We start from the raw sequence: 72089 nt of genomic DNA, 5'->3' as shown, positions 1-72089 counted from the left end.
AGTGTGAGTCTAGATACTCGGTGCTTGAGAAGACATGTTGTGCTTTGGCTTAGGCTGCTAAGCGCTTACACCAGTATATGTTGAATCATACGACTTGGTTGATATCCAAAATGGAGAAGGAGAATTGCCATCCAAGGCGCAACGAAATTTAAAATTTCTCTATTTAGTGATCCTAACGAATGGGCATGATCAGTGATAGAATCGTTACCTCTTGTGGCGATTCAAACCTTTGGTGCAGATCTCTTGTAACGATCAAAACCTTGGATATAGATCCACGGGGCGATCACGAACGTTGAACGATGACAACGTCTCTACTCAGTCCACACGAACGAATTCCTTCAATCTCAGTGCTAGCTGGTACGAATGAAGGCTTTGAGTTAGAGAGAGAAGGAAACGAAACTCCAACTCTTCACTTGAGTTGAATCTGAGTGACAATGCTTCTACCCAAGTGTTCTATTTATAGAACCACTTGTGTGGGCTTCAAGCTAAAAAGCCCACTTAAGTGTATTTTGGCCCATATCTCATAATATGCCAAAATCACTTAAGTATTTGGTACCTTACCATATTTCGTCTCCCACTTACGTGCACCGTACCTTACGGTGTTCCTTAGTTACTCTATTTCTCATCAATCCGTCCTTGTGTGTGACCCTGTAGGTTTTCGCGACGTTGGCAATTATATTAAATCACACATTTAACATAATAAATAGTGAGCGGTATCTAGCAACACATCACTGCTACCCAAGTCACGAAAATGTCATGTGATCTGACAAAACCTCCTGTGATAATAATTATGTGTATAATTACCCCTTTGTCCTTATGTCTATATTGAACACAAGGTATAGACCGTGTCATCCTTGTCCAGTTCAATATTGGGCCCATAGACATTTATCCTGTTACGCAGGATAGGCAAATTCCATCTAGGTCACTCATGTCCCTCAGCATGCTTCGTGGAGTACCCATCAACTGTTTTTATGGTTATCCAGTTACAGACAACGTTGGATCAGCAATAAAGCACTCGACTCTACATCTAGGATCCATAGTGGTTTCAGGTCGAAGAGTGGTATACACTATTATCACCATGAGAATAACTTATGACACTTTGCATAACCTTCTATATAGTATTCTCATAGCGGGTCAATCCGGTATAAATATTACTCTTAATATTCATACCTATGTTTAAGACTTGATAACTCTTTATCCATGATCCATGAGATGTGATCATCAGTCTACAAACATAATAGTCTTAATGCTTTAATGTTATCCCACTTCACACTAAAGCTCGACTACAGATACTTTAAGAATAGTGTCCTTATGTTTAATGTGCTCTCATGATTAAGTCACACTTAATACATTAAACAGACTATCTATTCCAGGGACTTTATTAATCAACCATAATAAAGAAAAAGCCTTTTTATTAATTAATAAATAATTCGATACAAGTACCAAAAGTATTGGCCTCTAGGGCTTACACCAACAATCTCCCACTAGCACTAGAGCCAATCAGGTATTCCCCTAATGCCCATTGATCTAGTATGGCCATCATGCTTCTGCTGCGCAAGAGGCTTTGTCAGTGGGTCAACAATATTGTCAAGTGTAGGTACTCTACATATTTTCACATCTCCTCTATCTATTATCTCTCGAATGAGATGATAACGCCTAAGTATGTGTTTGGATCGTTGGTGAGATCTAGGCTCCTTAGCTTGTGCGATAGCACCATTGTTATCACAATAGAGACCAATGGGATCCACAATGCTAGGGACTATGCCAAGTTCACTAATGAACCTTTTGATCCAAACAACTTCCTTTGCTGCACTTGAGGCAGCAATATACTCGGCCTCGGTTGTAGAATCAGCAACCGTATCTTGCTTTGAACTTTTCTAGCTCACAGCGCCACCATTTAAGCAAAACACATAACCATTGGAACCATTCATGTTAAAGCGTCTCAGCACTTTGTCTATGTACTTTGACTTAGGCCAAGCATTTTGTGATTTATCTCTATAGATTCTGATTCCTAATATATAGGCTGCTTCACCTAGGTCCTTCATAGAAAAGCATTTCCCCAACCAATATTTTACTTGTTGCAGGGTAGGGACATCGTTTCCAATGAGTAATATGTCATCTACATATAATACCAGGAAAACGATCATGCTCCCACTAACCTTCTTGTAGACACAAGGCTCATCTTCGTTCTTGATGAATCCATATTGTTTCATTGTTTCATCAAAACGAAGATTCCAGCTCCTGGAAGCTTACTTCAATCCATAGATTGATCTTTGTAGCTTACATATCTTTTGGGCTTCTTCTGGTATGTCAAATCCTTCAGGCTGTGTCATGTACATATCCTCAAGAAGATTTCCATTAAGGAAAGCAGTTTTGACATCCATCTGCCATATTTCATAATCATGATATGCAGCGATAGCAAGTAAAATCCGAACAGATTTAAGCATTGCAACTGGTGAAAAGGTTTCATCATAGTCAACCCCATGAATTTGTTTATATCCTTTTGCAACCAGTTTTGCCTTATAGGTATGTACCTTACCATCCATGTCAGTCTTCATTTTGAAGACCCCCTTGCATCCTATAGGATTAACTCCTACAGGAGGCTATACCAAGGTCCAAACTTGGTTTGTGTACATGGAATCCATTTCAGATTTCATGGCTTCTAGCCACTTCTCAGACTCGGGACCAGTTATGGCCTCTTGGTAGGTCACAGACTCATCTTGATCCATGAGTAATACATCACCTTGATCTGTTATGAGATATCCATATCTCTCAGGTAGGTGACGTATCCTGCTTGACCTACGCTGGTCTTGTTCTACTTGAGCAGGTTGCTCTTCCACAACCACTTGTGTTTCCTGCTCTAATTCCTCCATAGGTGTATCGATGCTTTGTGATTCTTGAATTTCTTCAAGCTCTACTTTCCTCCCACTGATTCCTTTGGAAATAAAATCCTTTTCTAGGAAAACTCCAGTTCGAGCGACAAACACTTTGCCCTCAAAAGGATTGTAGAAGTAATACCCTCTTGTTTCTTTAGGATACCCCACAAATAGGCATTTGTCAGATTTGGGCTCAAGCTTAGTTGAAATTTGTCGTTTCACATAAACTTCGCAACCCCAAATCTTCATGTAAGACATATGTGGTTTCTCACCACTCCATATCTCATATGGTGTCTTCTCAACCTTTTTGGATGGAACACGGTTAAGTGTGTAAGCTGCTGTCAATAGTGCATGTCCCCAAAAGGAGTTTGGAAGATCGGCGTGACTCATCATGGATCGGACCATGTCTAACAGGGTTCGATTTCTTCTCTCAGATACACCATTCCATTGGGGTGTTCCAGGAGGAGTGAGTTGGGATAGGATCCCACACTCTTTCAGATGGTCATCAAACTCTAGGCTTAAATATTCACCATCTCGATCTGATCGAGGAGTTTTAATATTCTTACCTAGTTGGTTTTGTACTTCATTCTTGAATTCTTTGAACTTTTCAAAGGACTCTGATTTGTGTTTCATTAAATACACATAACCATATCTACTGAAATCATCAGTAAATATGATGAAGTATTGAAAACCTCCTCTGGCTGGTATGTTCAGTGGTCCACATACATCAGTATGTATGAGTGCCAAAAGATCATTAGCTATTTCACCTTTTCCTATAAATGGAGACTTTGTCATCTTTCCTATTAAACAAGATCTGCATGTCTCATATGATTCATAATCAAAAGAGTCCAAGAGTCCATCTTTATGGAGTTTGGAAATGCGTTTCTCATTTATGTGGCCTAATCGACAATGCCAAAGGTAAGTTGGATTTAACTCATTAGGTTTCATCCTTTTAGTATTAATGTTATAAATAGGCATTTCAAGATCAAGGACATATAGTCCATTGTTCATTTGTGCAGTAGCATAGAATATATCATTCAAATAAGTTAAGCAACAGTTGCTCTTTATTATAAATGAAAAACCAAACTTGTCCAAACAAGAAACGGAAATAATATTCCTGCTAATTGCTGGTACATAATAACAGTTCTCTAACTGAATTATTAAACCACTAGGTAAAGTCAATTCATAAGTTCCTACGGCTAAGACAACAACCTTTTCTCCATTGCCAACTCGTAGGTCGACTTCACCTTTTGCCAAATTTCTACTCCTTTTTAGTCCATGCACATTTGTACAAATGTGAGAACCGCATCCAGTATCTAATACCCATGATGCAGAAGTAGATAAATTAATTTCAATAACAAAAATACCTGAAGTTGGAGTCTCTACTCCATTCTTCCTATCTTCCAGGTACTTTGGGCAGTTCCTCTTCCAGTGTGCGGTCTTACCGCAATGGAAGCAGGTGCCTTCTTTTTCTTATGCTTCCACTAGGCTTCAAAGCAGCAATAGTGGGTTTGGGTTTGGCAACTTCCTTGCCTTTCCCTTTATCATGTTTGAGGACAATCCTCAGGTTTCGGTACCAATCAAGAAAATTTGTCCCAGACAATTTTTCTTGTCAAGGATTGATCGCAAGATGTTGTTAGAGGTGTTTGTTGTCATGGTAATCTACACAAGGATTAATGAAAATATAAGTATCAATGACATATTTAATTAGGCCTTTAATCAAATATGCTCCCACTATTTTACTCAAAACAAATGACCCTCATCATTTGATTCAGAAAATCCCGTTGGAAGATTTTTCTAGTGGGTCGAGATCCATGTTTCACTTCATTCTAAGTCCGCGTAGGCGGATTACACAAAACTAGGTTATTTAGGTAGGAACTCCTTCCAATTGTATCTCATACAACTCTCGAAATTTTCAGTTGGGTGAATAACTCCTTATTCCAATCCATCATATGGATCATTCCCAACTCTTGCTTCTAAATATATATGTAATCTTATTATAATTTGTTTAGTTAAGTTTGACCCATTGTTTTAACAGTTGGATATTACAGTTATCCCATCGCACCTTACTAATATAGAACATGCACCTCGCGTAGGCGAAACCTACATTATTCGATACTAGTCTTGATGAGTATTAAAACTTGGAAAGCATAAACTTAATATTTAATTTGAGGGAATTGCAATTTTTCTGATCTCACCGGCTTATTTATCATATAAATCGCCTCTCACATGCATCAACATACATACATACATAATGAAACAGTTATGGCCCCTAGCGTAATTGTTCTCCCAAGCCAATGAGAGAACCTAAGCTAACCTAACAACGATCTAAGCTTCTCCAAGCAAGATCTTCAAGGTTGTCCTCCTTTGGCACTAACTTTTTTGCTTTCTTCATATCATTACATTACATAAAGAAACTCGTTTTACATACGAGGGAGTGAGATAAGAAAAGAAGTTACATTTGGGAGATTAAGAGAGAGGTACGACACGCAGGTCATATTTTAAAACCCAAAACATAATAAAGGAAAACTAAGGCCATAACCGATCACCACAAGACAATAATAAACACTTTATTATTATTATTATTAATTCCTTTAATTAATTAAAATCAAATTAAATTTCAACGACCGATCACACTACGCAAAGCCGAAATTTTAATGAACAATTCATTTAAAATCGACGTCGTTTTTCGCATCAACACTTGATACTTTTAAAGCATTGAGTTAGCCGAACGGGTGAATTTTGCCTTGCGTTAACCGGTTAACCAAATGCGTTAACCGGTTAACACTGTTTGAAATCTGTTCAAAAAACTGTTTTCTGCCTTGCGTTAACCGGTTAACCAAATGCGTTAACCGGTTAACACTGTTTGAAAATGTCTTGGAAAACTGTTTTCCGTCTTGCGTTAACCGGTTAACCAAATGCGTTAACCGGTTAACACTGTTTGAAAACTTAAAAAAATTTATTTCGTATTGCGTTAACTGGTTAACCATATGCGTTAACCGGTTAACACTGTTCGGAAAAGTGTTTAGAAAGCACAACTATTGTGCAGTCACAGCCCCAATCGCATAACTCTCTGACAACACAACCCTTGTGCCGTCACTAACCCTGATGCACCAATTTCAGACCGTCAAACACATCTCGATTGTTAATTCAGTGTGATTGATCAACACGTCATTGCTTCACCATACTAATGTCGGATCAAGAAGCAAACGACCATTGATCGCTCAAAGGAAAACAATCATTGAGTGTTTGAATGAACGAAACGAGAACACTATATCATATATAATGTATTTTGCATCAGGATTACATATATCATATATATATAACTTGATCGATCTCAATTTAATCTTTGATTCATTCTGTCTTTAATCATATTAATACAGAACAAAAATAGTTATCAGATTCATGGTTTCGTAAGTGGCTCTGATACCACTGAAGGAGAATTGCCATCCAAGGCGCAGCAGAATTTAAAATTTCTCCATTTAGTGATCCTTACGAATGGGCATGATCAGTGATAGAATCGTTACCTCTTGTGGCGATTCAAACCTTTGGTGCAGATCTCTTGTAACGATCAAAACCTTGGATACAGATCCACGGGGCGATCACGAACATTGAACGATGACAACGTCTCTACTCAGTCCACACGAACGGATTCCTTCAATCTCAGTGCTAGCTGGTACGAATGAAGGCTTTGAGTGAGAGAGAGAGAGAGAGAGAGAGGGAAACGAAACTCCAAATCTTCACTTGAGTTGAGTCTGAGTGACAATGCTTCTACCCAAGGGTTCTATTTATAGAACCACTTGTGTGGGCTTCAAGCTAAAAAGCCCACTTAAGTGTATTTTGGCTCATATCTCATAATATGCCAAAATCACTTAAGTATTTGGTACCTTACCATATTCCGTCTCCCACTTACGTACACCGTACCTTACGGTGTTCCTTAGTTACTCTATTTCTCATCAATCCGTCCTTGTGTGTGACCCTGTAGGTTTTCGCGACGTTGGCAATTATATTAAATCACACATTTAACATAATAAACAGTGAGCGGTATCTAGCAACACATCACTGTTACCCAAGTCACGAAAATGTCATGTGATCTGACAAAACCTCCTGTGATAATAATTATGTGTATAATTACCCCTTTGTCCTTATGTCTATATTGAACACAAGGTATAGACCGTGTCATCCTTGTCCAGTTCAATATTGGGCCCATAGATATTTATCCTGTTACGTAGGATGGGCAAATTCCATCTAGGTCACTCATGTCCCTCAGCATGCTTCGTGGAGTACCCATCAACTGTCTTTATGGTTATCCAGTTACGGACAACGTTGGATCAGTAATAAAGCACTCGACTCTACATCTAGGATCCATAGTGGTTTCAAGTCGAAGAATGGTATACACTATTATCACCATGAGAATAACTTATGACACTTTGCATAACTTTCTATATAGTATTCTCATAGCGGGTCAATCCGGTATAAATATTACTCTTAATATTCATACCTATGTTTAAGACTTGATAACTCTTTATCCATGATCCATGAGATGTGATCATCAGTCTACAAACATAATAGTCTTAATGCTTTAATGTTATCCCACTTCACACTAAAGCTCGACTACGAATACTTTAAGAATAGTGTCCTTATGTTTAATGTGCTCTCATGATTAAGTCACACTTAATACATTAAACGGACTATCTATTCCAAGGACTTTATTAATCAACCATAATAAAGAAAAAGCCTTTTTATTAATTAATAAATAATTCGATACAAGTACCAAAAGTATTGGCCTCTAGGGCTTACACCAACAAATGGATCCAATCAAGTATATCTTTGTGAAGCATGCTTTAACTGGGAGGATTACCCGTTGGCAGATGTTGTTATCTGAGTATGATATTGAGTATCGAGCTCAGAAGGCTATAAAAGGTAATATCTTGGCTGACCACCTGGCACACCAACCGATCGAGGATTATCAGTCAGTTCAATATGACTTCCCAGATGAGGAGATTCTGCATTTGAAAATGAAAGATTGTGATGAGCCTACGCTCGATGAAGGACCAGAGTTTGGTTCCTGATGGAGCATGGTGTTTGATGGCGCTGTGAATCAATATGGAAATGGTATTGGGGCAGTGATTATTACTCCTCAGGGCATACATTTTCCTTTTACAACAAGGCTAACTTTCAAATGCACGAATAATATGGCTGAGTATGAGGCTTGTATTATGGGATTGGAAGAATGTATTGATCTTAGGATCAAACATCTTGATGTTTATGGTGATTCGAACCTTGTGGTTAATCAGATTAAGGGTGAATGGGAGACGAATCAGCCTGGCCTCATCCCATATAGAGATTATGCGAGGAGGATTTCAACATTCTTTACTGAGGTTGACTTCCATCATATTCCTCGATATGAGAATCGGATGGCAGATGCTCTTGCTACACTTGCTTCAATGATTGTAGTGAAGTATTAAAATGAAGTTCCCAATATTACCGTGATGCGCTTGGACAGACCAACTCATGTATTTGCAGTAGAGGAGGAACAAGATGACAAGCCATGGTATTATGATATCAAGTGTTTTCTTCAGAGCCAGATTTACCCGCCTGGGGCATCTATGAAAGATAGAAAGACTTTGAGGAGATTATCTGGCAGTTTCTACCTTAATGGCGATGTGCTTTATAAGAGGAATTTTGACATGGTTCTGCTCAGATGCGTGGATAGACACGAAGCAGACCTGTTAATGACTGAGGTCCATGAGGGTTCATTTGGTACTAATTCCAATGGACATGCCATGGCTAGAAAGATGTTGGGAGCAGGCTATTATTGGCTGACAATGGAGTCTGATTGCTGCAAATATGTGAAGAAATGCCATAAGTGTCAGATTTATGCGGATAAGATTCATATTCCCCCGACACTTCTGAATGTAATTTCATCACCATGGCCCTTCTCCATGTGGGGAATTGACATGATTGGCATGATAGAGCCGAAAGCGTCTAACGACCACAGATTTATTCTCGTAGCAATTGATTACTTCACCAAGTGGGTTGAAGCAGCATCATATGCAAATGTGACCAGGCAGGTGGTCGTGAAGTTTATCAAGAATCAACTCATATGTCGTTATGGTGTGCCGGATAAGATCATTACTGACAATGGATCTAACTTGAACAACAAGATGATGAAAGAGCTGTGTAGCGAGTTCAAGATTGCACATCATAACTCTTCCCCTTACAGACCCAAGATGAATGGGGCTGTTGAAGTTTCTAATAAGAATATCAAGAAGATTATCCAGAAGATGGTTGTTACGTACAAGGATTGGCATGAGATGTTGCCATTTACTTTGCATGGATATCGTACATCTGTCCGCATTTCAACAGGGGCAACCCCTTTCTCTCTTGTTTACGACATGGAGGTTGTGCTCCCAGTAGAGGTGGAGATCCCATCAATGAGAGTCTTGATGGAAGCCAAGTTGACTGATGTTGAATGGGTTCAGAGTCGTTATGACCAGCTGAATTTGATAGAAGAGAAGAGATTGACTGCCATGTGCCATGGTCAATTATATCAGCAAAGGATGAAGAAAGCCTTTGATAAGAAGGTCAAACCTCGTGCATTCCGAGAAGGTGGCCTTGTGCTCAAGAAAGTCTTGTCTTTCGCGCCCGACTCCATGCGCAAGTGGACTCCAAACTATGAAGGTTCATATGTTGTCAAGAGAGCCTTTTCAGGCGGTGCTTTGATACTTACAACTATGGATGGGGAGGATTTCACTCGTTCTGTGAATTCAGATGCAATCAAGAAATACTTCACCTAAAATAAAATAAAAAACAGAATAGCTCGCTAAGTTGAAAACCCGAAAGGGCGGCTTAGGCAAAAATGAGCGTCTCGGTGGATTGAAAACCCGAAAGGGCGATCCAGGCAAAAGTTAGAGACATAAAAAATGAGTCTGTATCCCGCTAGATTGAGTACCTCACCCTGGGGCAATCTAGGCAAAAATTAGGGATTTGGCAAGTAATTGCGTCCTGACAAGACTTTGTTCTATAATTTGTCATCTGTCAAAGATTCTCACTCAGTCATCATCAACTGAAGCTTCAAATACATCGGATTCAAAGTTGGTGGAGAAATGGTCATTATGTCCAATGTAGCCCTTTTCCAATATATATCACCAATTTCAAATTTGTAAAGATCTATGGAGTCTCGCCATTTGCAGACTACCATCCCATCAAATAAATTTGAGCCTTTATCCAATTCTTTACACTCTTATTTGTTTCTGTTCAACAAATGTTTTGCATGTTTTAAATTGAGAAATATCATTGTTTTAAATAAAGTTTTCATAAGTTGTTTTTAAACAAAGTGAACATTCGCAATGACAAAAGGATACTGGGGATGTCTTCAGTGCTCTCCTAAAGATGGTATGATTCCCAACAGGGTAGGACATTTGTTCATACTCTCAGCATGCTTGTATCCCCTTCCTTCAGGACCTTTGTGGTTTCCTCCCGAGCAGAGTGTTTGGTAAAGGAATTCATCCTTCCTTCTTCAGCAGAGTAATAATCCTTCCTCCTCAGCGGATGCGATTTCTTCGGTAGTGCAGTATATATGGTGGTGACCCTGGAGATTTCTGATTGGTGGTTGTTCCCCACAAAGCTACATCCCCCCTCTGGCAATTTCCCTAATATAGTTGCTTCTACGGTGGATTTTATCTGTGTATTAATCATGTCCCCAGCTAGAATGACTGATGCTCATTCCCCTGCAAAGATCTTTAGTTCCTGGTATCTCTTGTCCGTCAGTTGGATGTCCTCTAGTAGGCTTGGCTTTCTCTCTCGAGACGTAGTACCGGATGTTTGTTCGTTGTTTTGATGGACTTGTTTGTGTTAGATATGTCTGTTTTGTCAGCATTCATCATACATAAACCACGCATATATGCATAATTTTAACATTCGAATATTCATGTCGCATTATTTGCCATAAATACCTTTGTTTGTTATCTCTTGCTATTCGGTGATACATATTTCACCAAGCAGATATTTGCGTCTGATCTCCACATGTAGAGTCATCCCCATAAGCAGAAAGCATTTATCCTTTCTTCCATATTCCCCACTGAGTTATGCCCTCGTGGATGATTGTTGTTTCTATTTCCTCCCAACACATATATTGGGATGGAGTTCCCCCAATGAGTTATCTCCTCATAGGGATGAGTCTTGTTTCATCGCGCCTCTCTAGTTTGTTCCTAGATTGGTTTCTTGAGTTTTTCCCTACGTTTCCCCGTGGTTTAGGTGAATGATTGCTCAGTAACCAGAAATTGTCCATCTTATCCCCGGCGGAGTCTGTGGCCTTCTACCCTCGTGCCGGTATTTATAAACCCCGTTTTATCCCATTGCAGAGTTAACCTTATTTTGTTCATCCTAACTGATGACGGTTACTCTTTCGTGGTTTTCTACCTAGTATTGGTAGATGTAATCCCCTCTTTGACGGTTATCTTTATCCAATATTCGGTATTGATATTCCCTTCACCTTTTTGAGTATATCTCCCAGTAACCGGTGATATATCTCCCGGATCGTTGCCTTTGTCAATGTATCCCCAACGAGTCATCTTTCATTCACCAATTGTCGGTAATGATTGTTTCTCCCTTTGATTTGGTCATCATTTTATACCTAGTATTTGGTATCCCAATGCCCTTTTCTTTCGGTCGATTTACCCTTTATTAACCCAGTAACCGGTTTTGGATAATCTTCCATGCGAGTATGTTATCTACGTTCTAACGGTAATAGATAATATATCTCATGCGCTCTTTGGTCGAAGTCTTTTGTTCTTCCCCAGTCGAGTAAGATTCGTACCCCCTTTTGCGGAATCGAATGCCCATCCTATAATCGAGCTTGATTTTTAGCCCTCTTTTGGATGATGAGTGTCTTGGAGATATTCCCCAATTCACGCTTGGTCGATCACCTATTATATGCCCAGTAACCGGTATCCCTGGTGTTCCTTCCCTTCTGCTCCCTATTATGACTTTTTTGTCCCCTGTGGAGTCAGATTTCCCTGAGTTGAAACATACCTTTTTTAGGTCCTCCTCAGATGATTTTTGGATGTTTGATATCTCTCACCCTTATACCAGTCTTAGATACTCATTCTCCCTGAGCATGTTGTTCTCTCACCCTTATACTGGTGTTTCGATCACATGTCTCCTTGAGCTTATTACCCAGTAACTGGTAATACCTCATCCTATTTTTCCTCAGACGAGTCCTGTTTTGGATACTCCCCAGTGAGTCCCTTAGTGGATATCTCCCATATGAGTCTGGATTGTGTCCGAAGTATCCTCTATGGATAATTTTGCTGTATTGGCACATTCCCCAATACATGCGCCTTTGAGTCAGCTCGAGTCTTTCCATTGATTTATTTTCATGGAATTCTGCTCGTGTCTCTCACCAAGTTTTAAGACGTGACCTGCTCACGCAATTTATTCCCTTTCTTATCCCCATTAGAGTCCCCAGAGTCTCTGTCCCATTAAGTATATTACTCATAGGGATTGTCAGTTTCTCCTGGTTTCTTTTCTCCTTTGTGTACACGTATCTCCGCAGAGTATTACCTTTTGCATACATACATTTGCATCATGAGGTCTCTTAGGGACCAAAATTCGTCTCTTTGTTATTATTTAAGCCCATTCTACCTCGTCGAGACGAAGATTTTAACCTTCACTTCTCCGGCTAGAATGACCTTAAATAGGGGCATCTGTAAGACCCTAATTTTGGCCCTAAGATCCCTCATGGCATCATAACATTGTATTTACATTGCCTCAAGGATCATAAGCATCTTGGCTCCTTAGCTTTGGGTGGGACCTCTTGTGAGTTGGTTTGAGATCACCAAGCATGCTTGAATTGTATATTATTTCTTTTCTCATTTTTTATTTACTAACCAAAAGCACAAAAATATGTCACTAACATCTTTTATTTGTAGCTTAAGCAGTCACAAGACCCAAAGCTTCTAGGAGATCCTATGTGCATTGATATGGCCAATGTGAAGATGAAAGCAAGCATGGCAATGGTTCCCAAAGCTCTCATCCATCAAATATGCCTCCCAAGTATCTCAATTCATCATTTTGATCAAAGCAAACCAAAGGGTTTGAGGCTTGTTTCCCAAGGAAACCCTAATTCATTTGTGCATCAATTGTGCCTTGCTCATGAAGCAACCTCAACCCATGGTAAAAAACAATCAAGGGAAGTTCTTTAATTCATCATTTCATGCATATTTGAACTTATTTGGGTGTCCTCAATCATCAAATCATCAAGATATGAGTTTTGGACTTGAGAAGTTGATCAGTAAATTCATTTGACTATTTGGAAATACACTGAGACCTAACTTTTTATGTGTTTCTCAAATGGAGATGACCCCAAGAGAAAACATGTTCTTAAGAACCATATGAACAACTTTCATGTACATAAAAATTTGATTTTAAGATTGTAAAGTCATCATCCATTCCAAGACATTATAGGTCATTTTGACTGAAACCCTAATTTTGGGTCAACTTCCCAAAGACATAACTCCTTCATTTTTCATGATTTTGAGGTGAGACTTAATGCATTGGAAATATTAATGTGTATAATTCAAATGTTATGTTGATTAAAATTACAAAATCTCAAAAGAAATACATGTGATAATGCAAAACATTATAGGTCACTTTGGACCAAATGCATTGAAATGTGAAAAAGTCCAACTTCAAGTGCCCATAACTTCTTCATAAAAATCCAAATGATGAAAACTTTAAGTCCAAATTTATTGTCTTGAAAAGATATACAACTTTCATGTTTAAGGTTTTATCATTTGGAGCTTTCATCATTGAGACAGCAGGGCTTGAACTTTGGCCAAATTTGAAAATTCCACATAGACATGTTTTGCACCCTACACTTCAACTTCAATTTTCACTAATTTCCAAGGCCCAAATGGAGTTTTTATCAACATGACATTTGTTCCTTATGCAACAAGCTTTCCAACCATTACTCATAAGGTTGCATTTTAATTTTGGACATGGCATTTTCGAAGACTTCAATGTAATAGTGCATTTTGTGAAAATCACTTCAATTGCCATGCATGATCCAAATACACCTCATATGTACGTCCAAAACATATTTGGTGATGTTTAGCTTGCCATTCCAATCAGAATTGGGCCCTCCATATGCCTGTACAGGCCCATGCATGGAGGCCCTCTTCACCCATGCACACACTTTGCTCATGCTTGCAGCTCCCTTCATCTATAAATACAAGGCCTTGCCTTCATAATTTCTCAACCTAAAGGCGCCCCAATTGCTGCTCAACTGAAAACTCAACCCTCACTAAAGGAACTATTGCATTTCTCTTCAAATTTTTCAGATCTGAATTTTGATTTCATTGATCAATCTTCAGATCTCAAAGTTCCTGAACCTTCTCTACTTGATCCATAGTGCTTACTGTTTTCAAAAGAATCCAAAGATCTTGACTCAAATCCTTGCAATTCAAAGGTTTTCTTCAACTGAATTTTGCTTCGAACCAGCTTGTATATTGTTCCATTTGCTTTGTTATTGTGTGATCTGAAGTCCTCTGCATAGAGGCAACATTATTGTACTTTCAATTTTTGAAAATCATTGAGTTCACTTGAGCACCACAAAATTTCCACCTCTGATTTCTCTCAATCTAGAGATCTAGAGTGGAATTAAGTGGCACAGGGGTGATGTACATCACCCCAACTTTCGAATGATACCTGGATCGTGCATTTTGGTTAACATTTTTTCCTCTGCAAATTTTGACCTTCACCGGAGCTGGCCGGAGAAGACGGTGGCGCTGGCCACCGTCTGTTCTCCAAATTCAATCAGGGCCTTCCATTTGTTTTTCCAGATCTAATCCTAACTGTGCCATGTTATAACTTTCCATAATGCCACATGTGATGCATTGACTAAGGAACATGGTAGGCGCGCGCGTGTGGACTCTTTGATCTGCCAGCTCAATTAATGAGCTTAGATCCAATGGCTCACGCTTTTTCCTATTTTCTAATTTCTGATTTTAATTTCTTTTATTTCTTTTAATTCCATTTTATTTCTAAAATTCATATCTCTCTCATTATTGGTCCAAAAATTATGGGACCAATTGCATTATTTCTCTTTTAATTTCTAGTTTCTAAAAATGATTTTTAATATTTTTTTATTTTATCATTTAATATTTTTTAGTAATTTTCTCTTTTCTGGTTATTTTTAATTCATTTAAAATAGTTTTTGATATTCAAAAAATACAAAAATATTTTTCCAACCTCTTTGAATGATGATAGATCTATGAAAAATATTCTCATCATTTTATTAATTGATTTGAGATTTATTTGAGATTTTAGTTCAATTAGGTTATTTTTATGCATTTTAATTGATTTAAAATAGTTTCTGACTTTTAAAAATGCTGAAATTTTTTGTCAAACTTTATTTGACCTTGTTGAACTTGGGATAACGCACTTGGACTTTTCAAAGTTGATTTGAAGTGAATTTGAAGTTTGACCTTTCTTTATTATTTTAATTCAAGTTTTATTTTAAATATTAAAAATGCCAAAAATATTTTATTTTCTTCTTGACTTCTAATTGTCATTTTGCTTCTATTTTCTATTGTTTGACCTTGATCTTCTCTATCTTTGGTCAACACTTGTTGATTAGTACATACCATTTCCATTAATGCACTTTATTTCTTCATCCTCTTCTCCTTCTTCTTTGTCTTTTTGATCAATGAGTTAAAGGTTGATGGTTAGCATTGATACATGGAAGTTTAATCTTCCTTGATTCAAATCTAATTCATCTTGATCATGGATCAAGTGAATGGCTTTGCATTAAGGATAGATTTCTTCCTAAATCATGCAAAAGACCTAAATCAATACAAGATCATTTCTCATCTTCTTTTTGGCATGACAAGTTGTTGGAGTTTGATTCACTAATCAAGACCTCTAACTTGTGTTGTTGCCTACATTATTATTGACCGGCCTCAGATAGTTGTGACTTCTACATAAGTCCAATTACGATTGCTTAACATAGCGCTAAATTTTCCTTATGGCACACTAACTATTAACACTAACCATTAACCATTAACATTTACTTCTTGCACTTTATATTTATGCAATTTACTATCCTTGTACATATTATTCATTTGTTTTGCTCTTTGCTCACTTGAGCACATGTTTATGTTAATGCAATTTACCTTTTGCTCACTTGAGCATATAATTGTGTATATATTATTGCGCTTGTGTTTTGTTTTGATTGTTGTGGACCAAATGCAAAGAAATGGACAAATGGACTTAGTTTCTAGGATTTTCCCTATGCAAAATGGAGTAAAAGGACCCTAATGTTGAAGATGGGTTAGAAGGACCAAATCTCTAAACTCACTCTTGTCCATTCTTGATTTGCTTCATAAGACTCTTTGATGTGTGTGTGCTTTTGTGCTAGGGAATCCTATGAGAGCTAAATTGAAGAATCATTGCCATGTTCATCCAAAGTGAAAGATACAAGAGGCATTGGGGATCTTCTAAGAAGCTTGTTTGATTATGTTGATTGCTTGAGCTTACACTTATTTTGCTTGCATATTCCAAAGGATGGGAGCTACTTGGATCATCAATATGATCTCAAGAGAGGAACTCCATTTGTGGTCTTGTTTCTTATCCCTTATCTCTTGTATGATTAGGACTTTAGCCATTCTTCTTCTTCCCTCCACTCTAACCCAAGCAAAAACTTTTGTGCAAACATTTAACCTTTCTTTTCAAACATTAGAAACCTAAGTCTTATGCTTTTGATTTTCAAACTTTTTCATGACACTTATTTTGAATTGAGCCTTTAAATCAACTTTGACCATACTTTGCAAATACTTTTTATTGGTAAATATAACTCACTCAAATATTTTTGTGGTTTCAATGGCCAATTCCTTAATCAAAATCTTTTCATAACCTTTAGCTATTAGGTTTGAGTTATCCTTGAGGTAGATATAATACTCACCTATATCCTTAGTGATGGACAATGAGTCTTCCATGCTTATTATAGGGTTAACCCCTCACTAGCATGTTGAAGTTATCCTCACGTGGTGGATTTGTGGTTTTAGGTTGAGTTTTCTCCCTTGGATAACAAAGACCTTAAGGCTTTTGGACCAATCAATTCACCAACTCATTTTTTGAGATTTTTTACCCCGAACTACGAGGTTTTGATCCTAATCTTTTTTAAGATGGTACGTATGCAATGGGTTTATCCATCCAAACACAAAATGTAAATAATTTGTATATTCTCTTCTCATCTCTTCAATCATGTTTGCACAAACAAATTTTCACAAAATACCAACCTTACAACAAATATGAAAAGGGCTCCCTAGGAGTACCTAGGATGTTTTGGGTGCTTAAAACCTTCCCATTACATAACCAACCCCCTTACCCCGATCTATGACATTTTTACTAGTTTTTGATTCGATAAAACTTTTAGGTTTTTATTCGTTTTCTAACCATTCCTTTGGATAAATAGAAGTGCGGTGGAGATTCGACTTGTATGGTTTACCTTAGATTTAGTCAATATCTCTAATGGTAACGAATACCCCACTACAGGTTGTTAGTTATTTTTGTCTTTTTGAAATTAAAGTCAATATGGTTAAGTTCATTTACAAGTTTTATTTAAGAAAAACTTTAAAAATTCAATGGCATAAGGCCAAAGTTTATAATCATTAAAAAACATGCCCAAGTTGAAAAACACAAACAAAGAAGGTTTTGAAAAGAGGGAGAGATTTTAAATTTAAGATGTGGGAGAAGATGAAGGGACTATCCTAGACAAAAATTAAAATTTAAGAGTTGAAAAGATCTGACCAATGAGATATAATCCACAAGACAAGAATGTCAGATAGAAATCCATTTTCCTTTGGAATTTTGTGCAGGCGTCAAATAAAGATAGCCATAATATCCAAGAAAGCACTCCAATAGCTAGCAGTCTTCAATGTCTTCCAATGTATCAAATGAAATATTCCTTGGGGTAAACTTAGAAGCAATCATCAGACAAAAATAATAATAACAACATAACAAATTAAGCACATAGACAGAGTGACAGATGAACCAAGGATACTCAAGGTCTACATCAGATAAAGGGTACAGTCAAGGATAACCCAGTCCCAGATGATGGCATTGGCCAAGTCCTCAAAGCATAGGGAAGTTGCCTACTTCTAAGTCCAAAAGTTCATATCAAGTCCAACAGTCCACCAGGATATTTTTAGCGTTTTTGTTGTTATTAGGTATTTTAAGGTCCTAAGACCACAAACAGAACAAAATCACAAGCACACAATATATACAATCACAAGATATGGCTCAAGTGAGCAAAATGAAAAGGACTTGAAACATAAACAAGTTGCATGAAATGTAAATGGCAATGAATGCTAAAGGTACTGAATATTTGAGTGCATTAAGTAAATAACTTGAAAGTAAAGCAAAAATTAATAAAGAGTTAGTCAAATGTTAGTGAAGAGTTTTGATTGATTAAGCCATTCTTTGGATAACACTCAACCATTTGTCCACAAGTGTGAATACATGAACCAAGACATCATCCATGAGAACGGATCCAACTTGGATAAATCAACAAGTATGTCACTAGCTCTCATGAAAGGAAAAAAGGTCAAGTTTTCACATAATGCCATGAAGAATGGGAGAATTACAATCTCACTTACAAGAATATTGTACCTTTTTGAACAAATTTAGCTCTATGTTAAGCAATCGTAATTGTACTTATTTAGAAGTCACAACTATCTGAGGTCGGGCAATAAAAATAAAGGTGTTAATGCATGTTAGAGATTTGGTACAAAGAACCAAACTCCTAAAACATACCACACACTAAAAAATGGGAGGTACATATCTCAGTCAAGCTCATGTTGATTCATCTAACACAAGGTCATTGATGAATCAACTAGCTTTAGACATGAATAGAATTCATTGGTCAATGATGGATTGGGGAAGAATAGGGATGAAAATGAAGAGGGAAGGGGAAATAGAACCCCAAATTTATCATAGGAGGAATTTCATCTGATCAATACTATCCATTCATTTTGAGGGATGAAATGTACATTTCATCAACCCCCTAAATCCAATAGTATTGGTCAAACAAATGTCAAATCAACTATGACCAAGGCCAAATAGAAAGTCAAACATCACAAGATTAATTAAATGGATAAACACAATTTTTAAACAATTATTCAATTAAAAATCAAATTTAAAATGAATTAAAATGCAATTTGAAATGGACAAAACCTCAAATCCCTTCAAATCACCAAATAAATGGCCAAGGGATTTATCCTAGGTCAAACCAGGTCAAAGGACCTTAGGCAAAAAAAATTAGAATTTTTGGAAAGTCAGAAGTATTTTAAAATATTTAAAAACATGTCCAAAATAATTTAATTCACAAAAATATATCAAAATTAATCCAAAAAAATGATTTTAATTCAGAATATGGAAGAGAAAAATATTTAAAGATTTTGGTGAGAGTCCCATATTTTTTGGATTGAAAATGAAATTTATATGAATTAAATAAAGTAGGAGCAATTAAAATAAAATTAGAAATTAAAATAAAAAGAAAAAAAACAAGGGTCATCAGATCTCCCTTATTAATTGAGGTGGCAGATCTTATGGTCACGCGCTTAAGGTCCACCATGTGCACAGTCAAACACGTGGGAACTATGGTAATGCAAACCAAAGACTAAGATTAGATCATTGGACCAAAATCAGATGGATGAGAGGAAGCTGACTCACCACCGGAACTAAGGCTCCATTCATCTTCTCCGGTAGACCTCGTCGGACTGGTCCACCACCAACCTCCATAAGAATGGAAAATAAATACACTAATCGAAAGGAAAAATTCTCACGAGTTCAAATCTGACCTCAATTTCTCCCAATTCCAAGTATTTTAAAAGATACATGGATTTGAAATTTGAGGTGCATGATCTGAGTTGCTTCGATTTAGACTCACAACAACTCAATCTTGTTTTCTATATTGGTAGGTCTTCAGACAACCAAAGATCAAGAAAAATAGTTGAGAATTGAGGGAGAATTGAAGAATAGAAAATCCAGAAAATTCACCTTCGATTTGCTTCAATTGAGCTTAATCTTGCTTCCAATTTTCTTTGGCTCACCTCTAACAACTTATAGGAAGTGAAGTGGATGATTAAGAAGCTCAGATTCTTGGAGTTTCAATTCCAAAGTAGAATGAGAATTGAAACTCAATTTCAAATGTAATCTTCAAGTTTATCCTTTAATGGAGGTTAGGGAAGCAGCAGTGCAAAGCTTGGGCAAGAGGGATCCCTATTTTGATCAGCAAGGGAATTCATTTATAGTCTATACATTGCTTTCCACACCTTTCCTCAAAATTTCAAAAATAGAAACTCTTGGTTGCATGCTTGCATGGGCGTGTGATAGGCCCATTAAATGATGTCAAAAGGTCCAAAGTTATGTGCTAATCTACCTGAGAAGATACCATGTGATCATGCATTGGAGAAATGGAAATTGTACATTGAACTTACCAAATGAGGCCAAACATTACACCCATGGGAAATCCACTAAAAAATGCTCCAAATGCCATTATCTTGGAAGTTTTAGAAAGATAACATGAAGGGGGGGAACTTTTCTGTTGAAGAAGTTTTCATTTGGAACTTGGATCATGATGAAATTTGAGGTGGAAGTTGGAGAAATCAAACTTGGTTGAAAATTTTCTAAGTATAAAGTTAAATGACCACTTCTTCCACCTTGAATAACTTTTGCCATGAGCTTTAAATGAAAATGGTTTCTTCACCAAAGTTGTACATATTTCATTCCTATTCAATTTGGTCACAAATTTGACACCATTTGAATCTTTCATGAGGGAGTTATGGATTTTAGAAATTGAGGAAAATTACCTTTTCAATGGTAATGGCCCAAAATGACCTATAATGTCTCCTCTTGGCACATGACCTTGCAAGTAGAATTTGACATTTAGCAAAGCATAAAAGTTGGAGACGGCATCTTGAAATTAATCATGAAACTTTTATGGACTTCCTATCATAAAAATTGAGGAAGTTATGGTTCTTGGAAGTTGACCTTCCATCTAGGGCACAGACAAAATGACCTATAATATTTCACCATAAAACAATGACTTTCCAAGCAAAATTAGATCTTTATGCCAAAATGAAAATTGTTTGGAATGTCATAAATAGTAACTTTCCTCTTGGAATCATTTTCATATGACAATAATTGTAGGAGATGGGGTCTAGGGAACCCTAGATTTGACTAGTTGACTTTGATCTTTGGGGCTCATGGAGAATCATATATACATAATATGATGTGTAATAAAGTATACCTTGATATCTTTGATCAATTTGGTGAAGAAAACTTGCTGAGAAAGTCACACAAGATACCTAGATGAATTAGGGCTTCCAAGGGAAACAAGCTTCAAACTCTTGATGAATTCTTGATCAAAATGATAAATAGAGAACATGGGGATCCATATATGATGCTTAGAACCATTTTGAACCTTTCCTTGATTTATCTCTTACATTAAGGATCTCAGACCCTATATATGAACTTGATGAGGCACAGGTGGACACACACACTACCTACAAAAGAAACAAAGCTACACATAGACATATTTTTGGTATTTTGGTTAGTAAACAAATAAAAACAAAGTATGCTACAATCAAAATTGCTTGGTGACCTCTCCTAATGAAAACCCAATGAATGAGGGGTAAGGAGGATGCCAAGGTGTGATCCCAAAGCCAATGAAAATGATGAGATAGCATCAGGGATCTTAGGGTCAAAATTGGGGTTTTACAATATCCCTCGAGATGAAAACCGGATGGCAGATTCTCTTGCAACATTGGCTTCCATGATTATGGTGAAATTTTGGAATGAAGTTCCCAATTTGACTGTGATGCGTCTTAATAAGCCAACTCATGTATTTGTTATTGAAGAAGTCAGAGATGAAAAGACATGGTATTATGATATCAAATGTTTCCTCCAAAGTCAAATTTACCCGTCTGGGGCATCTTTAAAAGATAAGAAGACTTTGAGAAAATTAGTTGGCAACTTCTACCTGAATGGTGATGTGCTTTATAAGAGGAATTTCGATATGGTTTTGCTCGGATGCATGGATAAACACGAAGCAGACCTATTGATGATTGAAGTCCACGAAGGTTCCTTTGGTACTCAGTCTAATGGACATGCAATGGCAAAGAATATGTTGAGACCAGGTTACTATTGGCTGACAATGGAATCTGACTGTTACAAGTTTGCGAAGAAATGCCATAAGTGTTAAATTTATGCAGATAAGATTCATGTTCTTCTGACACTGTTAAACGTTATTTCCTCTCCATGGCCCTTCTCCGTGTGGGGAATTGATATGATTGGCATGATTAACCCCAAAGCATCAAACAAACATCATTTCATTTTGGTGGCTATTGATTACTTCACAAAATGGGTTGAAGCGACATTGTATGCGAATGTGACCAAGCAGATTATGGTCAGACTTATCAAGACTCAGATTATATGCCATTATGGTGTGCCAAGCAAGATCATTACTGATAATGGATCGAACTTGAATAATAATATAGTGGAAGCTCTTTACAAAGACTTCAAGATTGCACATCATAATTCTTCTCCTTACAGACCTAAGATGAATGGGGTTGTTGAAGCTATGAATAAGAATATCAAGGAGATTATCTAGAAACTGGTTGTGATGTACAAGGATTGGCATGAGATACTCCCATTTGCTTTGCATGGGTATCGTGCATTTGTACGCCCTTCAATAGGGGCAACCCCTTTCTCTCTTGTTTATAGCATGGAAGTTATGCTTCTCGTAGAGGTTGAGATCCCATCATTTATGCTTTAATGGAAGCCAACTTGATAGAAGCTAGATGGTGTCATACCAGGTATGAACAACTCAATTTGATTGAAGAGAAGAAGGTCAAGCCTCGTGTGTTACGAGAAGGAGACCTCGTACTCAAGAAGATTCTATCTTTCAAACCTGATGCTAGGGGCAAATGGACTCATAATTATGAAGGCCCATATGTTGTTAAGAGATCCTTTTCAGGTGGTGTTTTGATTCTTACAACTATGGATGGTGAAGAGTGCACTCGTCCTGTGAATGTCGATGCAGTCAAGAAATACTTCGCCTAAAAAAAAGAACAAGTCGCTAAGTTGAAAACCCGAAAGGGAGGCTTAGGCGAAAATGAGTGTCTCGGTGGATTGAAACCCCAAAAGGGAAATCCAGGCAAAAGTTAGAGACATAAAACAGAAAAATTTATCCCGGTAGATTGAGTACCCCACCTTGGAGAAATCTAGGCAAAAATTAGAGATTATGGTAAGTAATGGCATTCGTCCGGTCCTAATCGTTGAAACAATTTTGACTAGTCATTTGGTTCTGATTCATCATTCTTAACTGAAGACAAGCACACAGTGGATTTCAAAGTTGGTAGGAAGAGTAGTGGTCATTGTATTCAATGTAGCCCTTTTCCATATAAATTACCATTTTCAAACTTTGTAAAGATCAATGGAATCCCGCCATTTGCGGACTACCATTCTATTAAATAAAGTTGAGATTTTATCCAATTATTTCTTATTATTATTTGTTTCTGTTTTAAAATTGAATTTTTATGATGATAATTTTGAAATAAGAAAATCAATGAACAATCATTTTTCTTAAATAATAAGGCATTTACTTTAAGAACAATCCATTTCAAAAAAGGAATGTCAACAGCAATCTAAAAGCGGTAAGTCTTGATGTGTGAAGCATTGTTGGTCTTCCCCAAGCAGTTGTTTGGTTAATTGACCTCCACAATAGTTTATCGTTCATCCTTAGCATGGTTTATGAGTTGCTCCTCAAGCAATTTACCATCCCCGGTAGAGATGATGTGTTGTTCTCTTTGTAGCTCATCATCTGTCCCCAGCTAAGGACTTATGATCTTCATTTGCATTTGTATCTTCGCATGAACCTTGGATCTATGTGGAACCTTTATTTGGTTTTTAGATCCCCAGTTCCTTTATTTGTGCGTTGCATAGCCGTGACAGTTTCTCCCCTATGTGAATCTGCAGATCTGATTGATAGATTTGGTGCCTTGGAATTGGTTTATTTCTCAATCTCCAAGAAGAGTCACATGACTATTGTTTTCCTTTTGAGGAATTTGTTGATTTTTGCATCCTCGTATGGCCTTTTATTTGTTCTGGTAGATTTTTGAATCCCCAGGGAAGCCCCACAGAGATGTTTATGGATGGAATCTACAGTAGATCATCTGGCTCTCCCCCACTCATAGTTTTTACCTTTTTTTGTGACTTAAGACCCTAGCAGAAGTCCACCTTCTGATAGAAGATTTTTCCTTCAGACAATATTTGGTTCTGAGTAGTATTGATGATCTCCTCTATAAGGTTGTCTCTCATTTGATATGGTGTTAACTTAAAATTCCCCGCAATGATGACTTGTTGCTCTGATGTGGATCCTCAACAGATCTCCCTTTATCCTCAGCATTTTGGGTTGGATGCATGTTCTCCTAGCCTTTCCCCGGCCAAGGTTGAGCTTTCATTTGGATTGAGGCATCCTCAGTCTCCCTTGAGCTATGGTTGTGTGCCATCCCCGAAAATTGAATTTATTTTGAGTTAGGATTTGTATCCTCGATGATTTATTTTTGTCTCTAGCAGGTTCTCCAATTAGTATTTCGATCTTGTTGAGATTAGTCGAGTATCTAGTTGTGATGATTCAGATCTTTATTGTTTGTATCCTTTGTGCTTGTTTATCAGCATAATCATATACATATTCACGTATATACATGCATAAAACATAACCTCAGATATTTCATTGTACATTGTTATCACATCCTCTGCTTTGATGATATTATTTCCCTATGCAGATTTGGTGTGTTTGTCCTCCTTCAATTGTAGAGTGCCAGCCCCTTAAGCAGAAAGATTTTATCAGGATGGAACCACTCCCCTTGAGCCCCACTAAATTATTTCCTCGTGGATGATTTTTATTCCAGTCTCCTCCCTAGTTCATTATCTGGATGGAACCACTCCCCTTGAGTTATATCCTCACTGGGTTGAGTCTTATTTGACTGCTTCTTTCTTGTTCTTACCTAGATAGATCTTTTGGTCCCTAAGAGTTTATTACCCAGTAACTGGTAATATCCTTCTTGATGATTGAGTACTTTACCTATGTTAATTTACCCAGTAACTGGTAAAAGGTGATTTATGTCTTTGATTTTCTCCAACGGATTCATTTTTTCATTTCCCCAACATGTTTATCCTTGATATGTTCATCTTAACTGATGACGAATATTCTTTCTGTTTGGTATTCTACCCAGTAAAAAGGTAGTTGTAATTCCTTCTTTCCCCAAAGAGTTTATCCTTGATATGTTCACTTTAACCGGTGACAGATTTTCTCTTTTTATGGTATTCTACCCAGTAACGATAGTTGTAATTCCTATTTGCAATATTCTACCCAGTAAGTGGTAGATATAAATCATATTCTTCCTTTGAGTTTATCCTTGATATGTTCACTTTAATCGGTGACGGATACTCTCTCTCTCTGGTATTTTACCTAGTAGTTGGTAGTTGTAATTCATATTTTTCTCGAAAGTCTATCCTTGATATGTTCATCTTAACTAGTGACAGATATTCCTCCCTTTGAGTTTATCCTTGATATGTTCACTTTAACCGGTGACGGATACTCTCTCTTTGGTTTTCTACCTAGTAAAAAGGTAGTTGTAAATCCTATTTGGTTTCTTTTTCCCTGGTAGGTTATTCTTACCCAGTAACCGGTAATGGATATTCCTCATTTTCCTCAGCGAGTCATCCTTGATATGTTTACCCTAACCGGTAACGGGTGTCCCTCTGTCCGAGTATATTATCTTCTTACCCAATAACTGGTGGTAGATAATATATCTATTTTACTCCTATGTTGATGATTTTCTTCCCCAGTCGAGTTTGCGTTCGTATTTCTTTGTGAAATCTAATTTCCTTTTAACTTGAGCATTTCGGCTTTGTTCTAATCTACTCTCGTCCCCTGCAGGTTACCTTTCTCCCTAGTCCGAGTCTTTCCATTGATTTATTTTCATGGAAATCCCCTCGTATCTTCAGCAGTTTTTAAGTCGTAGCCTGACATACGCATAACTTTTTATCCCCAGAGTCTCTGTCTCCTCAGTGATTGTTCCTTACAGGATGCATTATACTCTTGTGGATTTTCGGCCATTCCGAATTCTTTTCCTTTGTGGTAATATTTTCCCCACAAAGATTATTTTTACATTCATATCATATGCATCATGTGGTCCCTTAGGGACCAAAATTTGTTTCTTGATGATGTTATTTAAGTCCATTTTACTAAGTTGATATGAATATTTTAACCTTCACATCCTCTGATAGAATGTCCTTAAATAGGGGCAGCTGTAATACCCCAATTTTGACCCTAAGATCCCTCATGCTATCTCATCATTTGCATTGGATTTGGGATCACACCTTGGTATCCTCTTCATCCTCATTCATTAGGTTTGCATTTGGAGATATCACCAAGTACTTTTGATTGTATCATACTTTATTTTCTTTTGTTTACTAATCAAAATACCAAAAATATGTCTATGTGTAGTGTCATTTCTTTTATAGTTAGTGTGTGCATTCACCTGTGCCTCATCAAGCTCATATTCTAGGGTTTGAGACCCTCAATGAAAGAGATCAATCAAGTAAAGGTTCACAATGGTTCTAAGTATTATATATGAATCCCCATGCTCTTTAATTGTCATTTTGATCAAGAATTCATCAAGAGTTTGAAGCTTGTTTGCCTTGACTTCCTCAGCAAGTTTCTTCATCAATTGTTCAAAGATATTAATGTATGCTTAATTATACACCATATCAAGCATATATGGTCTTCCATGATCCCCAAAGATCAAAAGAAATTCAAGTTTGCAAGTTGGTTCAAGGAGGTTGCCCAGAAAAGTCAACTAGTCAAATCTAGGGTTTCCTAGACCCTATATCCTACATTTTTTGTCATATGAAAATGATTCCAAGAGAAATGTTACTCTTTATGACATTCCAAACAACTTTCATGTTGACATCAAGAGTTGGAAAGACATTTTTTATGGTGAAAGGTTATAGGTCATTTTGTCTGTGCCCTAGATGGAGGGTCAACTCCCAAGAACCATAACTTGCTCAATTTTTATGATATGAAGGTCATCCAAGTTTCATGATCAATTTAAAGATGTCTTATCCAACTTTTCTTCTTTGAGAAATGTCAAATTCTACATGCAAGAGCATGTGCCAAGAGGAAATATTATAGGTCATTTTGGGTCATCATCATTGAACAAGCAATTTTCCTCAACTTCTAAAATCCATAACTCCCTCATGCAAGATTCAAATGATGTTAAATTTTTTACCAAATTAAATAGCAATGAAAAAAATATAACTTTGAAGAAGGAACCATTTTCATTTGAATCTCATAGCAAAAGTTATTCAAGGTGGAAAAAGTGATCATTTGACTTTTAACTTAGAAATTTGTCAACTATGTTTGATTTCTCCAACTTACACCTCAAAATTATTCATAATCCAAGCTCCAAATGGAAATAGTTTCAACATCAAAGTTTCTCCCCTTCATGTTAACTTTCCAAAAATTCCAAGATCATGGCATTTGGAGCATTTTTGAGTGACTTGCGCATGGGTACATTGCATGGCCCCATTTGGAAGGTTTTCATGACAAATTTTCATTCCACAATGCATGGCCACATGTTAAGGTTTCAGCATCACTTGTGCACGATTTTGGACTCATTTCAATCATTCTTTGGGCCTAGCACACGCCCATGCAAGCATGCAACATTGCATTTCTATTTTTAGCAAAATTTAAAATGGTGTGAAAAGCAATGTGTAGGCTATATATACATGTTCCTTGAGCTCAAAATGGGATCCCTCTTGCCCAAGCTTTGACCTACTTCTTCCCTAACCTCCATTAAAGTATAAACTTGAAGGTTTCTCTTGAAATCGAGTTTCAATTCTCATTCTATTTTGGAATTGAAACTCCAAGAATCCAAGCCTTTCAATCATTCATTTCACTTTCTGCAAGTTGTTAGAGTCGAGCTAAGGCAAATTGGAAGCAAGATTAAGCTCAATTGAAGCAAATCGAAGGTGAATTTTCTGATTTTTCTCTTCTTCGATTCTCCCTCAGGTCTTCACTATTTTGCTTGTTCTTTGGTTGTCTGAAGACCTATCAATGTAGGCAACAAGATTGAGTTTCTTTGAGGTCAAATCGAAGCAACTCAGTTCATACTTCTCAATTTTCAATTCCATGTATCTTTCAATATACTGAGAATTTGAGAGTTCTTAGGGCATATTTGCATTCCTGGTAATTTTCTCTTCAAATTAGTGTATACACTTTTCATTTTGGTGAAGGTTGATGGTGGACCAGTCCAGTGAGGTCCACCAGAGAAGATGATCGGAGCCCTAGCTCTGGTGGTGTGTTGGCATTCTCCCATCCTTTTGATCTTGGCTCCACATTTTAGTCTCGTACCTCGGTTTTGATTACCATTGTTGCAACGCGTTTGACTCAGGTGTTTTGTGCACCTTAGTGCGTGGTCATCAGATTTGTCACTTCAATTAATGAGAGATCCGATGGCCCTAGTTTTTTCCATTTATTTTATAATTTCTGATTTTATTTTAAATCCCTTTATTTTGTTTAATTCATATTAAGTTCATTTTTAATCTAAAAAATATGGGACTTTCACCAAAAATCTTTAAATATTTTCCTCTTCCTTATTTTTGAATTAAAATAATTTTTTGGATTAATTTAGATATTTTTTGTGAATTAATTGATTTTTGACTTGTTTTCAAATATTTTAAAATACTTCTGACTTTCTAAAAATTCTCAATTTTTTTGTCTAAGGTCCTTTGACCTTGTTTGACCTGGAATAAATCCCTTGGCCATTTATTTGGTGATTTTAAGGGATTTGAGGTTTTTACTTTTGAAAAATGCATTTTAATTTGTTTTTTAATTGTTTAAAAATATTGTTGAGCCATTTAATTGACTTTGTGATGTTTTGTTTTCTGTTTCTCCTTGATCCTGGTTGATTTGAACTTCCATTTGATCAATACTATTGGATTTATGGGGTTTATGAAATGTACATTTCATCTCCCAAAATGAATTGATAGTATTGATCAAATAAAATTTCTCCTATGATCAATTTGGGTTTCTATTTCCCCCTCCCTCTTCATCTACATCCTTATTCTTCTCCAATCCATCATTGACCAATGAATTCTCTTCAAGTTTAATGCTAGTTGATTCATTAATGACTTTGTGTCAAATGAATCAACATGAGCCTGACTAAGATAGGTTCCTCCCACTTTATTTTTGTGTATGGTATGTTTTAGAAGCTTGGTTTTTTGTACCATATCTCTAACATGCATTAACACCAATATTTTTATTGTCTGGCCTCAGATAGTTATGACTTCTACATAAGTCCAATTATGATTGCTTAACATAGAGCTAAATTTATCCCAAAAGGCATACCATTCTTGTAAGTGAGATTGTAAGTCTCCCATTCTTCATGGCTTTGTGTGAAGACTTGACCTTTTTTCCATTCATGAGAGCTAGTAGCATACTTGTTGATTTATCCAAGTTGGAGCCCTTCTCATGGATGATGTCTTGGTTCATGTCTTCATACTTGTGAATGAATGGTTGCGTGTTCTCCAAAGAATGACTTAAACAAATTGAACTCTTCATTAACATTTGACTAACTCCTTATTAATGTTGCTTTATTTTCAAGTTATTTACTTAATGCAATTTAAATTTCAGTACATTTATCATTCATTGCCATTTACATTTCATGCAAGATGTTTATGTTTCAGTCCTTTTCACTTTGCTCACTTATGTCATATCTTGGGATTGTATATATTGTGTGCTTGTGATTTTATTCTGTTTGTGGTCTTAGGACCTTAGAATACTTAATAACAACAAAAACCTTAAAAAATATCTTGGTGGACTGTTGGACTTGATATGAACTTTTGGACTTAAAATAGGCAATCTTCCCTATGCTTTGAGGACTTGGACAATGCCAATTATCCTTGATTGTGCCTTTCATCTGATGCAAACCTTGAAATTCCCTTGGTTCACTTGGTATGTTGCCTCTATGCTTAATCGGTTATTTTGATTTTATGATTGATGTCTGATGATTGTTTCTGAGAGTTTGCCAAGGAATATTTCATCTGATACATTGGAAGACATTGAAGACTGCTAGCTATTGGAGTGTTTGCTTGCACATTATGGCTATCTTTATTTGATGCCTTGGTATTCATATAATTGCTTGGATGTTGTCTTATGTTGATTACTTATTCAAAAGTCAGGATTTCTATCTGACATTCTTGTCTTGTGGATTGCATCCCATTGGTCAGATCTTTTTAACTCATAACTTTTATTTTTTGTCTAAGATAGTCCCTTCATCTCCTCCCGCTTCTTTAATTTCAAAATCTCTTCCTCTTTTCTAAACCTTCTTTGCTTGTGGTTTTTCAACTTATACATGTTTTAATGATTAGAAACTTTGTCTCTATGCCATATTGACTTTGATTTCAAAAGACTAAAAGAACTAACAACCTCATTCAAGTCTTTGGCCTTTTTGTGCCCTTTTTCTGTTAAACTTTTGATAAAATCAATTCACCAACTTCTTTGAAATTTTTACCATGACCTACGGGGTTTTTATCCCTCATTTTTATGTTGGTACATATGCATAAGACCAAAGGTCTTGTCAAACACAAAAATATAATTAATGAATTCTTTTCTCATCCCCTCACTATATATTTTTTTTATCAAACGTCATTTTGACCAAAACACTTGCACACAAAAAAGGACTCCCTAGGAGTATCTAGGACACTTTGGGTGCTAATACCTTCCCTCTGTGTAACCAACCCCCTTACATGTAATCTCTGACATTTTATTATTTTTTATTTTAAAACTTCTTATCTTTGGGTTTTGTTCGTACTTTTTCCCTTTTCCTTTGGAAACAATAAAAGTACGGTGGCGACTCTGGTTTTATTGATGTTGAGTTAACCAATAGCTCGATGGTCATTAATTTACCGCTACACAATCCATTGATCTTTTGGACCTTGGTTTGCTTTTGATCCATCAAGGCTTTCAAACCATGTCTAGGTCTTTATTTTAGGTCCATCTATGTTTAACCAAGATTCATGGCCACATGCACAAGTCCATACAAGGAAACCCTAATACAATTGATTTTGGTTAACTGTTGACTTTTTGGTCAGCTAGTTGACCAAAGTCAATCACTTTCTATAAGTCATTTTCAATTCAATCACCTTCAATTCATCTCCATTTCAAAAGCCTTGATTCATTTCATAATTTGACCATTTTTCATTTAATTTATCATTCAATGTCCAAGATTCATTTCCAAGTCCAAGATAAGATCATTCCACCTTACACAATTTCATCACAGTCCTTGAATTACCAATGACAAAACCAACATGCTATGTGTATCATGGTCATTAATTTCATCCAAAATCCAATCCTAGGTCAAACTACACTTCATTGTATTCATTCCATTCTAAACCATTCACATGTGCTGACCACTTTGAGTTTGGCATAATCATGACTAACAAAAAACATATCTACATAATCCAATCTTCAAGACAGAAGGATTCAAAGCTTCATATACATCCAATGTTCTTTTCATAAATCAATACACATTCTATTCAAATGTCTTAACATCCATTACATTAACAATTCAATGGTCTCATACAAGCTCAAGAATTCAATTCATAATCAAACTTTTCAAGCTTTCCATTTCAATCTTCAACCATAAGCCAACCACATTCCTCATCATCTTTTCACTTCATACATACCACACATATTGAATTAGAGTGTTGGTTTATTTCACTTGCTCATGCTTGATTAAGAATACACTTTGAACTTTCTAATTCCATTCACACCATTCATTCATACATCTACTTCATTATGTCATGCCTAAAGAAGTGAATTCAAATAATTCACTCATCCATTCCCACCTTCGTTTATCATACATAGATTGATGATCCATTTTACCTTCATTTATCATACATGAAGTCCTACATAGACATATACATAGATAACATGGAATGAATATGGAGAGTTGATAGAAAACAAGTGAAATGTTATCAAAGATCATGTTGTATACATAGTTGTTAATAGCTATTACACTTCAATAAAAAAAACTTGTACAAGTTCTAAATACACAAGATCTAATTTGATTACAAGTATCAATTTCCATCTTCAAGGTCCACCATCCATTTGCCATCTCTATTGGAGTCATTCTGCAGACCACATGAAGTTGGTAGCAACCATTACACCAAGCCAAGCATTCACCTTGCCTCAACTTCAATCATCCTGCAGGTCAGATCATGAACATAACAAGCAACCAAATATGTTCTTTGGCAACCTGCTTCACTCGCATCTCATTATGCATTGCAGTAGTTGACTCATCCCTAACTTTTTCATCCACTATCCATTCAACAACAAAGTCTTAAGTCCATGAATATGACCTTGGTATCAAAAACCCTGCAGTAAATTCAAGCTCGTTTAAACAGCCCTGCATTACAACAACCAAATGAGCAACTCAGTTCAAGAAACAACATAATTTTTCAACCTGCATTTCAATTTCATAAAAAACTTCATAAACTGAATCAGCAACAACTTAACCAAATTTATTCAATCACATTCATTTCCTAACTGATTCAATAACTTCATAATTCAATACAATAAAATGCCAACAGTTTAAGTTCACACTCATCCAAACTCATTTTAACCTCATTTCCATTTAAGCATGATAGCTAATCCTAACCATCCTATTTAACATTCAAATTAGTTTGGCAGCAATGCATAACCAGTTAACAGTAGGTTCTCATAAGGCATGACTCAAACCAATTTGCATCACAAGATTGCTAGCATTTTCATTCGACTGGACCAAATTAAGCTAGTTTCCATTTGAATAAAATCAACTTAGTAGACTCATGCATCTAGCAAGTAATGTATATGACAAAACTTTATTTTCAATTGAATCAATTCCCTAGAATTTAAATTGTCCAAGCATATAACCGAATTAACAATCCAACAGTCATCTAACAGAAGTTACAACTAACTGCATTTTAACAACTTTTTCCTAACTTCACTCATAGTTTAACAGCCAATCAAAAAAATAATAAAAACTATTAACTAACTTTGGTAACTAACTAAGTGACAACATATTCTCTAACAGATTTTTCCTTTGCCCATTAGTTTTCAACAAAATAACTGACCTGGTTGCCCAAGAGCTTGCCCAAGTCAGTTGGATTGATCCTCTATATAACCAGTTGTAGCCCCATTTCGCAAGCATTCTTCTGCAATCATTCCGCAATCATCTTCTGCAAGGATCTTCTGTAAGCTTCTGCAATCATTCTGCAATCATCTTCTACAAGGATCTTCTGAAATCATCTTCTGCAACCTTCTGCAATCATCTTCTGCAACAAGGAGCTTCTGCAATCTTCTGCAAGATTCTTCTGCAATCATCTTCTGCAACAAGGAGCTTCTGCAATCTTCTGCAAGATTCTTCTGCAATCAGCTTATGCAATCATCTTCTACAAGCTTCTGCAATCATCTTCTGCAATAAGGAGCTTCTACAATCTTCTGCGATCTTCTGCAATTATTCTGCAAGCATCCTTTGCAATCTTCTATAACAATCGTCTTCTGCAATCTTTTGCAACAATCAGTTTCTGCAACTTCCATCCATAACAAAGAAGAAGGAGGTTCGAGGTTCAGAGGGAAAGAAGAGATGCAGAACAATACCTGGTGAGTTTTCGACTCCTCTTTCACGTTTTTCTTCTTACTTTGTTTGTGTACGACTGACACCGAAGCAAACGGCGTCGTCGAAGCTTTTGAGCCTCATGGAACACTTCTAGTTTTCACATCTCTGTAACCTCATACCTTCAAACATGAAGCTGTAAGAATGAATGCGCCGTCGATGAGATCGATGCTCCTCTTGTTCGATTGGAAGTAGGACGTGATATCGTTGATGATGATGGAGACGCTGAAATAGAGAGCAGCGTAATGCAAATGCTCTCTCTGACTTCGTTCATGACCGCTTCAACTATGTATCGGTCTTGTATGGAGGAAACTCGGATCCTCATGTGACAGCGGGTTTGGGGCTTGGATCCTCATGTGACCGCGAGTTTGGGACTTAATTAGTAATTACGTTTTAAGTCTTGATTACTTAATTAGGTTTATTAGATTTAAAAAATTAGATTAGTGTGATTAGGATTTAATTCTTGATTAGTAAATTGTTAACTAGAATTTTAGAAATACAATTTGGTTAGTTAATTAGATTTAGAAAATTAGGAATTAATTAGATAATTAGATAATTTTCTGGAATGTTAGAATTTTAGGTTAGATATAATTGATTTTAATTAGGATTTGCATGAGGAGAAATTAATCCAATATCAATATTCTTGTAAAATGACCATTTTGTCCCTTATGGGTTTATTTTGTTATTTTATCCATAGAAATGCATGTTCCTTTAGGATTAAAATTTTACTTAGAATATTAGCTAGTTTAATCAAGTTTTTCATGAAATATCTGATTAGTATGACTTTAATTGTGGCATGATCCCTTAGGTATAGTCTGTGCATAATCCTAACCCCTAGATTAGGCTAATCACAATTTTCAAATTAATTCAAACTCTTTGATTTAAGGTAATCAAAAGCAATTTTGATCAACTAAATCCTCTGATCATGTATAATCCCACGGTCCATTCAAGTGATCAAAAGTCCCTTAATCACTTGATATGACTATCCTTAATCCTGTGGATCTCCAAGCTTTAAGTCCATAGCTTCGTGCGAGGCATCCCAGTCACATTAAGCAGCAAATTATACAAGATACATCAAAGGTCAACACTTGGTAATTACGATTCAAATTGTATGGCATGAGCCTTAAGTAATGAGGAATGATGAGACAGAGTTTCTCATACCCTCGTCTAGAGTGACTTTGCGTACGGGACGTAGGCCCTAGCTATTCAATGCATTCGCCCTCATTCATATACTTTAATACAAAGTGAATCAGAGAAATTGTCAAGTCATCTTCACATAAAGCAACATCAACTCAAGAAGCAGCAATGAGGATTCTTCTCCAACAACTTGTCAGTTGTGAGAAGTATCATGTGCCACGAGGCTTAAGTAATGAGGAATGATGAGACGGAGTTTCTCCTACCTTCGTCTAGAGTGATTTTGCGTACGGGGCGTAGGCCCTGGCTATTTAAAGCATTATTCATCATTCATAGACTTTAGTTTGATTCTTATCAAACAATTGTCAAACACTCTTCGTATTCCTTTATGAATCGATCACTTCTTTTGCCTCAATCATCTTGATGTCAGCCTTAGTGGGCTGAACAACAAAAGCTCTGAATTTCTCGTTGTACAGTGAGAATACGTAGGCAGAAGAATTCAGATTCTCTGTGAGCTACCTTATTTATTTCTACCTTATTTATTAACTATTCATTCTTGAGCAATCCATACCATATTTTTGAGATCGAATACATTTTTCCCTAGATTCCATAATCAATGCTTTCCTTTGAATCAAGAGATGTTTGTCTTGATGTCAAACACTTAATTCTCTTTATTTTTGGTTATGGTAGAAGTGGGTATGCGTAAGTCCCTCTACATCTTAGTTTCTACCTCTTTTACTCTTCGGTTCAGAGTTTATTTCTTCATGGATCCAATATACCATTCTTCTTTGGTTTCAAACTATTTGTTCCCTAGCAAGTGATATATTATTCCTTGCATCCAACAACACTTTCTCGTGGGTTCCATACCCATCCTTTTAGGACATTTGTCCATCTTGTGAATCAAGAGATGTTTGCCTTAATTACAAACACCTAATTCATTCTTTTTGGTAAGACAATACAATGGGTATGCCTCTGTCCCTCCACATCTTAGTCTGTACCTTTTTACTCTTGGGTTCAAAGCTAGTTTGTCTTTATGGGTTCCCATGTTACCATTATGTTGGTACAAGTTATAATGTTCATCACTACAATCATGCCCTTGAAGTTGTTTGTCTTGTTAGTCCTAGTTGCTTAGGCAAACACTTCCTTATCTTTCCTTAGTTCTCGTGGTTCCACGAACTACGAATGCTCTAATTTTATCATTGCATGATGAGAATACGTAGGCACGAGGATTCGAATCCTTGGCAAGCATAATCATAATTATTCCTTCTTCTGCCTTAGGGCATCATCCATTTATCTCCATGATGCATTCATATCCTACCTTCATTCACTTCATGTGATACACCTTATCTTTAAGCCAAATACAATATCCCTTTGAGCTCCATTCAGTGTCTGATATGAACCAAGAAATGTTTTCCTTGATTCTAAACACCTATTTCATTCTTTCCGGTATGACAATACAGTGGGTATGCCTTTATCCCTCCACGTCTTAGTCTATACCAGTTTTACTCTTGGGTTCATATTTCTTCCCTTGTTGGATTTAAAACCATATAATCCTTTGGTTTAGACCATACCTTTATCATAAATTCTTTTCATCTCCCACCACTAATTCTATGAACTACGGAGCTCTGAATTCCTTATTGCACTATGAGGATACGTAGGCATGAGTGACCCAATCCTCACCGAGCACTATATCTATTTCTTTTCCTTTTCCCTTATTCTTTTGCGAGTAAACTCTAGATATCACACTCATTCGAGAAAGAACAATCAAAACGGTTCCCATGGAGGACCATGGATTTAAGGGGTGCTAATACATTCCCCTTGCATAATCGACTTCCTTACCCAGCATATCTCTTTCCCCCAGATTTTATCGATGTTTTCCCTTTCCTCCGGGAATAAATAAAATTTGATGGCGACTCTGTTGTATGTTCGAGCGTGTGATGCGTTCGGGTATATTTCCGTTAGCTTCAGTTGGATCAAGGGTTTGTTTATTATTTATGAAATGGTGATGATCCTAACTACTAAGGTTGGCTAACAAGCAACATCAAGATAAAGGAAAACGAGGAAAAAGTACATCAAAATGGGGAGAGGTATACATGAAAAATACAAGGGATTTGTGCGAGAAATAAATGGTCTCGTTGTAAGGTAGCCCAAGAGAAAGCCTTGTGTGTGCACTATGTCCTAAGCTAACAATTGGATAATAGAATTACAAAGCATGCCTCCCTAAGATAGTGCCATGAATGCTCTCTTGTAATGAAAGATTACAAACCCATACTGCTCCAAGTTGCATAGGTCAATCATATTGGTCCAAGTTCTAAGCAAGGGTAAAAACAAGTCCTCTAAACCTCCAAGCTTAGGTCATACACAAAGTTCATATGTCCCATAGTACTTCATGTCTAATGCTAATGTCAAACATCAAGTCCATAGTCCAATAGTCCTTAAATTAAGTCTTTTTAGTTTTCCATTTTATCATATTTTTGTTCATTTTAGATTAAATGACAAGATAAAGAATAAATGATGAATAAAATGATACTGAAATAAAGTGCATGAATGCTAATAGACAAGAATTTAAATTGCACAAAATTAAATGTTAGGAGTTAGAAGTTAGCATTGCATAATGGTAATGTTACAAGTTAGATGTTAGAAGTCAATTTAAAAAAGAGACCGATTACTTGAGATTATCTACCTACAAATCAAAGGACTCAAAATATGACGAATTATGTGACACCTAATCAAGATTCTAAGAAAAACTAATATTCTAAAACAATATACTATTATTCTAATGTTCTAATTAATCTAACCTCCTAATTAACATGATCCTAATCATCACCTAAAAACACTAAGGAAATAAATAAATAATTATTAAAAGAACATTAGGGAGGTGCAGGCCCATTGAGGCATGTGTGAAGAGCAGGCAATGGTTCGTTTAGGCTTTAGCCCAAACATCCAAACTTGCAAAGGCGTTGCAATAACCGAGTCCATTCTCTTCATCGCGTGAGCTGAAACATCTGGACTAGAAAAGTGCTTATCCAAATCATCTTGCAATGCGCGACATCACGTTTTCTCATGTGAGTTGAAACGGTAATGGAGAAAAGCACTTCTCCTGGAAAAAACTAGAATGCGTAATTCGCTCTTCACTCTATCATCATTGTCGCGTGCTAAGGTGCTTCGACACAAACATGAAGAAACGATCGAACTCCAACAGTAACACGTTCGTCTCGGCCTCGCGTTCATTATGTTTCAGCGGAACTCTGCGGTTCCGCATCCTCCATTCACATCGCTTTGCTATCTCACGTAATCAGAAGAAAAACATAATCGAAAGTGAACTGAAAACTCACCAGATTTAACCGGTATCGACTTTCCCTTCTTCCTTTGTGCTATTGTGTGCGACGAATCACCGTTGCGAGGTAGAGATAAATTGCGTGAGTGATGAGTAGTTGCTACGTGAATTGTTGAGAGTTGTTGGGAAGAATCTATTTCTCTGTGATATTGATGCGTCTCTGCTGCTTCTAATGAGTTCTTATAATGACGAAGGGAGAGAATTGTGATGAAAAATTGAATGAATCCGAGAGAGGAAATGTGAGGGATTATGGATTGAATGAATTGAGATGGAGAGTGAAATCCGGATATGCAGATTGAAAAAAGAGAGGTAATCGAGAGCCAACTTTAAGGGAGAGAATTGTGGTTTAAATAGAGTGATGAGAGGGTGGATTAGGAATTGGATTTGAAAATTAGTTAGATGCAAACTGAAAAATATATTGAGTTGGAGATTGAATTAGTGTTAATTGGCTTGGGTGTTTTGCTGTTATGACTGAAATCAGTGTAATGTGAGCCATGCTATGCGTGTGATTTTGCAATTTAAATTTGCTGATGAAACTTGTGGGCTGGAATTTGTGATAGACATGTGGCTAAATACTGATTTTGTCATGTGATTTGTGAGTAAAAATAACAATGTTTATTGGAGCTGCTAAATTGTCATTGAAAAGAATATTATTATTAGTTTGAAATAAATTCTGTTAATTATACTTTCCTGGCTGGTGTAGCTGCATTTCTGACTTATGATTTTTCTGCAGATTTGTGGCTCATGCATTGCATCTTAGTTTTGTAGGGTGTGTGAGGTCCTGACTTGCACCAATGGCCCAGATGCAATAGGTCTTATTTCATGTTGATTTGGACTTGAGTCAAGGCATTGTTTAGAAGGTTTTGGTTTGGCTTCTGTAGCAGGAATTCAAATGGCCAGCATTGTGGTTCAATTGGTGTTTTTGGCTGGCACTGATGATAGAGCTGTTAGGGTTTGTTAGTTAGGATTAGTGAAATTATAAGCTTGTGTCAGTTTTGTTTAAGTTTAGATGATTATTGTGAATGCTGTGTGAAGTTTTCTAAATGGCTATGATTTTGAATGTTGGTGTTAGGACATCTTGTGGAATGTTATGCTCTCATAACATAACATCTCATGTCATTCCATTTCATTCATTCAAGGGACAAAATTTGGATTTTTAGTATTTAACTATCTTCCTCTACGATTATATGAAGATTAACATTATTCATATCCTCTGGTCGAAGATACTTAAATATGGGCAACTGCCATATCCTAAATTTGTCCTTAAATCAATAAATTGATTCATTCATCATGGCATTTGCATAATTTGCATATCACGACATGCATTTTTTTAGGCTTAATTCCTAAAACGTCAACCAAGAGGAGATTTCATTTGCAAAAAGAAATTGAAAAAGTAGAAAGAAAAAAACGCAAAAAGAGATTTCCTTCTTTCTTTTTAGGATACCATTTCAAATATTTTTCATCTTCACTCTCCTTTTGTCGCCAGTTTTACCGAAACAGCCACCTCACTTCATATTTCCATTGTTTCAAACCATATTGGGATGTGACACCCACCCCCACTTGCTTCTTCTCACCCCACTGTAACCAAGTTCAACTCTAGCGAAAAACCATCGTTGCGTCATCTTCAAAACATCATTCTCATAACCACCAATCAACAACTTGCCTCAACCTTTCCTTCATCATTTTCGGTTGCCTGTTACTCTCATCCTGCCTCATCACTGCTGGCCAGTAACTCACAACCACACCAAACTCACTAATCCAACACCAACTCAAGTCATCACCTCCATTTAGACACACACGCACCACACTCCTCTGAACCTTTTTCCTAATTTAATTTCCATTTCCATTATGTATAAAAACCCTAAGCATGCTTCTCAAATCGCTTCTTCAGCTCCCTTTAATTCTCTCTTCAATTTAGAAAACTCACGTTTGGTTCCAATTCTTCACTGAGGAAATAAACCATACCAATTAGCGGTTTGTTCTACAAAAGGCTCTAGCAATAACCGCGTTTTAACCGGTGTGTTGTTTGAACCACTTGATGAGGTTAAAAAGGAACTTGATCTTGTTCTTATTTCTCCACGAGAGTCTCTTGCTCGCCATAGATTTCATGATGAATTTGAAGTTGTTATTAATGAACAAATAATGTGAAGTATATTGTTTCATATGTTTACCATGCTATGTATGCTTATTTTGATAGAGACAATGTTTCTTTGAAAGGTCTTACTAAAATTATTAAAGAATCAAGTGAAGAGGAAATAGGGCATGCAGAGAAATTGATGGAATATCAGAACAAAAGGGGTGGAAAAGTTAAGTTGCAATATATAGTGACGCCGTTTTCTGAGTTTGATCATGCTGGTAAGGGTGATACGCTTTACGCAATGGAACTTGCACTCTCATTGGAGAAGCTAACAAATGAAAAACTCTTTAACCTGCACAGTTTGGAACAACATCAGTTGGGATCCAAAATTTGTCAAGGTCGTTGATACAAATTGTTCTAGTTAAGCTTCATTTCTTCGACAAGTTCAATCCGGAATTTAGGAAAAGTGATTTGGATTCCAACCTGGTTTGGATTATGCTTCCCATTTTGGGTTAATCTCTCTTCCTTTTTACTCGTTACTGCATTTTAATATGAATCTTGGTCTGATTGGAATTTATTCGGTTTAATCTCTTTACATGATTTTTTTCAATTTTGTGATATTCATGTTGCTGAAATTATGTAATTTGTATGTTGGACTGTATGTGCTGCTGTTTGTTTTCTTGTCATGTTGAAATCGATCCAAAGATTCGGCACGTTCAATGTGATTCGTATGTTGTGACTCTGCTGAACTTTTTTTTATTTTGTAATGTGTATGTAACATTGTAAATATCTGCGTTATATTTTCTTGCTGATTTCAATTTCTTTAAATCTTTTTATATTTCTTTTCTAATTCAATTGCGATGAGCGTGTATTGCATTAACAATTTGATGTTAATTTATGAAGGTAAAGAAAAACAAGAAAGGGGGTTTGAATTGTTCCCACGAGAATTAAAAGATTTTCACAACACTACACGCAAAAAAGAAATAATAACAACACACACGATTTATCATGATTCGCTTGAAAATCAAAGTTACTACAGTCCACCCGACCAATGTGATTTCGCCTTCAACAAGGACTTAATCCACTAATCTCAACAGATTACAAAGTCCGTCTAAGGGTTCAACGACCTCTTAGCCCTCTCAAGTCTACAGACCTAAACAAATCACTTGAGGAATCAAAAGCACTTATAAGAATTACAGAGTATTTCACTAGATGCTTCTAGATAAGCAGTATAGGCACAATTTAAGAATAGTGAAAGATAACCACACCATATTGAGCAGCATCTCTTGTATGGAAACTTTTTCTTACAACAACAATGGTGAAAAATTAATCAGAGTATGCAGAGCGCCAGTTGTTCTTCGTAAGAGTGGTGAAAAGGTTGTATGATAAAGTTGTTGTGTTAAAGTTATGTCATTGGTAAGTTGTGGATAGGCCCTTATATCGCAATTGAGATAATATTGTTGGGGGAAAATCAATAAAGATTTTGTGCCAGCTGTGGAGGATAAATGTAGTAAATTTCTTGCCCTTTCCATAGTAGACTAGGAGCATAATAAAATGTTTCCTTAAAAGGATTGTACTACAATTTGAATACTTCTAGCTTAAGTTTCTGACCAGATGACATCTAATGGCGTGTTTCTGAGCATGTGTCAGAGTGAGGTGAGCATGATCAGAGTCTTCAGAGTTAGGGTCTTCAGACATCCCTTGCAGAGTCTTCAGATAGAATTCTTAGAATTAGATTATCAGATCTTGAACTTTAGAGTCATATTCTTCAGGTGATTGCTCCTCATATGCATTCTGTTTAGAGTCATATGTGATTTCTCTTTGTGTTGGGTCAGCGCTTCTGGACTACTTCAGATGCCAAATATTAGTTTCTTAAGAATCAGAAGGTGACTTATCAAAGTCATTTCAACTTAGAATCCTGCACACTTAAGAAAATTGTTAGGGTACCAAATTGTTTCATTCTTTGTTATCATCAAAACTTAGATACATTGCAGAATCAAAATCTTGTTCTAACAATTTATTCGTTTGCGTGCGACATTTTGAATCAGTTTTTGTATCGTTCAACTTTAATCTGTACATATTATTGGTAGTTCGTAATATCGTCAATTTGCATTTTCTTTTTCTACTTTTTGTTTCGTTATGTGACGTTACTTAAATTGTGATACGATTTGTTGCGTTCAATTTGTTTGCAAATGTCGCTTCCTGCTAGCAACTTGTTGTTTGATTCGTGTTGGCATGAAACATTTCAATTTTGTTACATTTAAATCAAATTAATTTTCTATGTTAGCAACTTTGCATCGCACGTTCTCGCGTTACACAAGACTCAACTCGCTTCCTCACTTTATGATGATTTGACACATGCACGATATGTGTTTATTTGATTTGACTGTGATGAATGCGTGTTTGTTGTAGTCATATTGTATGGAATTGTTTAAGGTGTGAAAAACACAAGAAACTGATGGGGGGGGGGGGGGGGGGGTGAATTGGGTTTTAAAACTAAAAGTTTTTTACTAACTCAAAAACGCCACTCAAATGTTAATAACAAAGAGATAAAAACACAAGTATTTTTATCTTGATTTTGCCTTATACACAAGGACTTAATCCACTATAATCAACTTATTACAATAATCCTCAGTCAGAATCTTGATAGTGTCAACAGTCTGGCTTGAGATCTTCAGTATCCTCAGAATCGTCAGAGCCTTCAGAATCTATAGTCAGAACCTTGATAACTTTAACGTCTGGCTTGAGATCTTCAGAATCTTCAGCTTAGTAATAAAACTTCAGAAGCTTTCCATTCTTCAAAAGCATGACTTATCAGAGTCACGTATAGAAGCAGAAGTGGAGGGAACGTTGCAGCAACAACCTAGCGTCTCTTCAGAAACTTCTCAGGAGTAAATCAACATAGAAGCAGAAAGAGGATTGCAGCAACAACTTGATATCTTTCAGAACTTCTCATGATTAGTGCAGAAGCGGAATTTGGAACACAATGTTCAGAAACTAATGACGTTGCACGTCATATACTCAGAATCATAACTAGTTGTTAAAGCTACACAATAACAAACCATTAGGATACCAAAATTGTTCTCACATAAATACAATAATTTTATCATCAAAACTCAAGGTATATATGCAGAGAAAAATCTTGTTCTAACAATCTCCCCCTTTTTATGATAACAATATATTTTGATGAACACCTTTGTACAGGGTAATCACATAAGGATACATCTTAAAGAAGTACAAAGCTCCCCCTAAGATGTATAATCCTAAAAATATAAAATCAGAATGAAAGAACACTTAGCTGATTAACCTTTTTGAAGTACCAGAATGATTTTCCATCAGAATCTGGTTTATCTTCAGAAGTTGCTTGAACTTATCCAGAACACTGATTGTCAAGCTCAACATTCTGATGAACTTCACTTCAAAAGCTTGGTTGAATTCTTTTGAAGAAGCTTCAGAGCCTGGTTTTCTTTGAAATTCTCTTTTAGAGTCTGGTTACTTTTGACAAAATCTCTTTGAAAAGAGCTTTCAGAACCTGGTTAAGGATTCTTCTTCAAAGCTTGATTGCCAAGTCAAATTACCATGGAGTTTACACTTCCTCGGAACTTGATGCCAAATTTTCAATTCTTCAATTCTTTATGCCAAGATCAGAGTTTGGTTTTCAAATCCTTGAAGACTTGATGCTGATTCCCGATTGAGATCTTTCTTAAACAACAACATGAAAGCTTCAGACTCAGACCGTAGACCATTTCTTCAGAAACGGGTAACTTACATTCTGATCTTAAAAACTTCAAGAGCTTCTGCTATTTTGAACCTATCCCTGTAAAACAATTAATAAACTATTCTTCGAAGCAGTTGTTATCAGAAACATTAATAAAAGTTTGGGTTTCTTATTTAATAATATAGGTATATCAAAATCAATTATGATTCTTCCCCTTAAATACGTTTCTCCCCCTTTGTCATCAATCAAAAAGAAAAAGAAAAAGAATATAAAGATTATATTGGAAAGAAACAGAATAAGATTTTCATTAAAAAATGCCAGAAGGCAGAAATGATACAATAATGATTACAAACCCGAAAATACTTAAAAACATAATAGAAAAACAAATAATACTTAAACAACATAAAAACCACACACACACTTAGACAAAATAAGGACACACATGCGAAAACTATTTTGAAAACTAAGGGTTTTGGGGAGGAGGAGGAGGTGGCAGAACAGTTGGATAGTCATCCGATAGATTTAAGGGATCCACCAATGGATCAATATTATCCTCTACGCACATTTCCATGTATTACACCAAGATTTCCGACGGATCAATCTTGGTGAATATATGATAGTTTTCCGATGGGATATTACTATCGCAGATTTCTTCCTTGGAGGGATGAGTCTTTTTATCGATGACTGACTGAGAAGAAGATTGAGGTTAAGCTTGTTGTTGTTTTTGTTTTTGTTTTTTTATCAATCACTGACGAAAGTTGCAGATGAAGAAGAACAATTGCAGAGAGGGTATTTGGAAGTTTGAAAGTGTGGGAGTACTTATGATCATGGTGTGAAGATGTGAGTGAAATGGGTTTATATAGAAAATAAGCAATGAAGAAAAGTTAAAAGATACGCATACATGGGGGGAAGCGTAAAAGATTTTAACCTAATCCCAATAAAGGTGAAACCCAATGTGTTACGCCATTATTACGCATGCTCATAAAGTAGGACAACTATCACCACTAAGAATCACACGCTATCAATTGATAAGACATACAATTAATGCAACAACTGTTCAAAATCAAGAAAACCAATCGATAAGATTGCTTCTGATCAAAACCTTTCTGATTCATGAAACTTCCTCACTTCAGAAAGCTTCATGTTTTAGAATCAACAAATAGATTGTCAGAACGTTATCTAGAGTTCTGAAGACTTATCATTCTGAAGTTCATCTTTTCGTTCTGGAGAAAAATCCATAAATATGTTTTTCATAATAAAAACGAATATGTCTTCAACAAGGGGTTTTGTAAAGATATCATCCAGTTGATGGTCTGTATCAACAAATTTTAAGTGAAAAATACCCTTTTGAACATAGTCACGTAAAAAGTGATGTTTAATTTCAATATGCTTAGCCCTAGAATGCAAGATAGGATTCTTAGACAAACAAATGGCAGAAGTATTATCATAGAGAATAGGAATATTACTCTCAAATATTTGATAATCTTAAATCTGACTCTTCATCTAGAGAATCTAAGTGATGCACCAAAAGCTACAATATATTCAGCTTTGGATGTTGAAAGCGCAATTGTTGGTTGCCTTTTGTTGGACCATGAGATCAGATTGTCTCCCAGAAATTGACAACTTCCAAAAGTACTTTTCCTTTCTATTAGTAGAACCAAAAATAATATCATGAACATAAATTTGCACAACCAGAATATCATTCTTAAAGGTTTTGCAAAAAAAGGTTGTGTCCACTTTCCCTCTGGTAAAATCATTTTCCAAAAGAAAGCTACTTAGTTTGTCATACCAAGCACTTGGAGCTTGTTTCAGACCATATAACGACTTTTTCAATTTAAACACAAAATCTAGATTTTGAGAACTTTCAAAACCAGGGGGTTGGTGCACATACACTTCTTCATAAATGTGTCCATTTAATAATGCACTCTTAATATCCATCTGATAAAGGATGATGTTATGATTGACTACAAACGAAATTAAAACATGAATAGACTCTAACCTGGCAACTAGAGAAAAGGTTTATGTAGTCTATACCTTCTTGTTGACTATAACCTCGTGCTACCAGTCGAGCCTTGTTTTTTATGACTTCGCCCTTCTCATTGAGCTTATTTCTGAAAACCCATTTGGTTCCAATGACATGGAAACCCTTTGGTTTCTAAACAATATCCCAGATGTAATTCCTGGTGAATTGATTCAGTTCTTCTTGTATAGCTAGAATCCATTCATTATCCTGAAGATCTTCATCAATAGATGTGAGCTCTATCAGAGATACCAAACCCATAAGAGTTTCTTCAGAAGGTTTAAATGAAGATTGAGTTCTGACTGATGCGTATTTATCTCCCATAATCAATTCTTCAGAATAAGAGGATCTTGATATACTCTTATTCTAATGAGTTGAACCAATAGTGGCTTCTGGTAGAGTCGCTTTTGAGTCTTTTGCTTCAGCGTCCTTTGCTTTTCCTTCTGAGTCTTTATCTTAAGATTTTGAGAAGTTAATCTTCATATCTGCAAATTTCTCAACTAGCTTTGACTTTTTAGGGTCAAGCTTATCATTGAATCTAACATGAATTGATTCTTCGATAATTCATGTCTCAGTGTTAAAGACTCTGTAACCTTTTGAGTGTTCATAATATCCTAACAATAAGCACTCATGTGCCTTATAATCAAACCTACCAAGATTTTGTTTAGCGTTCAACATAAAACACTCACTGCCAAAAGGATGAAAGTAAGAAATGTTGGGCTTTCTGTTCTTTCACAATTCAAAAGGAGTCTTACCCATAATAGGTCTACTAGAAATCCTATTTTGAATATAACAAGTTGTGTTAACTGTTTCTGTCCAAAAATGCTTAGCCATATCAAATTCTTGGATCATGGTGCGGGTCATTTCTTGCAAAGTCCTAATATTCCTTTCTACAACTCCATTTTGTTGTGGAGTTCTTGGACAGGATAAATCATGGGAAATGCCATTTGCATCAAAAATATTCTCAAAATGTTTATTTTCAAATTCGTCACCATGATCACTTATGACTCTGGCTATTTTGCAATTCATTTCGGCTTGCACTAGTGAGCAGAAAGTAGATAACTCAGAATGTGACTCATCCTTGTGTTTCAAGAACTTTACCCATGTCCAACGGCTATAATCATCAATGATTACCAATCCATACTTCTTACAATTGATAGAGGCAGCTTTCACTGGCCCAAACAAATCAATATGCATAAGTTCTAACGGTCTAGAGGTAGAAACAACAGTTTTCACTTTCAAAGATGTTTTACAAAACTTGCCTTTCTGACATGCTTCACAAAAAACATCTGAAGCAAACTTCAGGTTGGGTTAGCCTCGGACTAATCCAAGCTTATTTAGCTGAGAAATCCTTCTCATGCTAAAATGGCCCAAACGTCTATGTCATACCCATTGCTCCTCACTAACAGACATTAAGCATTTAACATTTTGATCCTGAAGATCAGAAAGTCTGATTTTGTAAATGTTGTTCTTTCTCTTTCCATCAAAAAGGATTGTACTATCTTTCTGACTAACAACCTTACATGACCTTTGATTAAAGATTATATCATAACCATTGTCACTAAGTTTACTAATATACAATAAGTTATACATCAGACAATCGAACAAAAGAACAGTAGTAATAGAAGGAAGTTTATCATTACCAATAGTTCCAGAGCCAATGATCTTCCCTTTCTGGTTTCCTCTGAAACCAAAGAAGCCTCCAGACTTAAGTTCCAAATCTTCAAACATAGACCTTCTACCAGTCATATGTCGCGAGCATCCACTGTCCAGGTACCAAGACTGGTGTTTCAGCTGAGCTACTAAGGTTGTCTGTAACATAAATTATTTTATCCTTAGGTACCCACTTTTTGGGTCCTCTCTTGTTAGTTTTCCCAAAGTTTCTTACAACTTTGGGTCTTTGTGCAGAAAGATAATCATGGGGAGTTTGTGCATGATACTTAGGTTTCATAAATGAATTCTTACCCTTTGTATGTTTTTGTGTCTGTGCACACACATCAAGCTCAGTGTCAGCAGACACGAAATGCTCATAGAGAGGTTTTGGTTTTACCTTCAGAATTTCATCAGGTTTTATAGTTTCTATACAACCTAAAACTTTCTTGACATTTCCGCTAACTCCATAGTTTCTATCTATGATTTTAGTCAAAAAGTATTGGAATGCTCTGTCATATCTAATGATGCAATCGGTACCATAAGCTTCTGAGACCATTTCTTCCTCTAGTTTTGAAATTTTACTTTTCAAAGCAGAGTTGTTACTTTCTAAAGAAAATACTTTTTCATTTATAGAAGAAATATCTTTCTCAAGCTTATTGCGAGTTTCAGAAGCAGCTACTTTGACTTGTTTAAGGTCCTTGTACCTATTCTGAAGAGTCTGGTACTTTTCCAGTATTTCAGAGAGACGTGATTCTAAATCAGAGCGAGGTAGTTCAGAAAATACCTCTTCATAATCGGAGTCTGACTCTGATTCTGATAGCACCTCGTCTTGTGATTCTTCATAACCTTCTGGATCATTTGTTGTTGCCATCAATGCAATGTTGTCTTGTTCTTCGTCTGAATCTTCTTCTTTAGATTTTGAGTCATCCCATGTTGTCATCATCTTATTCTTGCCTTTAGAAAAACTTTTCTTAGGTGTTCTGTCCTTTTTCAACTTAGGACATTCATTTTTGTAGTGGTCTGCCTCCTTGCACTCAAAATAGGTAACTTCTTTACTAGAACTTTGCCTCTTCTGTCCAGATGAAGAATCAGAACGACCAACAGTCCTTCTAGCTCCTCTGAACTTCCCTTTCCCATTATGCATGTGTTTCTAGAGTCTGTTAACCCTCTTAGAAATCAAAGATAACCCATCATCATCTTTTGAGTCTTCATCAGAAGCATTTGATTCTTCCTCAGCTTGATAAGCTCTAGTCTTCTTAGGCTTGCATTTTAAAGCAACAGATTTACCTCACTTCTGAGGATCATCTTCCTCAAGTTCAATCTCGTGGCTTCTCAAATAACTAACAAGTTCTTCAAGACTGATACTATTAAGATCTTTTGCCATCTTCAAAGTAGTTACAATAGGTCTCCATTTTTTAGGGAGACTTTTGATTATCTTTTTGACATGGTCAGCTGCAGAATATCCTTTGTCCAAAACTTTCACTCCTGTAATAAGCATTTGAAATCTTGAGAACATATTCTTAATGGTTTCATCATCTTCCATTCTGAATGCTTCGTACTTCTGGATTAAGGCCAAAGCCTTTGTCTCCATTACTTGAGCATTCCCCTCATGAGTCATCCTCAGAGAGTCAAATATGGATTTGGCATAATCTTTGCTTGTTATCTTCTCATACTCAGTATAAGAGATAACATTTAGTAGTATAGTTCTGGTCATGTGATGATTTTTGAAATCCTTCTTCTATTGATATGTCATAACACTTCTTGCTATATTATTTCCTTCTGCATTAACTGGGTGTAAGCCCTAGAGGCCAATACTTTTGGTACTTGTATCGAATTATTTATTAATAATAAAAGGCTTTTTCTTTACTATGTTTGTTTAATAAAGTCCCTAGAATAGCTAGTCCGTTTAATGTATCAAGTGTGACTTAATCATGAGATCCCATTAAACATAAGGACACTATTCTTAAAGTATTTGTAGTCGAGCTTTGTTGTAGAGTGGGATAACATTAAAGCATTAAGACTATTATGTATATAGACTGATGACACATCTCATGGATCATGGATTAGGAGTTACAAAGTCTTAAACATAGGTACGAATATTAAGAGTAATATTTATAATGGATTGACCCGCTATGAATACTATATAGAATGTCATGCAAAGTGTCATAAGTTATTCTCATGGTGATAGTGATGTATAACACCCTTCGACCTGAAACCACTATGGACTCTAAATGTAGAGTCGAATGCCTTATTGTTTATCAAACATTGTCTGTAATTGGATGACCATAAAGACAGTTGATGGGTACTCCACAAAGCATGCTGAGGGACATGAGTGACCTAGATGGAATTTGCCCATCCTGCGTAACAGGATAAATGTCTAAGGGCCCAATATTGAACTAGACAAGGATAACACGATTTATGCCTTGTGTTCAATATAGACATAAGGGCAAAAGGGTAATTATACATATAAGTATTATCACAAAAGAATTTGTCAAATCACATGACATTTTCGTGTCTTGGGTAGTAGTGATGTGTTGCTAGATACCACTCACTGTTTATTATGTTAAATACGTGATTTAATATAATTTCTAATGTCGCGAAAACCTACAGGGTCACACACAAAAGGACGGATTGATGAGAGATAGAGTAAATAAGGAACACCGTAAGGTACGGTGCACTTAAGTGAATTGCATTTGAGGAGCAATCACATGAAGAATCTGACTCTGAATTTTGATCTTTGATAATCTGAGTCTGAGAACTCTATCTGAAGACTTTGCAAAGAGATATCTGAAGACCCTAACTCTTAAGACTCTGATCATTTTCACCTCACTCTGACACATGCTCAGAAACACGTCATCAGATGTTACCTGGTCAGAAACTTAAGTGGGAAGCATTCAAATTGTAGTACAATCCTTTTAAAGAAACATTTGATTATAATCCTAGTCTGCTATGGAAAGGGAAAGAAATTTACTACATTTGTCTCCCACAGCTGGCACAATTTTTTATTGATTTCCCCCCAACGGTATTATATCAAGTGTTATATAAGGGCCTCTTCATAACTTGCCAAAACAACAACTTTGATACAATAACTTTATCATACAACTTTTTCACCACTCTTACGAAAAATAACTCACGCTACATACTCTGATTATTTCTTCACCACTGTTGTTGTAAGAAAAAGTTTCCATACAAGAGTTGCTGCTCAATATTGTGTGGTTATCTTTCACTGTTCTTAAATTGTGTCTATACTACTTATCTAGAAGAATTTAGAAAAACACTTTGTAATTCTTGTAATTGTTTTTGATTCCTCAAGTGATTTGTTTAGGTCTGTAGACTTGAGAGGGATAAGAGGTTGTTGAACCCTTAGACGAACTTTGTAATTTGTTGAGATTAGTGGATTAAGTCCTTGTTAAAGGAGAAATCACCTTGGTCGGGTGGACTGGAGTAACTTTGATTTTCAAGCGAACTAGGATAAACCATTTGTGTTGTTATTATTTCTTCTTTGCGTGTGTTGTTGCGAAAATCTTTTAATTCCTAGGAAAACAATTCAAACCCCCCTTTCTTGTTTTTCTCTAACTTCAATTGGTACCAGAGCTTCAGCTCTGTTATTGATTTTTGAATCAAACACTTAACCGTGTATAGATACCCAGGGTGAGAAAAACTTCATGGCCAACACAAATGAAAGAGATAGCTACAATGAAAAACCTCCAGTTTTTTATGGATAAAAATTTGACTACTGGAAGGACAGAATTGAGAGTTTCTTCCTGGGCTACGATGCTGATCTCTGGGATATGGTCACAAATGTTTATGAGCTACCCATCTCTGTAATTGGTATTCCTATTCCAAGAAGCAAAATGAGCGACGATCAAAATCGTGATTTCAAGAATCGCCATAAAGCTAGAACCATTTTGTTAAACACTATTTCCTACAACGAGTACGAGAAGATAACCAACAGGGGAGCAACCAAAGATATTTTTGACTCCTTGAAAATTACGCACGAAGGCAACAACCAAGTTAAAGAGACTAAGGCTCTGGCCTTAATCCAGAAGTATGAAGCCTTCAGAATGAAAGATGATGAAGTTGTTGAAGTGATGTTCTCAAGGTTTCAAACCTTGGTTGTAGGACTCAAGGTTCTGGATAAAGGATATACTACAGCAAATCACATCAAAAAGATAATCAGAAGTCTTCCCAAGAAGTGGAGACCTATGGTTACTGCTCTGAAGTTATCAAAGGATCTGAACAGCATAAGTCTTTGAGAACTTATCAGGTTTCTCAGAAGTCATGAAATAGAGTTAGAAGAAGATGAACCTAAGAAGAAGAGAGAATCTGTTACTCTAAAGTCAAGACCAGAAAGAAGAAATCCAAAAATGAACAAAGCCTTTCAAGATGAAGAGGAAGAAGTTGATGACTCTGAGAATGAAGATTCTGATGATGGAGGAGAATTATCTCTTATTTCTAGAAGAATCAAACAACTCTAGAGAAAGAGACAAAACAACTTTAGAAGGTCCAGACAGAAGGGAGACCGTCCAGATTCAACCTCCAGAGGCAGACCCAATAAGGAAGTAACGTGTTATGAATGCAAAGAGTCTGGACACTACAGAAATGAATGTCCAAAGCTAAAGAAGGATAGCTCCAAAAAAGAAAGCTTCAAGAAGAACTCATTCAAAGTATATAAGAAAGGACTCATGGCAACATGGGACGACTCTGAATCTGAAGCTCCATAATCTGATTCTGAAGAGGAGCAAGCAAATGTAGAATTCATGCCACTACCTATGGAAGTTCATCGAAAATAGAGTCTGACTCTGAAGAGGTATTCTCTGACTTTTTTCGTTCTGATCTTGAATCCTGTTTGTTAGAATATTTGAGCTTGTATCAGAAGCTTCGACAGAAATTTAAGAACCTAAAAAAGGTTCATGAAGAGACTGTTGAAGAGTGTGACAAGATTGAGAAAGAAGTTTTTGAACTCAAAGAAAATAATTTTATTCTTAAAAGAAAAAAGTATTTTTCAACTAAGAAATGTTCAAAACTTGAGGAAACTATTTCTAAAGCTCTATCTACTTCTGACACTATCATATACAAATATGATAAAGCCTTTCAGAAATTTTTAAATAACAGCCTAGATAGAAGAAGAATGGCTTCTATAATCTATGGTGTAAGTCATAATAGATAAAGAGGAATTGGTTATGACTCTAATGACGATGATCGGAAACCTTCTATAGAAAATAAACCAAAATCTCTTTTTTCTTACCATTATACACCGGCATAGACACAAAAGTTTAGTAACACTAGAAAACCCAAAGTTTTTAGAAACTCTGGGAAAACTAATCCTAAAGGACCCAAAAGATTATGGGTACCAAAAGATAAAATAGTGTACGTTGCAGATATCCTATGCAGCAGAGTTAAAACACCAGTCATGGTACCTGGACTCTGGATGCTTGGGACACATGACGGGAAGAAAGCATATGTTCCAAGACTTGGAACTTAAAGATGTTGGTTTCGTAGGCTTTGGAGGAAATCAGAAAGGAAGAATCAAAGGACCTGGAACAGTTGGTAACTGATCTCTTCCCTATATTTCTGATGTTCTTTATGTTGAAGGATTAATGCATAATTTGTTATCCATAAGCCAATTAAGTGATAACGGTTAGGATATTATCTTTAATCAAAAAATGTTCAAGGTTGTCAATCAGAAAAATGGCACAATCCTTTTCACTGGAAAGAGGAAGAACAACATTTATATAAAAAAAACCTTCAGATTTGAAAAACCAAAATGTGAAATGCTTGATGTCTGTTAATGAAAAGCAATGGGCGTGTCATAGATGCTTGGCTCACATTAGCTTGAGGAGGATTTCTCAGCTAAATAAACTTGAGTTAGTCAGATGCCTGCCTAAGCTGAAGTTTTCTTTAGATGCTCTTTGTGAAGCATGTTATAAATGGAAATTTTCTAAAACTACTTTCAAAACCAAAAATGTTGTTTCCACCTCCAAAGCTCTGGAACATCTACACACTGATCTCTTTGGACATGTTAAAACAATGTTAGTTAATGGTAAGAAGTATGGACTTGTCATTGTTGATGACTACAGTCGTTGGACATGAGTGAAATTCTTAAGGCACAAGAATGAGTAACATTATGTGTTCACAAGTTTCTGTTCAAAAGTGCAAAATGAATATGACTCTAAGATTATTAGAGCCAAAAGTGATCATGGTGGCGAATTTGAAAACAAACCTTTTGAAGAACTTTTTGACTCTAATGGAATATCCCATGATTTCTCTTGTCCTAGAACTCCATAAAAAATGGAGTTGTAGAAAGGAAGAATATGACTCTCCAAGAAATGGTCAGAACCATGATCAATGAGACTAATGTGGCTAAGCACTTCTGGGTAGAAGCTATGAATACAACATGTTACATTCAGAATAGAATCTCTATCAGACCTATTCTTGAGAAGACTACTTATGAATTGTGCAAGGGAAGAAAACCCAACATTGCTTATTTTCATCCTTTTGGATGCTCTTGTTTTATTTTGAACACTAAAGACAATTTGAACAAGCTTGACTCTAAGGAACAAAAGTGTATTATATTGGGATACTCATAACACTCTAAAGGATATTGAGTATACAATACAGAAACACAAATAGTGGATGAAATTCTGGTATCAGATATGAGATGTCGAAGGTAATGTCACGACACTAATATCTGAACAACAAGCGAAATATAAACAGGATAAAAACAGAGAAACAATTGAAAAGACGACATAAGCAATTGTTAACCCAGTTCGGTGCAAACACACCTACGTCTAGGGACTACCAAGCCAGAAAGGAAATCCACTAAACAGAATTAGTTCAAAGACTCTCAGTAAATAACTTCAAGTTACAGTCTTTTCACCTAATCTCTACCCGTGTGACTTCTATCTAAGAACTCTTAGATATGAGAACCTACTCATTCCCCCTCAATCACAGTAGTGATACAAAACAAATAACACAAAGAAAGAAGACACACTTCAAGGACACATACTTGATCTTGCTTAAAAGCTTCAATAAAGTAAACAAATACACTCATACTTCAAAGCTTAGAGTGGACAAATTACAACTCAAAACTCAGTCCAATTCACACATCAACAAGATGAATGAATGGCTCACAAATCACAAACGCACATCAGGCTAAAACCCTAATACTCACTCACTTCAACGTTTGTATATTCTTCGTCCAATTACACAGGGTTACATGGTCTTTAAATAGAAGCTTTCTGAATGGGCCTGGGCAACATGTAACCCTAATCCTATCTAACGCGTATTCCCTAGGAATTAGTAACAAATCATTCCTCTTTGGGAAACATAATATTTTGGCTTTAATTACTCCTTTAATAACGCATGAAATCTCCACATAAGCATACAAAGACTTGCATGAAAAGCGCAATAACAAAACACATAACATTCAGACTGAATGTTCCGTATGCACATGTCTTAACATCGGGTCTGACATCTTGAATGCATCCTGCACAATCATATTAAACATCCTGTAGGAAGCTGATATCACATGTCAAGATAACAGGCGTGACATCTTGTGATAACACTAAGATTTACCAAAATTGATGCCAACACATAGAACCAACAAACTCCCCCTTTGGCAAATTTTGGCTAAAAAAAACAATAGATCATACGATCACAAGAAATCAAGCAACATATCAGTTCAGTAGCAGAAGTAAACATACACATATTACTAGCAGTAATAACAACTAGTAAACACACAAGCGCTTGTACTCAGAACACACCATCTCCCCCTTCAGCTAGTCCACACCAAGCAACAACCTGCTTCACACATACATAACACAGAGAATCCTCCCCCTGTGCCAAACGAATACACATCAGAAAGTTCTCCCTCTATCAGACAAACATCATCTATAGCTATAGCTATAACTACCTTCTCCCCCTTTTTATCCAAAAGAGACCAAAGAGACAAAATAAATGTCTATTTAGTCATTAACCGAAATATCAAAAGTTAAAGGGTTACAAAACCAAGTACATAACCAGTGGTAAGCAAACTGAGAAACAGATCAACAAAGAAATACCAAAATCAAGGAAATCCACCAAAACAGCAAAAAAAAACATCAAATCAATAGGGACCAAAGTCAAAGGAGCTACTCAGTTGAGCTTGAGCTTGCAACTTCATTAGCACCAGAAACAGAATTGCCACTTGTCTCATCGTTGTTTGCAGACCTCTCACTAGAGGTGTGGGCTTCAGCTTCTTTAGCATGTTCAATATTTTCACCTTCAGCCGGCTCCAAGCTTGCAATAAAGGCTTCCAACGATTGTTTTCTAGTTGTGGCTATCCTTATCCCTTCACCTAGCTCTTTGCATGTCTTCTTAAGCTCAACAATAGTTCCAAATTTTGAGGTTGGCCTTTTCATGGCTGATGTCATGACAATATCCTCGACATGACTGCCTTCAAATATTTTATAGTGCACAAACAGGGCAGGTCTTCTTCTACTAGGTAAGTCATTAGAGCACAGAATACCAGGGTGTTGATTCAAGATAATTCCACAGATCATATAGGGAAAGGCAATATGCAACTTAACTGCATTAGTAGATCCATGCTTGATGATTTGTTCAAACATAAATCTACCATAGTCAAATTTTACTTTTGTTCCAACAACAAAAATAAACCTTCCAAGGGTATTAGCAATGGTGGAGATATGGTTGGTAGGGACCCAATTAGCAGCTCCTATTTTGTGCAAGATAGCATACTTGACAGTCAACTTCCCAGCAGGAAGATGCTTTTTAACAGGCCAAATGTTCACCTGCCTAGCTGTGATCTCCCTACAGACCTGATTGTCTGTAACTTCTAGTTCTCCAGCACCCTCATTATCTCTGCCTAGAAAGTTATTAATAACATTAGGAGAAAATGATATACACTTACCCCTCACATACACCTTGCAGAACTCCTTGTTGTTCTTATCAGCAATATCCTCAAGAATGTTGACAATGAATTCCTTAACTAAACCCTCATAGCATTGAGAGAACCCAACCATAGTCTTCAACAACCCAGCAGCCTTTATCAGGTCCATGACCTCCTTGACATCAGCAACATCTTTTCCCAACTCCCTTTCCACAGCCACCCTTCTTTGAATCACAAATTTCCACTTGGCAACTCCATCCTCAAGATGGAAAGAGATGTTATCCAACTGAACATCATGAACTTTAACAGGAAACTTCCTAGCAGTGGTTTTCTTCACAGGCAAGATGTCAGGGACATCTTCCTCAACATCCTCTTCAGACTCAGAATCATCTCTGACCTTCCTCTTCTTTACTTCAACCTTGCTCCAAGATTTGGAGGGACCAATACCAGTAATCTTCTTAGCTTTTCTAGATGACATAAGTTCAGCCACAGATCTTCCTTTGCGATTCTTCATGCGTTTAGCCACACTTGGCTTTAGGTGATGAAGTAAGCTTTCCTCTTGATCATCATAGCTACCATCCTCTAGATCAATCACCACATTTGCATCATCATGCTTCTCGGAGTGGAAGCATTGGCAGTTTAAGGTGCCACAGATTTTCCTTTATCAGACACAGTTTTCCCTAGAGCGCACAACCCTTTAGCAGCCATGTCCTTTTCAGAACTGGAGGAATCGTCATCCTTCTCACTATGTTGTTCAACCTCAGGAGAATGGTACATTTGAGACAGGGGAGTAGAAACTCCCTTCACAGAGTGTCATTCATTAAGGATTCTAGTGACTAGGTCTCTTATAACACGATTAGTGTGGTGTGTATCTTCCTTAGAATTAGTGGCAGGAGTTGAACCAGAAGGAATACTAGAGGAGTTACCTTGTTTGAAACATGCAGAAGCTGAGGCATCAATGGGTTGGTTCAAATCAATGGCCTCGTAGGGAATAACAGAGAGAGGAACAACATCCAGAATCTCATCATCGGGAGTGCCCATGGGAGGAGCATTATCCTTTTGAGTAAACTTAGTATTTTTAGAAGCAGATGTATCTTGATGTTGTGACATTTTGGAGTTTTTCTAGAAAAAGTACGGTTGCCCTAGCAGAGGTTTGTGAAGAAGGAGCGGGAAGATGGAAGAGTTGGAGTAGGCAGTGAGGTTATGGGGGTAGCGTGTGAAGACGGAATAGATGGTATTTCCAAAATAAGGTGATGATTTACCATAATGGGGGCGCTTTATTTTGGCCACATAGACACTAATTTGATTACTTTTTCCCTTCCATATTAATTACTACAAGTCTTCATAAATGTAAATCCCTAATTTTCCTCTCAAGACTTCAAACTGATTTGCGTCCAACGCCTTTGTAAAAATATCAGCTAACTGCATCTCAGTAGCAACATGCTCTAAGACTGCAATCTTATCCTCCATAAGTTCTCTAATAAAATGGTGACATATATCAATATGTTTGGTCCTGCTATGCTGAATAGGATTCTTTGAGATGTTTATGGCACTCAGGTTGTCACAATACAATGTCATGACATCTTGTGAGACATTGTATTCAGTCAGCATTTGTTTCATCCACACCAGTTGAGAATAACTACTTCCAGCTGCTATGTATTCAGCTTCAGCAATAGACAGAGAAACACAATTTTGCTTCTTACTAAACCATGAAATTAAATTGTTCCCCAAGAAGAAGCATCCTCCTGATGTTCTTTTCCTATCATCAGCACTTCCAGCCCAATGAGCATCACAATATCCAGACAGCACAGATTTAGATCCATGAGTGTATAGCATCCCATAGTCACAAGTGCCATTGGCATATTTCAGGATCCTTTTCACTTGGTTTATATGGCTCACCTTTGGTTCAGCTTGATATCTAGCACATACACCTACAACAAAAGCAATGTCAGGTCTTCTTGTTGTAAGATATAGCCGACTCCCTATCATGCTTCCGTAGAGACTTTGATCCACACTGACACCATTTTCATCTTTAGACACTTTCAGATGAGTAGGAGTAGGTGTCCTATTGTGGCTTGCATTCTCCATGCCAAACTTCTTAACAATGTTCTTGGCATATTTACTTTGAGATAGAAAGATAGAATCTTCCATCTGCTTGACTTGCAGGCCAAGAAAATAGGTTAGTTCTCCAACAAGGGTCGTTTCAAATTCAGATTGCATTTGCTCAACAAAATGTTGAGCCATTTTACTTGACATCCCACCAAACACAATATCATCCACATAGATCTGAGCAACCATGAGCTTTCCTCCTTCATCTTTGACAAATAAAGTCTTACCAATGCCTCCCTTTCTGTATCCATTGTCAATGAGAAACATTGTGAGTCTCTCATACCAAGCTCTAGGAGCTTGTTTCAACCCATAAAGAGCTTTCCTCAACTTATACCCATGCTTTGGAAGATTTGGGTATGTGAATCCCTTTGGTTGTTCAACATATACTTCCTCATTCAAGTAGCCATTTAATAAGGCACTTTTCACATCCATTTGGAGCAGTTTAAACTTTAGAATACATGCCACTCCTAGCAATAATCTAATGGACTCCAGGAGAGCTACAGGGGCAAATGTTTCATCAAAGTCAACTCCTTCAATTTGAGTGTATCCTTGTGCTACCAATCTTGCTTTATTTCTAGTAACCACACCTTTTTCATCAGATTTATTCTTGTAAACCCACTTTGTTCCAATAACATTTATTCCTTCAGGTCTTGGAACCAATTCCTATACTTCATTTCTCTTGAATTGGCCTAACTCTTCCTGCATGGAATTGATCCAGAATTGATCCGTTAAGGCTTCTTTAACATTCTTAGGCTCAATCTTGGACATAAAACAGGCATGTGAGATCACTTCCCTTGATCTAGTGGTGACCCCTTTATTTGGGTCTCCTATAATGAGATCTTTAGGATGATCCTTCTGAATTCTGATAGAGGGTCCCTTATTTACTTGATCAGCTTCAGGTTCAGCTTGAGTGGACTCACTCTCATTACTTTTGTCCAGAAGTTCAGTTGGGGCATCATTTAGAAATGTTTTAACATCGTCTGTGACATCAGTCTCTTGATCATCAACAACAACATTGATAGATTCCATCATAACTTTTGTGCTGGAATTAAAAACTCTAAAGGCTCTACTATTTGTTGAGTAACCCAGAAATATTCCTTCATCACTTTTGGGTTCCATTTTCCTTCTTTGTTCACGATCAACCAGGATATAACATTTACTACCAAACACATGGAAGTATTTAACAGTAGGTCTTCTTCCCTTCCAGACTTCATATAAAGTGGTTGAGGTCCATTTTCTCAAGGTTACTCTGTTGTGAACATAGCAGGCTGTGTTCATAGCTTCGGCCCAGAAGTCGTAAGGCAACTTCTTAGCATGAATCATAGCTCTAGAAGATTCTTGGAGAGTTCTATTTTTCCTTTCCACCACACCATTTTGCTGAGGGGTAATGGGAGAAGAGAACTCATGACCAATCCCTTCAGATGAACAGAATTCAGCAAATTTATTGTTCTCAAATTCTTTCCCATGATCACTTCTGATTCTGATAACATGACTCTCTCTTTCTCTTTGAAGTCTTTGGCAAAGGTCTTTGAACACATCAAACACATCAGATTTTTCCCTTATAAAATTCACTCAGGTATATCTGGAGAAGTCGTCCACCACAACATAAGCATACCTTTTCCCACCAAGACTTTCCACCTGCATAGGTCCCATCAAGTCCATGTGGAGAAGTTCCAGCACTTTAGATGTGGTGTCATGTTTGATCTTCTAATGTGACATCTTTGTCTGCTTTCCAATTTGACATTCACTATATACTCTTCCTTCTTCAATCTTTAATTTTGGGATTCCTCTGACAGCTTCAACATATATGATCCTCTTCATTCCTTTAAGATGTAGATGACCCGGTTTTTGATGCCATAGTTTCACTTCTTCTTCTTTAGCTAGAGCACATATTGATGAATAACTAGTTTCTTGAGGAACCCACATATATCAATTGTCCTTAGATCTGACTCCTCTCATGATCACCTCATTTTTTGCATTAGTAATCAGGCATTCAATTTTTGTAAAGTTCACATTTAGACCTTGATCACATAGTTGACTGATGTTGATCAGGTTTGCAGTCAATCCTTTAACAAGCAACACATTATCAAGGTTAGGAACTCCAGGGTAGTTTAGCTTTCCAATCCCCTTGATTTCACCCTTTGCTCCATCACCAAAAGTGACATAGCTGGTGACATGAGTTTGAAGGTCAACCAGCAAGTTTTTGCTTCCAGTCATGTGTCTCCATTGTCAAAGTATCAATCTTCTTTGGCTGAGACTCTAAAGGAAGTGTGAGCTATCAAGTTAGTAGCACCAGCCCTAGGAACCCACTATTTTTTGTTAGCAGGGATGTGTTGTTTGAGTTTAGGTTGATGAGTAGGACTAGGATAACCATACAATCTAAAGCAGAATGGTTTTATGTGACCAAATTTCCCATAGTAATGACATTTCCATCTTTGGTATTTTCCTTTATGTTGTCTTTCCTTGTGATGTTGAGACACCTGACGTGACATCTTTGGTTTGCTACCAGTGGGACTACAATCAGGAGAGGGTTCATTGAACCCAAGGCCAATCATGTCTCCTGCCATCTTTCCAGCTTGGAGAATTTTGTCTAAGGTGTCAGATCCATTGTTTAGCATTCTGACATACTTTGTCATCTCATCCAGTTTGGAACTCAGGAACACGACTTCGATCTTCAACTTAGAAATGGTTTCTAAGTGTTCTATCTTCTCAGCTTCTAGTTGTGTTATCAGTTTCTTCTGATTCTCCACTTGTTGACACACTTCTTCACTTATGAAACACAACTTCCTGTAAGAAGTAGCTAATTCATCAAAGGTTAATTCATCATCACTGGAGTCTTTATCAAGGTCCCATCTCCCAGTCAAGGCAGTAACAAGATTGATAGATTCTCCTTCTGTTTCACTTTCAGAATTATCATCAAACCAAGTAGCAGCAAGACTCTTCTTCTGTTTCTTGAGATAGGTCCCACATTCAACTCTAATGTGACCATACCCTTCACATTCATGGCACTGAATTCCTTTGCCCTGTTTGGATTTTTCCTCATATTTTATTCTTCTTCCAGCATCATTGGGCCTACTGATGTCAAATGAGTTGTTCTTGACATTAGACTTTGACCTCACATCCATCCTCCTCAGGATTTTGTTGAATTGTCTTCCAAGTAACGCTAGATCATTTGCCATACCTTCATCAGTATCCTGACTACTTTCATCCTTTTTATCTTCAGCGTTTGACGCAAAGGCTATGCTTTTGGCTTTCTTTTTAGATCCATCACTCATTCCCAACTCGAATGTTTGGAGGGATCCAATTATCTCATCCACTCTCATCTTGCAGATATCTTGAGATTCTTCTATGGCTGTCACTTTCATGCCAAATCTCTTGGGAAGTGATCTGAGAATTTTCCTCACAAGTTTTTCATCTGACATCTTCTTACCCAGGGCTCCTGAGGCATTAGCAATTTCAAGGAGGTTCATATGGAAGTCATGAATACTTTCATCTTCTTTCATCCTCAAATTCTCAAACTTAGTAGTAAGCAGCTGCAATCTAGACATCTTCACTCTAGAGGTACCTTCATGAGTGGTTTTGAGAATATTCCAAGCATCTTTAGCCACCTCACAATTGTTCACCAGTCTGAAGATGTTCTTATCAACCCCATCGAATATAGCATTCAATGCTTTAGAGCTTCCAAGAGCTAGTTCATCCTCCTCCTTGGTCCATTCTTCCTCAGGCTTTTTATCAGTTGTAACTTCTCCATCCTTCATAGTGAAGGGATGTTCCCAGCCTATTAGAACAACCTTCCAAGCCTTATTATCCAACGATTTCAAGAAGGCTACCATCCGAGGTTTCCAGTAGTCATAGTTAGATCCATCCAGAATTGGTGGTCTGTGTACAGAGCCTCCGTCTCTATCCATAGTACTAGAAAGTAACATCCCAAGATCTCACCCAGAACCAGAGCAGGATGCCTGCTCCGATACCAATTGAAATTCTGGTATCAGATATGAGATGTCGAAGGTAATGTCACGACACTAATATCTGAACAACAATTGAAATATAAACGGGATAAAAACAGAGAAACAATTGAAAAGACGACACAAGCAATTGTTAACCCAGTTCGGTGCAAACACACCTATGTCTGGGGGCTACCAAGCTAGGAAGGAAATCCACTAAACAGAATTAGTTCAAAGACTCTCAGTAAACAACTTCAAGTTACAATCTTTTCACCTAATTTCTACCCGTGTGACTTCTATCTAAGAACTCTTAGATATGAGAACTTACCCACTCCCTCTCAATCACAACAGTGATACAGAACAAATAACACAAAGAAAGAAGACACACTTCAAAGACACATACTTGATCTTGCTTAAAAGTTTCAATCAAGTAAACAAATACACTCGTACTTCAAAGCTTAGAGTGGACAAATTACAACTCAAAACTCAGTCCAATTCACACATCAACAAGATGAATGAATGGCTCACAAATCACAAACGTACATCAAGCTAAAACCCTAATACTCACTCACTTCAATGTTTGTATATTCTTCATCCAATTACACAAGGTTACATGGTATTTAAATAGAAGCTTTCTGAATGGGCCTGGGCAGCATGTAACCCTAATCCTATCTAACGCGTATTCCCTAGGAATTAGTAAAAAATCATTCCTATTTGGGAAACATAATATTTTGGCTTTAATTACTCCTTTAATAACACATGCAATCTCCACATAAGCACACAAAGACTTGCATGAAAAGCGCAATAACAAAACACATAACATTCAGACTGAATATTTTGTATGCACATGTCTTAACATTGGGCCTGACATCTTGAATACATCCTGCACAACCATATTAAACATCCTGCAGGAAGATGATATCATATGTCAAGACAACAGGCGTGACATCTTGTGATAACACTAAGTTTTACCAAAATTGATGCCAACACATAGAACCAACAGTGGAGGAATCAATTCATATCAAATTTGATGACAACCTTGACTCTGAAAAGTCAAAGCTAGTTGAGAAATTTGTAGATCTGGAGATCACACTTGCAGGCTATGGCGAAAATACCAAAGGTTCAGAAGAAGCAGAAAGAGGAACTTCAGAAGCACCTGAATGCACAATCAATCAGAAAAGACAAAGAAATAGGAAGAATGTTTCTGAAGAACTAATTCTGGGAAACAAGGATGAACCTGTCAGAACAAGATCAACATTCAAAAATTCTGAAGAAACACTTCTAGGATTAGTATCTCTGATAGAGCCAACATCCTGTGAAGAAGCTCTTCAAGATAAACAATGGATTCTGGCAATGAAAGAAGAACTTGATCAATTTTCCAGAAATGACGTTTGGGATCTTGTACCAAGACCCAAGGGAACCCATGTGATTAGAACTAAATGGGTTTATAGAAACAAGCTAAATGAAAAAGGTGAAGTCGTCAGGAACAAAGCACAGATGGTGGCTCAAGGTTATAGTCAACAAGAAGGAATTGACTACAATGAAACCTTTACTCCAGTCGTAAGGTTAAAATCTATTTGTCTCCTTGTATATTTTGCTGTTAATAATTCTATTAAATTATATCAAATGGATGTCAAAAGTGTGTTTCTGAATGGTTACATTTCTGAAGAAGTGTATGTCCACCAACCTCCTGGATTTGAAAATTCAAAACTTCCAGAACATGTTTTCAAACTTAAGAAATCTCTTTACGATCTGAAACAAGCTCCCAAAGCTTGGTATGAAAGACTTAGTTCATTTCTTCTGGAAAATGATTTTATCAGAGGCAAGGTGGACTCCACTCTGTTTTACAAAAACATCATAAACGATCTTATGATTTGTCAGATTTATATAAATGATATAATATTTGGTTATGCTAACCCCTCTGTTTGCCAAGAATTTTCTGAGTTAATGCAAGCAGAATTTGAAATGAGCTTAATGCAAGAACTAAAGTTCTTTCTGGGCATTCAAATCAATCAAACATCAAAAGCCACGTATATCTATCAAAGGAAATACATAAAAGATATTCTGAAGAAATTTGACATGTCAGAAAGCAAACTAGCCAAGGCTCCCATGCATGCTACTTGCATTCTGGAGAAGGAAGAGGTAAGTCAAAAGGTTTGTTAGAGACTCTACCATGGTATGATAGGCTCTCTCCTTTATCTGTGTGTTTCTCATCTTGATATATTATTAAGTGTATGTCTGTGTGCTAGATTTCATATAGATCCAAGGGAATCTCACTTAACTACTGTTAAGAGAATCCTTAGGTATCTGAAAGGAACACCTAATCTTGGCTTGATGTATAAGAAAACATCATAACTTTTCTCTACAACCTCTCTTCATCTTTTTCTCTAGAACTTCATCATGAATGCTCAAGAACAACATGTTTTTGAGTTCTCTCAAGAGATGAACGCCCAAGAACAACAAGTTGAATCCTCACAACAAGTCGCCTCCACTACTGATCTTCAAACAACAACCTCTTATCAAGAACCTCATGTTCTTGATCATTCAACCCACATCAACTTGTCAACACCATTTGAACAACTGGAAGTTCTTTGTGAATTGCTGGTGGATTTTAAAAACCTCAAAGATAATAGCATGGATCTTACATTAGAATTGAAACATCAAGGTTGGATCATGTACTTCAACCGTCTCTATGGTCTCATATACACAAATCTAGTGAAAGAATTCTGGAGGTTTACTGACTGCGATGACCATTACATAGTTTCTCATGATTTAGGTGTCAAGGTAGTGATAACTGAAAAGTCTATTGCTACGTTTCTGAACATGGAGAAGGCTGGGGGCAGAAGTATTTACAACATCAATCCTAGGGCTAAGTACATGATCCAGGAAATGATCCCCACCATATTTTCTCAGAACACTGAAGGACAAACATCCTCTAAAAATCAAGAGCTCCACAAGAATCTGAGGTGTGGCTCAAGATAATTCTGGGATGCATCCACCATCATCCATCATCCATCTCTTATGACTACGTCAACATAGATCAAAAGTGAATTCTTTACTGCTTGCACAAGGGTCTGAAGCTTAATCTAGCATCTCTTCTCTTCAAATACTTAAGAGATTCTGTTAGAGATACTAGAAACAACATAAAGCCAAGGAACTACATCCCTTTAGGTAGGTTGATTTTAGATGTTCTGATTGAGAATGGTCTGGTAGATCATCTCATTGATCTAAATCTGATGGAAGACGTCACAATGGACGTTGGGAATCCCCCCCAATGGGAGGATTTTGAAGAGTATGGGACTGATTAACAAGGTCCTTGTTAAACCTACCAGAAACACCACCTAGGAGGAATTGAAGGATAAAAAAGAGAAAGTGGATGAGATGTACCTCTCACCAAGATTGATCCTCCAGAAGTCATAGAATTTTATCTGAAAGGTCTGGAAGCTCAAGGCTATGACATGTTCAGCTTCAGCATGTATTGACTTCCGGATCATCCTCCAAACTTCCTGAAAAGAAATAGGGAACCCTCTTAGAAGACAACTGTTTAGAAAAATAAGATTCTCAATTTGGGAAAGTATTTAGAAACCAAGAAGAAGCCAGTGCCTCTGACCTCTTCTTCAACACCTTCTGGTAAGATCTCCATCTCAGAAGTTCTGAACTCCTTGATCGGTCACCATTTCCATTGAATTCCCGCCGCTAATCCGACATATTTTCATCACCTTGGTAAGATTCATGGTTGTTTTTAGTTGCATTTGAGTCAATTATCATGTTTTGTTGGTTTGGTATTGCATTGCATTTGATTACGATTTTATGTCAAAAAGATCTCGTTTATGCTTCGTTTGGTAGTGTTATTGTTACAGGTTTAAAAGCAAGAATGGTGAAGTTCTGGACACTCTGAAGGACAGAAATATGAGAAAACAGCAGGTCAACACGGGCACCCGTGTGCCATAACACTGCCCGTGTTGTTGATCAAGCAAAGCAGAGAGGGAGCAGAAAACAGAGATCAACACGGCCACCCGTGTGCCACCACACGGCCGTGTTAATTAAAACAGTGCATTAACACGGGCACCCGTGTGTAGGGACACGGCCTGTGTTGTTGCCACTGTAACTTATGCTGAAAATAATTAATGTTGAAGAACAACACGGCCACCCGTGTGCCACCACACGGCCGTGTTGATTGAACGCAACTTGGAAAACCTAATTTTTGCTGTGTGAACCGATTCTGCTCATTAAGGGTAGTTTGGACCTTTAGCTTGGAAGAGAGTCATCTGAAGCTATAAGAAGGCTTGGAAGAGAAAAAAGAAGGAACCCTTTTTACAGACGAACGAAAGCATTGCATTGGAGAAGATAGTGAATACGGCGGATTTGAAGACGACAAGATTCAAGGGTATCAACCATTGAAGATCAAACTCTCCTAATTCTTTGTAATGTCTAATCTTTACTTTATGAGCTCTTTAATTACTATGAGAGGCTAAACCCCCTGATGCTAAGGGGGTGGTCCTGATGTTATCGCATGTTATGAATTTGAACTAATGATTTCTTGATTACTATGTTACGTATTTCAATTCAATTGTGTGATGTTATTATGCTTTTGTATCGGACAAATACAAATTGATCTATGACTTTCAATAACAGGACTGTGATTGTTAGGGTTTTCACACAATTGGGTTTATGAATGCATCATCTAGGACTAGTAACTTTCGTAAATCACCGTAAACCTTGATATTTTGTATGATTAAAACCAATGATTAATTGAATGGACATTTGAGTAAGAATTGGTAGTTTAATAGTTTATTCCTTAAGGACTTAAGTAAGAACATTCTGAGGTTAGGTGATTGAATGTTTCATATGTATTAAAGAAATCTTGACTGAATTCATAACCGGTTAACTCAACCACTCACCCTAACATCTTTTATCTTAATCAATTATTTTTACTATTTTTGTGTTTACTATTTCAAAACAACCAAACCATTATCTTTTTGTTCTGATAGAATCAAATTAAAATAAGTATTTCCTACGCAATCCTTGAGATCGATACATGGAAATAAAACTCCTTATTACTACATCGGTAAAAATAGTACACTTGCTATTTTGCCGATCACTCCTCAGTCTCTGTTTCTAGGCAACTTGCCTCATCAATTCCTCTACCACCTCCCACAATCTCAACCACAGTTACAACTTCTTCCACTCCACCTACCATAAATATAAACGTTCCCACTAAAAAATTCAAATCTCAACAACCAACAACCTTACTCCCTTCTCATCAAACTTCTTCACAACCTATCTCATTTGAACCAACACCATCCATACCAATTCATTCTGAACCAAACTCATCTAACCAAACCCACTCAGAACCTACTCTTTCTCAATCCTTTCCATCAGAACCCACAAACTCTGAACCCATCCCTCTCAGAACCATAATACTTATACCTTCTCCTCCATTACCTATCTTCAACCTCCAAACAACCTCCATCCCATGTTCTGAAGCAATGTTGTTCAACAAACCCTTATCACCAACCTTCTCCACCACCCATAGCACCCCTCATTACTATGACCTCACCACAACCTTTGAACATTCTGGTTCAGATCATTCTGACCCAACCTCCCCAAGCCTTGAAGATATTCAAGCCACAACTGACTCAGAAAGAACTCTTTCTGTACCAGCAAACCAACCAATTCCCGAACCTTCTGAACCTGAACTCACCCTACCAACCTTTGATGAGGCATTAGCCAAGTTCTTGGAAAGTTCATCTTCTATGTTCAAGAAGCTCTCTGACGAATCCAACACCAGTGAGAAACCTTCTAAAACAAGGACTAACTAGAACATATTCATCAGATCGATGAGATCTGAGATTTTCAAGATGAAGAGCCTCTCTGAACAAGTTAGAAATGACTTCATCAGAAGTCCTGAGGAAAATTTAGAAGCTAGGTTGGCGAAGGAAGCGACAAAAAAGGCTGAACAGGAAGCAGCTAAGAAAGTTGCCAATGAGGCTGCTGAGAAAGCAGCTGCAAAAGAGAAAGTTGAGAAAGAAGCAAAAGATGTAAGGGTAGCAGAAGCTGCTGAGAAGGCTGAATCTGAGAAAGCTATTGAGGTTTCTCTGACTCAGGGAGAGTCACCAACAACTGATCTTGCTCCTCTGGTCATTAGAACTCTGGAAGAGTTGCAGAAGGAATAACAACTGGTCAGAACCAGACTCGAAAAATAAGATCAGGTCAACAACAGCATTCAGAACCTGCTAGCCGAGCTACTTCATAGGATGCCTCATCCACCTAAACCTTAGACACTTTAGGATTTTTCTTTAAAAAAATTTTAAGTGTTTTTAGTTCTAAGTCTTATTTTTTTATCTTTTCTCATTGTACCTTCTGAAGTTTTCTAATCAATGAAAGTGTGGTTTATTTACTTTTTGAGTCTGACAAAAAGGGGGAGAGTTAGATAAAAAGTCTTTTGATGATTTATTTTATCTAAATCTAAAAATGCATTGCATACATTCTGACATAAAATTATTACATAGTTCTAAGTCATTTTTTAGGACCTATCTGAACCAAGGGAAGCTTGAATAATTATCTGAGAAACTACTAAATCAAGTCAAGCAACCTAAGAAGATCTGGTAAGAAATTCTCTACCCCAAAAACCCATATCTAATACTAAATATCTTAAAAAATCATTTTTAAGTATCAGACTTAGGGGGAGTCACTTTTCTATCTGACTCTGATCACTTTCAGTTTAGTATCTCTTAAAGTACTTGTTGTTTCATCAAAATCCTAAGTTTTGTCATCATAAAAAAGGGGGAGATTGTTAGAACAAGATTTTAATTCTACAATGTATCTCTAAGTTTCAATGATAACAAAGAATGAAAAAATTTGGTACCCTAATAATTTTCTTAAGTGTGCAGGTGTTAGATGCCCAAAAGTGCTTATTTGAGCTATCATATGTGGGCATCTTTCACTCTATTTCCCTGCTAAAATTGTCAAAATCACCTTGGTTTTTGATGAAATGCATTACATTGATAAACAAGCTTGGTGCCTCTGATTTGTGTGTTATTGTGCAGAAAGAAGGCATGAAATAATTGAAATTGAAGACACAAGAAAGTTGGCAAAGGAACCAAAGCAAACAAGCATTCATCAACCTGCTCGCTAGGCGAATGCTGTGGCGAAGCACCGGTTCGCTAGGCGAGCGCCAAGCGAAAAGCTCCAGTAAATTGTCAATAAATTCGCCAGGCGAGCTGACAGCGAAGGTGGTAGCGAGTTCGTTCTGTTTTGGTGAAAAGCGCAACCAGCACTCACTCGCTAGGCGAAGCTCTAGCGAGTCCCCAGCGAGCATTCCAGTAGCAAAACTTCTCAACCTCGCTGGGGCGAAGGTTGAAGCGTGTCCTTCGCTAGGCGAAGGTATGTTCGCTAGGCGAACATGACAGTTCAGCAGACCCTGTTTCTCTGGGCGCAGGTGCCTTATGTGCCCATATTAGACCCTCGCTAGGCGAGCCATTCTGCTCGCCTAGCGAGCATGACAGCCCAGCAGAGGTCTATAAGTAGCAGGTGCCACTTTTGAGCACCATACCTCATTTTTACCAACTTTTTCCACTTTTGTACTTTGGAGAGATATTTTACAGCATTGTTCTAGGGGATCTTTTATGCCCTAATTTTCATTTCTCTTCATCTTAGAACCATCTTCTACAAAAAGAAGGTGGATTCCCATCCAACTTCGATTATCCGACTTGGATGTTGATCAACCTTCTTTCCTTACTTGCCGACCAAGCTACCATGAAAATGAGTAGCTAAGTCATCCATTTGTCAAGGTTAGATGTAGGTGATTACTAGCTTTGTGTGTAAATGTAAGGATCCTCATATGTAAACTCTTTAATGGTAAATATATGATGAAAACTTTGTTTCTATTTAAAACTCTTTGTGTTGGTTTATGATCGAGAGATGTTTACCGACTCTTGACCTAGGTTTTCATCCAAACTTGTTTGTTAGCTAGAGATAGTAATGAATGATTTTGTTCACCATAAGGTTGAACCAAAAAGTTGTCATTTTGATAGATTGTGTTCGAGAGAAACAATGGATCAAAATGGCAAAACTCACAATGTGTGTTCGAGAGAAACATATTGAGAGGACTTTGTGAAATGATTTATCATCTAAAGGAGTTTATAAGATTGTTGACCGAGCAAATACATGCAAAGTGATCATTGAAACCTAACTTTGGCAATATTTCTCATTTATTCAAACCAAAACTTTTACCGCAATTTATTACTTTTTATGCAAGATAACTTGATTAAAACCAAAACCCTATTGTTACATTGAGCTAAGATTAATACAACCATCGAACGGCGGTGATATCTTACAATCCCTGTGGATACGATAACAAAAACCCGACATGAAGACCCATTTGCTTTTCTCACAAAATTTTATGAGATAACATTGGCTGCCGGAGTGGATCAGGCTCAGGAGCTTCCGTTGTTCAGACGATTATTTCCCCACGCTTTGCTCGGTAAAGCAAAGGATTGGTACCTAGATCAAACACCAGCCGTAATGACAGACTGGAACGTGTTAGAAGAGAAATTCATCGAAAGATTCTTCTCCCATAACCGGTTCATGGAATCCAAGACGGCCATCTCGGTGTTTTCACAAGGAACCAGTGAATCTTTGAATGAAGCGTGGGAAAGATTCAAGTCCATGCTTCGGAAATGTAAAGGGCATGGATTTGATGAAATGACTCAAATCCATATCTTCAGAAATGGACTTCAACCAAACTGCAAAACGTTGTTGGATGCTACCTCGGGTGGCTCTTTATTGTCAAAAAGTGCCGAAGAAGCCACGAACATTATAAATCGAATGGCCTTGAATGATCTTCAGAGTCAAAGTCGAGGAAATTCTTTGAAGAAGGCGGGAGTGCTTGAGCTAGGGACGAACGATGCCATCCTTGCCCAAAACAAGCTCATCTTACAACAAGTGGAACTCTTAACGCAACAAATCAAAGAGTTAAGAGAACCGTCAAAAGCTAAACAAATAGCTTGTTGTGAACTTTGTAAAGGTGAACATGACACCGGATTTTGTCCACCTCCCGGTTTTGACGAAGTAAACTACATGGCCAATCAACGGGACTATCAACCGAGACAACAACAACAACAACAACAACAACCTTATCACCCGCACCCTCAAAATCAACAACAACAATTCCAAGGGAACCAAGGGTTCCAACCTAGAAGCAACTATTATCATAACCAAGGTTATGGAGGTGATTCTTCTAGCCGTCAAAACCCTCCCCAAAATCCTTATCAACCTCAACCTCAACAACCGCCGGTCGTAACTTCTAAATTGGAAGAGACATTGACGCAATTCATGCAAATGTCAATGGCTAACCAAAAGAGCAATGACGCGGCCATAAAAAATCTCGAGACTCAAGTTGGGCAACTTGCTAAGCAACTCGCGGAACAACAAACCGGTCCTTCCTTTTCGGCAAACACGTAAACAAATCCTAATGCACATTGTAAGGCGATTATGACGAGAAGTGGGAGGGAGTTGGGTAGTGAGAATAAAAAA

The 72089-nt window shown here is 36.9% G+C and overlaps 1 protein-coding gene and 2 long non-coding RNA genes across 4 annotated transcripts; 1 reads left to right on the top strand and 2 right to left on the bottom strand.

The window, feature by feature from the left end:
• Nucleotides 1-31966: 31966 nt before the first annotated feature.
• Nucleotides 31967-34049, bottom strand: LOC127084798 (uncharacterized). 2 transcript variants are annotated; one of them, XR_007788795.1, is made up of 3 exons: nucleotides 33655-34049; nucleotides 33129-33562; nucleotides 31967-32422 (listed from the first exon to the last, which is right to left on the bottom strand). It is a non-coding gene; the product is annotated as an uncharacterized LOC127084798 (long non-coding RNA). The 2 variants fall into 2 exon arrangements; XR_007788796.1 differs by having other exon boundaries at nucleotides 33129-33555; nucleotides 33655-34047.
• Nucleotides 34050-37743: 3694 nt separating this feature from the next.
• On the top strand, nucleotides 37744-39212 carry LOC127084797 (uncharacterized). The gene is made up of 2 exons (XR_007788794.1): nucleotides 37744-38151; nucleotides 38875-39212. It is a non-coding gene; the product is annotated as an uncharacterized LOC127084797 (long non-coding RNA).
• Nucleotides 39213-55741: 16529 nt separating this feature from the next.
• On the bottom strand, nucleotides 55742-56668 carry LOC127080760 (uncharacterized). Its single transcript, XM_051021063.1, has one exon. The coding sequence runs from the start codon at nucleotides 56666-56668 to the stop codon at nucleotides 55742-55744; it is 927 nt and encodes a 308-aa protein (XP_050877020.1).
• Between the last annotated feature and the right edge of the window lie 15421 nt (nucleotides 56669-72089).

This window comes from Lathyrus oleraceus, chromosome 5 (genome assembly GCF_024323335.1).
Source record: "Lathyrus oleraceus cultivar Zhongwan6 chromosome 5, CAAS_Psat_ZW6_1.0, whole genome shotgun sequence".
NCBI classification, from domain to species: Eukaryota; Viridiplantae; Streptophyta; class Magnoliopsida; order Fabales; family Fabaceae; genus Lathyrus; species Lathyrus oleraceus.
This window is presented reverse-complemented; position numbering and strand designations above follow the sequence as displayed.

Coding starts and splice junctions, on each gene's coding strand:
- LOC127080760 (XM_051021063.1), bottom strand. CDS start 56,668: ATGGACCTGATAAAGGCTGCTGGGTTGTTGAAGACTATGGTTGGGTTC.